This window comes from Schistocerca gregaria, chromosome 2 (assembly GCF_023897955.1).
Source record: "Schistocerca gregaria isolate iqSchGreg1 chromosome 2, iqSchGreg1.2, whole genome shotgun sequence".
Lineage (NCBI taxonomy): Eukaryota > Metazoa > Arthropoda > Insecta > Orthoptera > Acrididae > Schistocerca > Schistocerca gregaria.
The window spans coordinates 431,609,416-431,681,504 of record NC_064921.1 but is presented as its reverse complement, the minus strand read 5'-3'; the positions used below and the strand labels follow the sequence as shown (position 1 = coordinate 431,681,504).

Below are 72,089 nucleotides of genomic sequence, written 5' to 3'. Positions count from 1 at the left end.
AGTCATTACGGGATAGAGAGGCTGTAATAGATGTCGCCCGGGGAACATGTGTACCGGCAGTGACTAACAACGTTGGAGCTGAATCGGGAGTTCGGTGCGTGCTTTCCTCTGACAAGAGGATTAAGCCGCCCATTGACAGCCCGACCGGTCCGCCACACCGCTTGCTAACGGTACCCCCGACAAGTCGGTCTGTGTGTGGCCTCCCCCAACCGCTGGACGGCCTCTACCTGCGAGCGCACAGTCGTGTAGCGGCGCTCACCATGCCAAAACAAAAAGGAAAACTTGCTGTGGCTGCAGCACTCATATGTGTCGATGAAGACAAGAAAAAGAAACGTCTGTGGATGAAAGAAAGGTTCAGAGATAAACACAAGTTTCCTCACATAAATCTGTTACGTACGCTCCAAGTTCAAGAGCCTACAGACTATAAAAACTACGTACGTATGGATGACAATACTTTTTGTGAATTACTGGATCTCATACGGCCTAAAATCGAGAAGAAAGAAACGCATATAAGAGCTACCATCACTGCTGAGGAGCGACCAGAAGCAACATTGCGATTTCTGGCTACAGGCAGAAGCTATGAAGACCTGAAATACAGCTGTGCCGTTTCATCTCAGGTACTTGGAAAAATCATCCCCGAAACGTGTTGGGCCATCTTTGACACACTGCAGCCAATATATTTAAGATTAAGAGGATCACACTTTAATCAAATTACAAATAATGTTTTCAGTATTTGCAGCCGCTTTCCCTAGTTGTTACTTCAGTTATGCTTCATCATATAGATAAGAAAAAACTTACTTCGCTATTGAATGTTTCATTTGTGTGTACAAACATGTTTCGCCTATTCACGTTAAGCATTTTCAGTAGTCTTACTGGTCTCTGTCGTTTTTGAGGTCATAATTTTATACGCTAATTCTTAATATTTCATGCATGCTGAAATAAAAAATGAAACTCGTTTTGTTGAGTCAAGTCAGGTTATATTGCTATTTCATTTTTTAAATAAGGCACTTAAGAAATTTTTCAACATATACTGAAACGTCCCCTTAGAACAATTTATACACGACTGTGCTTAAACTGACACACAATAGCTTTGAGCGCAACGCAATCTGACTTTCAAAAATCCCTACAAAAGAATGGCCCTGACTAACATTAACCTATACCTTTCACAAATCACTTACCTCACAAAAAAATCTTCGTTACTCGAACCAGTGCAATACAGCGAGCACCACTACTGCCAGCTAAATAAAAGATTCAAACTACTGAAGGCACTAACTACTGATAGGCATAGTTAGCGAATGAAAGATTTTAATAGAGTACAAACAAGGTATTTACCTTAATAGTCATAATATATATATCAGTTCATGACACCAATTCTCACAAATTTCAAAACTCCGCCATCTCTCTCCCCACGTCCACCACCGCTGGCGGCTCACCTCCAACTGCGCAACGCTACGCGCTGTTAGCATCCAGCTGCCGCTGCCCAACACTACAATGGCAGACAACAATGCAAACTAAACACAGACTGCGCACGGCACAGCCAGTGATTTTTATACAGAGCGCTACGTGGCGGCGGCGTTACCAAAAAAAAAAACCTAAATAGCTTACTTACAATATATGCGGATTATGGTTTGAAAACTGTCTTACATTTGGATGAAGTCTAAATCATGAATACGAGATCATACATTAACATCATTTTATGGAAGAAATGCTCTATTCAAAGACTTTCGCATTTGTTTTGTAACTGGAATATCTCTCTTGAGGCACCAATAATAGTCCACAAGCATGTTCTCATCCTAGCAAACCTGGTAACTTTCCTCCATGACTCTGATACACTTTATGAAGCTCACCCTGCCCCTGTCTATAGTCACTTGTGTCAGCGATTTAATCTAAAGTGAGCTGAGAATGTGCATTTATATTGACATATGAACACCATGTATTTTGAAGTTTTGCAGAAATTTCTGGACCGTAATTTCATGATTTGGGCTCATATAGATGCCAAGAAAAATTTTCTAATTACACTCCTGGAAATGGAAAAAAGAACACATTGACACCGGTGTGTCAGACCCACCATACTTGCTCCGGACACTGCGAGAGGGCTGTACAAGCAAAGATCACACGCACGTCACAGCGGACACACCAGGAACCGCGGTGTTGGCCGTCGAATGGGGCTAGCTGCGCAGCATTTGTGCACCGCCGCCGTCAGTGTTAGCCAGTTTGCCGTGGCATACGGAGCTCCATCGCAGTCTTTAACACTGGTAGCATGCCGTGACAGCGTGGACGTGAACCGTATGTGCAGTTGACGGACTTTGAGCAAGGGCGTATAGTGGGCATGAGGGAGGCCGGGTGGACGTACCGCCGAATTGCTCAACACGTGGGGCGGGAGGTCTCCACAGTACATCGATGTTGTCGCCAGTGGTCAGCGGAAGGTGCACGTGCCCGTCGACCTGGGACCGGACCGCAGCGACGCAAGGATGTACGCCAAGACCGTAGGATCCTACGCAGTGTCGTAGGGGACCGCACCGCCACTTCCCAGCAAATTAGGGACACTGTTGCTCCTGGGGTATCGGCGAGGACCATTCGCAACCGTCTCCATGAAGCTGGGCTACGGTCCCACACACCGTTAGGCCATCTTCCGCTCACGCCCCAACATCGTGCAGCCCGCCTCCAGTGGTGTCGCGACAGGCGTGAATGGAGGGACGAATGGAGACGTGTCGTCTTCAGCGATGAGAGTCGCTTCTGCCTTGGTGCCAATGAAGGTCGTATGCGTGTTTGGCGCCGTGCAGGTGAGCGCCACAATCAGGACTGCGTACGACCGAGGCACACAGGGCCAACACCCGGCATCATGGTGTGGGGAGCGATCTCCTACACTGGCCGTACACCTCTGGTGATCGTTGTGGGGACACTGAATGGTGCACGGTACATCCAAACCGTCATCGAACCCATCGTTCTACCATTCCTAGACCGGCAAGAGAACTTGCTGTTCCAACAGGACAATGCACGTCCGCATGTATCCTGTGTCACCCAACATGCTCTAGAAGGTGTAAGTCAACTACCCTGGCCAGCAAGATCTCCGGATCTGTCCCCCATTGAGCATGTTTGGGACTGGATGAAGCGTCATCTCACGCTGTCTGCACGTCCAGCACGAATGCTGGTCCAACTGAGGCGCCAGGTGGAAATGGCATGGCAAGCCGTTCCACAGGACTACATCCAGCATCTCTACGATCGTCTCCATGGGAGAATAGCAGCCTGCATTGCTGCGAAAGGTGGATATACACTGTACTAGTGCCGACATTGTGCATGCTCTGTTGCCTGTGTCTATGTGCCTGTGGTTCTGTCAGTGTGATCATGTGATGTATCTGACCCCAGGAATGTGTCAATAAAGTTTCCCCTTCCTGGGACAATGAATTCACGGTGTTCTTATTTCAATTTCCAGGAGTGTATGTTACATCAATACCAGACAGGCATCTATCACTGTATCCTCCACACTCTCATCGAATTGTGAGTCTTTCATAAGCTCGCTGATCTGAGGGCCATCAAAAATACCTACATTAAATTTAGCCTCAATGAAACATGGAAATTTGCTTTAACAAAGTAAAAGCCCTAGTTTTTTTGTTCACTGCCATCATATAGAACCTCATCCAACCAACTTTAATGTGCAGCAGTGAGAGTGGAATTTTCTGAGGATTCAGGAGGGTTTGTGACTTAACGTTGTGTAAACCAGATGAAAGGGAAGGTCTTGCTTATTAGATGCTTTAGCTCCAAAGAATTCAAGATAGATTTTCGACACAAAAGGAGTGGTGTATAACTTCTAGTATGGCTTAATGACTTATCCAATATGCAGCTAAATTGGCCAGAACAATTCTTGCACTTTCGATTCATTTTGTAACAATAATGCTTTCACTCAGGAAACTTAAGTCATGCTACTTTCCAGCTTACTGCAATATGACATGGAAATATTTCTGCCTTGTGACAAACCTAACAATTTCGAACGCTTGAATAGCTTATATACCTAATAGGCCACTACCCGAAAATTGAGGTAGGGAAGAAACCTGACCTGATTGAGCAAAGTGAGTCACATTTTTTAATTCAGGGTGCACTAAATATACAAGATCACCCAAAAATAACCGTGACCTCAGAAAAGAAGTTTTGAAATACAAACTAGTGTAATATAAAGAAAATAATTTTCTTTTCAGAATATTTATAATTATCTAATTTTCGTTTTGCTATTGAGCACTCAGAACGCCTAGCATGAATAGACGACACGTGTTTAGTACACACAAATGAAATATTTAGTTGGTAAAGTCAGAATTGACATATAAATTTGACTAAAACGTATAGGGTTGCTTACGGGAAAATTGTTATTGAAAACTGATGCTGTTTCTTAGCGAAATTCATCTTTATTGTTGTAAAATACAATCAGTAATATAGTTAATGTTGCTGACCATCACTTGTAGATGGCTTACATGCTCCTCCATCAAATGTTCTTTCATGGGGTTGCAGTTGTGTAGCTTGTTGATATGCGCCTGTTTCGTATATTCTACTATGGTGTTGCAATTGTGTTGCATCGTATGAGAGTGGAAACTGTGGTGGAGATTGCATTACATGCATATACGGATTTGAGTGAGGCATAACAATTTGGGAATCACCACTTAATTTCCCTCCTCTTTGCCAAAAAGAGTACATCCGAATTTTTTTTTTTTCTATGGCCTTTTGTTCGTTATCAGTAACTGCCTGAATCTCGAGACCCACGCATTTACCAAAGGCAGTGGCACCATTGTCAGGGGTAGAGTCATCAGCCTTCAGGTACTGGGACACAATATCTGCTAAATGAGATCTCTTTTTCGTCCACGATGTTCTCTCCTGAGTTCGACCACATCTCTTTTTCTCTGTAGTGGGCGTTGCAGCTGGTGGGCTTCCTGATGAAGGTAGCTCCTGTGACAGGTTCACCTGGAAAGCACAATGTTTGCATCAAAAATATGCAGTGTTTTCACTGTTTGTACAACTTTGCCACTTAATCGTGCATTTCGGTAATTGTATCAATTTTAATTTCAGATTCCTTCATCTCAAGAAGACTGGAGAAATGTTGCTCGTCAGTTTAAAGAACTATGGAATTTTGAAAACTGGTTAGGGGCATTGGATGGTAAGCATGTCCTGATTAAAAAACCTGCTGGTAGTGGCTTCTATTACTGTAATTACAAAGGTACTTTCAGTGTTGTCCTTTTCGCTGTTGTAAATGCACACTATGAGTTTATATATGTTCACACCGGTATGAATGGTCGAGTGTCAAATGGTGGTATTCTAAAGCTTACAGACTTCTACACTTCCCTAGTATCTGGAACTCTAAATTTACGAGATCCCTTTTATCTGGAAGGAGTGGATTCTACAGTGCCATTTGTGTTCGTAGGTGTGAAGCTTTCCCTTTGATGCCGAATTTAATGAAACAGTATCCTCAAAGGAACTTAACAAGGGAGAAAAAGATCTTCAATTAAAGGCTTAGCAGAGCTCGGCGTGTAGTTGAGAATGCTTTTGGAATAATGGCAAACAGATTTAGAGCGTTATTAACGCCAATAGGGGTTGACGTAAAAACTGTTGATGGAATCGTTCTTGCATGTACAGTTTTGCACAACGTTTTAAGGAAGAAAAGCCATAATTACATTCATACTGCCGCTGATTGCAATAAGTCACAAATTGTAAACTTACTGATAAAAACTTGCAGTCAGGTAGTCATCAAATATTAAGACTTGATACGACACGACAAACCAGCACAGTTACTGAAGAGGAAGTGCGAGGAAAATACAAGCAATATTTCAGTGACGTGAATGAATTAGAATTTCGAGAAACTTTGATCATTTAAAGTTTATGCCCAGAGCAACATTTATTTATACTTTGTATATTTAATAAATAAAAGCGTTTGTATACTTACAACATCAATATCTGACTCATCATTTACTTCCTCAGTGTGTTCATCTTCCAGAGTCCTCTCCTGTGTTAGTGAAGGTATCCCACATTGCACCTTTTCTTGATCAGGTAGCATTCATCTCACGCTAGGTGAGGAGAGCTCTACGCCATAGTGACGTAACGCTACGTCATCATGGCGTAAATAAACTTAAATCGACTTCATGAGTACGTATGTCGATCTTTTCAGTTGTACCACAGAGGTTGCACGGTAACGTGAAAGCTTAATGTAAATACACGTGTACAAACGAAGTGACAGCAGTTGTGTTGTATGCTCATCCCAGTTGAATTACTTATTAAGCTGTAATCTCAACAGTTTTCGATGTTATTGTGTTTTTTAATGTAATGAATGTCTGAACGAAGGAACCAAAACAATAACAAATGTCAAAAATAGCGTCTAGCCATTTAAAAAAAAATCCGATTAATTGTGCATAAATCATGTAGATAGAAACGTGAAATAGAGAGAAATTAAAGTGTTTCGTATTTTTATAAAAGCCAATGGATTGTACATAATTCTTCTGGACAGAAACGTTAAACTGAGAAATTAATGTGGTTGCAAAGGTAATGCCGAATGTTGCAGGAATTTTAAATTAGCCTTCATGCTGTAGATCAGCACAGACACTTTTGCTCTTCAGAAATACGTTATTGCTGATGATTATACTGTACTGCCCTTTTATAACACATGTCATTATTTTTCTTCATATGTTGTATACTGTAAAAAAGAACAATGACATGCAAGTCACATTTCCCAGAATTTTAAGCAACTGAAAGCAGTGAGTGTTTTTGCCATTTTCAGCTACTTGACTCTTAGGCAATATGGAAATAGCTATAGTAATCATACTATGTCTATTGAGAAAATAAACAAACACAGTATTCCACCACCGCATATGAAACATCGGTTAGTGCTGCTAAAACTGTGGGCTGTTGTGGCTATTTGTCAAGTAACTCACCCATTGTGACAGCCAGTGTTTCAACATCATTTGGCAAGTACTAGGAGACTTACTGTTTTATAGTTGATACTGCTTACATAAAAAATGTCAGTAACAATTATAGACGAAATATAATTGTTTTTCCACAGTATACAGCGTATAAAGAATGAAGGCAAAATTAAAACTCCAGCAACATTCCGAATTATCTTTGGAACCACATTAATTTCTCGGTTTAACGTTTCTGCCCAGAAGAGTTATGTACAATCCATTGGCTTATATAAAAATACGAAACACTTTAATTTATCCCTATTTCACGTGTCTGTCCAAATGATTTATGCAGAATTAATTGGATTTTTTTAATAACTACTCGCTTTTTTTTACTTTCGTTGTGGTTATGGCTCCTTCGTTCAGATATTCGCTATATTCATGTAACACACAATAACATCCCACATTCTTGGGATTAGAGCTTAATAATTAATTATTTCACGTTTCTGTCAACACAATCATGCACGATTCATGCGATTTTTCAAAAATGACTACAAGCTTTTTTTGACTTTCATTGTATTCAAGAAATAACCAATAACATCCGAAATTCTTTGGATTACAGCTTAATAATTAATTATTTCACGTTCCTTCCACATGATTTCTGGATGATTCAACGGATTTCAAAAAATGACTGCAAGCGTTTCTTTTTTTCTTTCTTTATGGTTCCTTCGTTCAAACACTCATTATGTTCAAGAAACACACAATAACATCGAAAACTGTTGGGATTCCAGCTTCATACGTAATTCAAATGGGCTGAACATACACTCCTGGAAATGGAAAAAAGAACACATTGACACCGGTGTGTCAGACCCACCATACTTGCTCCGGACACTGCGAGAGGGCTGTACCAGCAAAGATCATACGTACGGCACAGCGGACACACCAGAAACCGCGGTGTTGGCCGCCGGATGGCGCTAGCTGCGCAGCATTTGTGCACCGCCGCCGTCAGTGTCAGCCAGTTTGCCGTGGCATACGGAGCTCCATCACAGTCTTTAACACTGGTAGCATGCCGCGACAGCGTGGACGTGAACCGTATGTGCAGTTGACGGACTTTGAGTGAGGGCGTATAGTGGGCATGAGGGAGGCCGGGTGGACGTACCGCCGAATTGCTCAACACATGGGGCGTGAGGTCTCCACAGTACATCAATGTTGTCGCCAGTGGTCGGCGGAAGGTGCACGTGCCCGTCGACCTGGGATCGGACCGCAGCGACGCACGGATGCACGCTAAGACCGTAGGATCCTACGCAGTGCCGTAGGGGACCGCACCGCCACTTCCCAGCAAATTAGGGACACTGTTGCTCCTGGGGTATCGGCGAGGACCATTCGCAACCGTCTCCATGAAGCTGGGCTACGGTCCCGCACACCGTTAGGCCGTCTTCCGCTCACGCCCCAACATCGTGCACCCCGCCTCCAGTGGTGTCGCGACAGGCGTGAATGGAGGAACGAATGGAGACGTGTCGTCTTCAGCGATGAGAGTCGCTTCTGCCTTGGTGCCAATGAAGGTCGTATGCGTGTTTGGGGCGTGCAGGTGAGCGCCACAATCAGGACTGCATATGACCGAGGCACACAGGGCCAACATCCGGCATCATGGTGTGGGGAGCGATCTCTTACACTGGCCGTACACCTCTGGTGATCGTTGTGGGGACACTGAATGGTGCACGGTTCATCCAAACCGTCATCGAACCCATCGTTCTACCATTCCTAGACCGGCAAGGGAACTTGCTGTTCCAACAGGACAATGCACGTCCGCATGTATCCCGTGCCACCCACGTGCTCTAGAAGGTGTAAGTCAACTACCCTGGCCAGCAAGATCTCCGGATCTGTCCCCCATTGAGCATGTTTGGGACTGGATGAAGCGTCGTCTCACGCTGTCTGCACGTCCAGCACGAATGCTGGTCCAACTGAGGCGCCAGGTGGAAATGGCATGGCAAGCCGTTCCACAGGACTACATCCAGCATCTCTACGATTGTCTCCATGGGAGAATAGCAGCCTGCATTGCTGCGAAAGGTGAATATACACTGTACTAGTGCCGACATTGTGCATGCTCTGTTGCCTGTGTCTATGTGCCTGTGGTTCTGTCAGTGTGATCATGTGATGTATCTGACCCCAGGAATGTGTCAATAAAGTTTCCCCTTCCTGGGACAATGAATTCACGGTGTTCTTATTTCAATTTCCAGGAGTGTATAACATTTAGCTTTCACGTTACCGTGCAACCTCTGTGGTACAACAGCAAAGATCGATACACGTACTCATGAAGTCGATTTACGTGTATTTACGTCACGATGACGTAGCATTACGTCACTATGACGTAAGGCTCACCTCCTTGATCCCGGGTGAACTTCAGGAGGTCGTAGTACCAAAGCGTCGGTTCTGGCTCGTTTTCAGGAGCGCTTGCAGTTGCTGATTTAGCGTCCTGTATTTTTCTAAACGGTCGCCGGAAAGACGCTCGCGGAGAAATAATTTTTTTAATAACAAACGCCTTGTCTGCTCCACGATTTATCTCACTGCACTTAGCTATAAGAACTTCGTAGGCTTTGTTCCTCATATCCCTATTGGAGTAGTCCTTCGGTTTTATCTCTCACAAACATGACCATTCTCTGTACATATTAATGAAACACGTCCAAAAGTCTTTGTTTTCCTCGAACGACAGTAGCGAAAAGCAGTGGAAACGAAAGAAGTAATGAATAACACAGAGTCGGACACCCTACTGGCGGAATGTGGGTTAGGAGGAAGCGGCCGGCCTAAGCTGTGCCCCCGGCTCAGCAGGGGGCGGCCGGGGAAGCAGGTAGCGGCTCGCCGGTGGAGGCGACGCACCCGAACTTCGCGGACAAAAGCGCGAGCCCATCGCCCACACACAGGCGAGCCGGCCGGGGCCAACCCTCTCAACGGGTCGGTCGGCTGACCGGTCCGGCTGAGAATGGGCTGCTTACCATGAAATACGAGTATTCATAGATCGACCAGGTATCATAAAAATTATGTTTATGAGATGAAAGTGTATCCCCATAAGACCTATTCTAGAGCTTCATACTTGGTCCCCTGGACAAAGAAAAATTCTATAAAAAAAACTTCCAAAAAAAAAAAAAAAACGGGAATACTGTGTCAGTGAATTGGTATTGCTAACGTGCGCGTCATTTATGACGGCGGCCGAGTATAGGTTTGTTCTGCGCATCTGACATCACAAAACAAAGTCAGCCAATGAACAGAGAACGACGTTGCCAGAGCTGAACTGCAGTGCAGAGCACGGACGAGAGTGTCTGCACAGGCGAGCTGTGCAATAATGACAAAATCGCACACATCACGGAATGCGGGGAGCACGTCTCTGTAGGAGCGAAAGGGTTAATGCGGCAGTGGTGGCTTTACTTCATAAACTGCGCCCCCCCCCCCCCCCAAACGTTACATTTGCGAACTATAGTATGGCATTGCTTCCCTTGGCGCTACAACTGGCAACGCAGCAATCTCCCGCGTCTGGGTGGGCATGCGGAAACCGCTAAGATAAAAGAATTGAACTAACACATCCCAAGGCATCGCTAGTCAAGAGGAAGTATAGAAAATGGGAACTGTTGTGGAAAGGACCATTTAAAACAATCTCAATCCCACATGACAAATGTTATGTGCTAGAAGAAGTCAGTACAGGCAACCAGGAGGGACTGTAGTGTCATAGAGAGTTTAAGGAATACTTGCAGTAGGAAACCACTTTTGTGTCTCTGTAAAGAGAATAATAATAACATATTACACAAATGTAAATATGTAAAAAGTAGTTATAGTGAAAATGTTATCACAAGTAATTTCATGAATTTATATGTACTAGTCTGTAAGCTTACATGTCAGTAGTTACACTGTGGTATTCATGAAGTGTAAATCCCATAACGGGAGAATAATGTTTTTATGAAAAGATTTTAATTATTCTGAAAATGTCATTTACTTGATAGAAGTTAGTGTATATGTTATCTCAGTAAAAATAATTTTCTTATATTTTCTATGTAGGTTATATAAGTTGCCAATGTATATGTATATGGCTACTGTGTTTATTCAAGTACAGGGGTAAATGAGTCGTGAATGTTTCTATGACTCACCTATGTAAACACACAAACGTGACGGATGTTAGTTGCTTGTTAGTTTGCGTGTTTGGCTGTGTCCGAATTCCCTCTGTTTGGGGCATTTTCTTTTTTATGTACAGTTTTGGATACGTTTTCCTTACGCAGTTGTCTTTGCTGTTTGTTCTTGGTAGAGTTTCTCTTGTTAGGTGAACCAAACATGGACATCTGTCCCACCACTTGGTAATAATTCTTACAGAAATATGAGTCTATTTGAACATAAACAAAATGTATGCCATTAGATATGGAAATGTATTGGTATCTACACAGTTCAATGATGATCTTGTGATCAGAACAGTATAGAGGATTCCAACAGTCATCTTGTCATATTTTTTGTGACAGTATATGATCTTTGTTATCATGTTATTACAATATGGAACAATGTGAAAATTAACAAATATCATTACTTTGTAAAGTGTCAGTTGTATAGAAGGTTGTCTGTTGTGTGGTTTATGAAACACTAGCTGTAATCCGGACAGTGAAGCGTTTCTCACAAGAACTGTGGAAGTCTAGTGGGCACGTGAAAAACTGTTTTTTTTTCTTTTAAGGAAAGTGATGAACAGTGATTATAGCTGTGATCAGTGAACATATGAACGCTCATAGAGTCTTAATGTTAGCAGCAACGACATGGACGGTGAAAATTTGTTAACAATATAAAATTGATATAAAATTCGAGGCCTCAAATAAAGTTTTTACGAGTCATCTTCACATGTCAAATATTGTGAGCCAACCTGTACTGCCAGCTGCGGGCAACAATATAATGCAATGCTGGCTTCACAGCACATTGTGCAAATGTTTGCATCCAGCAGAAAATAAACAAAGCACACGATGGACACTAGACGGAAAAACGGTGCAGTGATGTACATGTGCACAGCTAATTAAAGCTGGAAGTGAATCACTACATTCAAAAGAATAGTGTTAAGATGCAGAATGTCGTCCGAAAATAAACAGTATGAATCTGTATGAATTGAAAGTGAACTTGAAACTGACATGTCTTCCACAGGATGGATTTAATAATTACCTTGTTACTGACGACCCTTTTCGACATTTCAACTACATGAACTTCTAATTTTAATGTTAAACCTCGTTGTATCTTTTGACCTTTGATGCAACTAAACGCAAACTTAAATACTTGTGTTCAAAATATTTTCTGTTATAATCGTGTCAAGCATGACACATAAAGAGTAAAAGATTGTATTCTCTTGAAGCCCATTGGACGGTTTTGTTCCCAGTTTTCCAGATACAGTGAACGCAGATGGGGGGAGGAAAGTCTCTGCCGCATTTTCCGAGATTTTATAGTTGCTGAAGTCATTTACACAATCACACCAGCAATAATTGTGTCATGTCTTACTCAATGTTATATATGAACATTTGCATAATGAGAACAATGTGTTAATGAAGTGAAAGTGAACAATAAGCAAAATGGATGTGGTGGTCTCAAAAAAATATACAGTGCATAAACAAGTTCGTTTTTTCCTCAGCCCAAGGGCAATGTAATATCCACTCCTATATTTTATTCAAAATAATATTCACGACAGCATTGTGTGTAGAATGTGACTGATCTTTGATCCTACTCTCGTAATACTAATAAAAAAGACTTTGTCTTCAATAAAACAATAAATAATTATTGTCAATGACATAATTGAATATTCTGGAAAATATTATCTCAGACAATACCCATATAAAAAGCTAATGAAAATCTCAATCTTTTGTTATCTATGACTCTGTAGAAAAATCCTCCTTCTTGTTCAAACTATTGTACTCATAGATTATGATTGATGTCTTGTAACACAGAGGTAAAAAACTGTACTATGTTGGTAACCAATATTTGAAAATAGAGTTTATCTATTACTGGAATTAATCTTCTTTGTTTGGATTTTTATTTCATTGTAATTCTCGTCCTGTACAAATGTTACGTTTTCTGCTCTACTACTAAAGGGGGCTGCCACTGGTGCTATTGATCTATAGCGCAGTTTATTGGTAAATGGTGAATATTAATGTGTCTTGTAACATTGAGAAATATTTTCAAATGTTAATGCATATAGTGAAGGCGAGAAAAGATTTAATATATGTCATTTATTATGAGTAAAACATAGCCTGAAGCAGAATAATTAGGTGAATGTCTTATGTTAGTCACCATCTTAGTGGACTACTGCAGTGGCAGTTTTAAATCGATTTTCTATGCAGACTTAAATGTTGTTGGTTATAATGGCAATAACAATTGTTTATTAGTGGCCGAGGACCCACTCCAAGGTAATAAATTCTAGCTGGACTGTGAATACACTGAAATTCTATGAATGCAAACAGCATTTTAGGTTATATAAATTCTTATCTGCCGATGTATGAAGCATGGTAATTTCGAAACAACTTTTATGAAATATTTTGACAGGAAAATACATTAGTGTTGTGTATGTGTGGTATTGTGTGACAAAACTTGTCAATTTGCTTAAGGAAAACTGTTCCCACCTAGAATGACAGTAGTGATAATTTTGATAAACAATGTGCAGCTAGCAAGAACCTTTTAAATAACAGCACTGAAATTACTAAAAATCATTAACACTGTTTAGTTCATTTTGCTTATCATACATTTTGCTTGTTTGTTGGTTATATATGATTACTTTTGTGAATCAACTTAATTTCATTTAAACTTCTTGACAGACAACATTGCTGATCGTTACCAGGTGGCGATTTCTTTAACAAAATAACGTTCATTGGCCAGGAAAAGCAGTGTTTAAGTAAAACCTTAAGTTACATTAGTAATAAATAATTTTATTGCATTCTTGCAGAACTTCTACAATACAACATACGCAGAACTACACCACACATCACATAACCCAGACACTTACAACTGATAGGTCGACTTGTGTGTGGCGTGCGGGCCGCCACAGAACCGGTTAATAAGTCACCTAACAGTACAAATCGGACTGACGTGTAAGCACTGGTTGGTTTGTTCCTAAAAAATAAAAATAAAATAATATCACTACACATATGCGCTTTGCTCTCTGCTTTAGTCAGAATACGATATCATGATTAGCCCACACTCGAATACCATGTGGTGGGTAGAAAATGTACAATACTGCGATTAAATCCTAAATCTCACCCAACTCTTATAGAACCCCCGAACTGCACTTGGTTGTGCGAAGTAGCTGCACCAATGTAAATGATTCACTGGATAGTGTGCCTGTTGGAAGCTTTGTGACAATGTTTGAATCGCATTATGTCGGTATACCGCAACTGAAAGAAGGACTATGCATTTCTCGAAAGACGCTATGCAGTCCACAAAGACTTTTATATCATTATGCCATCGTATGTCTAGCGTAGCAATTATAGGATTGCAATAAAGGAGGTTAGCACTCGCACATCGACATATCTATAGACAAACATTCGATATCGATAAAATGCAGATGTTACGCCTCTGAATTTCTTTGTATAGTCCTCGTATACCAAAGGTACAGCAGAAAGGATTCCTTTCGCATTAAAAAACCCATATCCAGCATAAGAGTTTATACGCACATTCATTTTTACGCGATCATTACTAATGTGAGTGGAATAGGAACGAAGAAATCAGTAATACTGCTACGACATAACCCACACCATACGCTGCACAGTGGCTTGCGGAATATGTATTTAGATATGGGCTCCTGTGTATACAAGTGTTGCTACGTCGTTAGGCTAAGGGACTTGCAGAGTATTGACGACTGGTGGGAGTTGGAGCTGGATGAAGATAAATGTAACTATTTAATATAAATATCTAAAGAGGACTGCTACTGTTATATTATGCCACTGATCACAAATCACTAGAAGCAGTACCAATCGTAAGCCATATCTTAATGTAAGACTCTGCTTGGTTTTGAATTTCTTGATATAAGAAAGTGTGCTGTTTTTCTCGTTGTGATAGCTCTCTACATAGCCAGAGATGGGTAGAGACCTAGAAAGCCTTCTGCCTAATGGAACAAAGCTGTCACAACTTGATAGGATTTCGAGAGAATTAGCAGGTGTCTGTGACTTGGATGGGGGTGTCTATAGCCAGCCTTACTTGCTGAAATCAGGCAGATGCAAATGGCATGTATCAAAGACAGGAAGATTCCTTAGAATGTAGGGATAGATGATACTCTGACAAGAGGGAGGCAGAGGGGTGATCTCTTTAAAGCTTCTTCTAGATGTGGTAAGCAAACATATTACTCCCGCCACATATGTCTTGCGAAATGACTGAAATGAGGAAATTAGGGGCTCATATGAAGGTTTTTACCAGGAGACATTCAGCAGCAGAAGTTCTGTGTTTTGTTTTCTCTCTATAAGTATGTCAGGGTGGGATAGGAAAGAAACAAACGATATATTGTTGCTGTGTTGAACATCTACATATCGATGGTTGAGGTTTTAAATGGGAGAATTGCCCTGTCATCCTCGAAGGAGCAGCCTTCAAGTATTGAAGATGGTTCGTGGTGCACTTCCTATTAAACTGTGCTGTGAACGTATTGAACGAAAAGTAAACGTATTTTTTATACCTCTTTTTATTTTCATATAAAATGTGCGACTGATTAAGCAAATCCAGATTGTGATGAGAGGAACAACTCCCTTTGCTCTCTATTTTAAAGCGTCATGCACCAGTAACAAGTCTGTAACCACTTTAAATCAGGCGCAGGTCATGCAGTGAGATACAACATTTTTCTGTGGGTTTTGTGTGCATATAAATGAGTTCTTGAAGGCAAGTATTGAGGAATATTTGAACAGAATGATAAAAACTGGTATTTGGAAGTATTTTAATCTTTTTGTCTCATACAAATGTACAGATATTCTATAGCAAATAACTGGGGAGTACAACTAGACCATACATAGAACAATAAAAATGAAACTTTTTGATGTTCATGGTAATAATCTACTACTAAATATGCTATACAACTGTATGAAAATTGTGGATCAATACAAATGGAAATTTAAAACAGATGATTCGGTACATATTTCAAAATACAAGACCACATTTGAGGAATCATACTTACTAAACAGATCACCAGAGATGTTTAGTTTCCAGACTGAAATAAAGAAATCCCATTACTTATATCTTAAAGAATGACAGTCGTAGTGAAGTAGCAGGGAGTTTTTACACAGAGGAATTACAGAGAGGCAATGAACCAGATGTGTATTTCATTCCCTGGGGAATAAAATCTTGGTTAAATCTCTTGCCTTTCATTCATTTCACAACATCTGTGTGGATGCTAAAGACTTGGTATATAATGAAATGCACACAGCTTCCAATCATGCAGTAGATAACAGTTTTTGTATGAAGTACATTATACATGGCAACAGTATTAGTCTCAACAAGCTATCACTAGAATATTACACATTTCCTTATATAACTACTATGGCTGTGGGCTAGCTCACAGCAGTTAGGGAATTAATCTGCTAGACAAAACTTACAAAGAGCATGATATTCCACGTGCTGTGTAACATGTTGCAGATCGAATTTTAGCTGCTGAAAGCCAAGAAAATAAGTGGAAGAAGGGACATTCGAATAAGGCAACACACATAGCATATGCAGCTGATAAAATAGTACACGCCAAACTTAAATTGAGTGCTGGGATAAATTTCTGACAAGTTATAAGCACCGCTTGCCAACCACTTGTGAAGCATTAGAAATGCCAAGGATCTTTAAAAAATTGCATCCAGTCATCATCGACGGTGTCCTGAAGCAAAAAGGCGTCAGAAGAAGAAAAGTATGGGGCAAAGGCGCTCAGGTTCTACCGGTACCTAAGATATTCTATTCCTAGTTCCTATGCTTGGGGAACTTTCAACTATTGGATCATTTATTGGAGGAGCATCAAACATTACCAAATTAGTGAAAAATGCAGAAAGCACTTAAGAGTAACTTGATGAGGTGAAGCCACACTATAGGGTGATGAAATCTGTTACCATCAGGAATTGGCTATATTTAAAATAAAGAATAGCTCTAGCTGTAGTACCTAATAGACCACTTGCAAATACAGATGAGCTTAAATATGCCTAAAACTTCGCGTTCCAAAATTTTGTGAAGTGTTGGAACAACATATGATGATTAAGGCTATGTGGGTATGTAAAGAATACAGAATTATAAGTCTAGATGTTACAGAAAGATCTGGCAGTCGTTGGTTCACATATTTGTAATAAGTGGGATAATGTCTATTACTCTGGTTCATTTGAAAACTTATGCCTGTCATCAAACATGTGTTCTTCAATTTTCGACACTATCAAGCCTTCAGTACATAGCTGTGTGGATATTTCTGCCTCATATTTCTCCTGATGCCTCCATAACAACAAGCAGTATGCACATTGCTACGTTAATTGATATTACACTCTGATTTTAAGAGAATGATCATCTGTTCTATATGCTAATTACTTTCAGAGTAAATGTAAGCAAGAGCGAATGGAGTGCTGCACTGATAGGACTGGAAACATACAACAGCATTCCTAACATCACTAAGCAAACAATAGCCTACATCTAGGAGGTTGTGAAGTTGGGGAAATACCTCCTGGCTCTTATGATATTGACTTTTAAATGCACTTGTAAAACAATCTGTACAAGTTTTTTGTGTTCTGTGTCAGCTTAACTACATTTAAAAATGAGAGGAAAACGATGGAACAGACAGTAGACTTAGCTGGGAATTTTCAGTAGGACCACTACCACGTTTGACAAGGAGTCAAGTTTTGGAGAAAAATTCTCATAATGTTTTAAGCAGGACATCACACTCAGTGGGTATACTACTGGTTAGTATGGTTTGTATCAAGTGTAATATTGCAATACTGAATTCATATCTCAATGACAGATTGATTTACAGTCTATGGATTCTTCCCTACATTGGAACCAGTATATAAAATCATTGAGGTGCCTGCCAACACCAATTGCCATCAAGTGTCTGTCCAGAGATAACACCCTGTCAACTTGAATGCTGTGGAGAAGGATGGACGTCAGGCCAACTTTCGAGGTGAAGAAATCAGAATTAGTCTACACTTGACACAAGAGCAGCAGCATGGGTGTGAATAATAAAACCTATCCACACAACTGTCAGTACACCACAGTGGAAACACAACATGATAACACAGAAGAATTCAAAGTTCATTAAATCTAGAGGCTCAAAACCACACAGCGATGCCACTGAATATAAAAGATCATTACTTAATACAGGGTGCATCAAAAAAATGTATACACACTTCGAAGCGTCATAGAAAATTTATTTCCCGTTCTACAATGTTAAATTTCTGGAAATGGAAAACTTAAAGTCCAATTGGAAAAATACATGTACTTTTCAAATGTGATTAATGTTCAAACTGGTGCCCTTCAGCTTCAATACTTTTCTGAGTATGAGTCACCACTGATTCCATACTTCATACCAAAGTGTCCAATGAGATTTCTGTGCACACCATCTGAATCTCATTCCACAGCGTGTCCAGGTTACCTGGTTTACGTTTGTACACCTCATCTTTTACTGTGCCCTATAAGAAAAAATCTAGCGGCGTGAGGTCTGGAGAGCGTGCAGGAAACTCGATTGGTCCCGTGTGTCCTATCCACAGGGCTGGCACATTGTGATCCAGGTATGCTCATACGTCCTTATGACAGTGCATTGGGGCGCCATCTTGTTGGAAATAAAACTCATCATTACCGTATAATGCACGAATGGCAGGGAATATGGAGTCAGCAAGCATTGTTAGGTACGTTTCTATAGCAACAGTACCTTCAAAGCGGAAAGGCTCAATGAGTCCCCTTGCAGACAAACCACACCACACATTTACACCAGGCAAATTCACAGCCTTTTCAGCTGTAATGTGAGGATTATCTTCAGCCCAGTACACACAATTGTACCTATTGACAGTTCCATTTACTTTGAATCAGGATACATCCAACCAAATTATACTACCCATAAATCCCAGTTCACATCTCACCATCTTTTGAACCCATTCACAAAAGTCTAACCTCCGATCTGGATCGTCGTCATTTAGCTGTTGCACCAGCCTTGGAATGTACACATGAAACTTGCCTTTCTTCAGAATGCGTAGCACACTACTAGCACTTACATTACTCTCACGTGCTGCTTGCCTTGAAGATTTTTTAGGCGAATGCTAAAACAGTTCTGAGACTGCAGTTGTGAAATCATCACTTCTGGCTGTATGAGGTCGCCCTGATCGACCTTTATGCACATCACACACTGTTCCATGAATTTCGAATTTGTCTCATAGACATGAAACTGTTAACCTTGAAAGTGGTTTTGTACCATACTCACTTCCCCACTGTCTTCGAACTGCACCTACATTCTCAAACTTCCAGTACCAATTAATTATCTGCTTCCTCACTTCAAAGCTCAAACGCACGTCCGCCATGTTGCAGTTACTTCCTTGCCACTGCTGCCACCTGTTGAAGAAACATAACATAACTTTCTCACAGATATTTAACCTTGTAGAATGGTAAATAAATTGTCTATGACAGTTCAAAGTGTGTATACATTTTTTTGATGCACCCTGTATATTACTTTCACATATGTCACATATGTTGTGTGCATCCTCTGCCTTCAACATCTACCTAAAAACTCATTCTGACAGGCAAGTTGCACTATTTTTCTTCTGCACACAATATCTGACCCTGTTTCTTCTTCTTGGAATGCCTTCTTCTTTTTGCTGGTACTGTGATAGGTTATGCTGCTTCATTTACCATAGCTATTTCCTCTCCATTTGATGATACTTTGTGGTTACTGTTGCTATTACAGCTGCTGTTGTTGGCACTACTTGTGCTATTGTTGTTTCTGCTGCAGATGTTGTTGATGTTTCTATTGGAGTTGGTGCAGATACTTTTGGTTTTGTCAGTGCTGCAGTTGTTGTTAATACTGATGTTGAAGCTGGAGCCATCGGAGTCTCTGACATATCCTAAGAAGATTTTTTGATAATCCTGATATGGTTGATTTTGAAGACAATGTTCCTCATTTGAATCCAATGATGATTCTTTTGCTGCTGCAGGTGACTGTAATGTTGATGATATTGTTACTGCCAATGGTATCCTTTGTATAGCTTCCTTTGCTGCTGTTGTAACAAGACTGGCAGTTCGTTTGGCTGTCGGTTGTTTAACAATCTGTTAAGATGAAAGCCATGAGCAGTAGCATAACTGCGAGCAATACAGCTGGTGTCAATAATCTGTACGTTTCTGAAAAAAGGTAAGTTGTACCTGTGTGCTATAATGCAGAAAATAACATTTACTGTATGGTTAAATGATGATGGCGTACTCTTGGGTAAAACATTCCGGAGGTAAAATATTCCCCATGCAGATCTCCAGGCGAGGACTACTCGAGACAATGTCATTATCAGGAGAAAGAAAGCTGGCGTTCTACAGATTGGAGCGTGGAATGTCAGATCCCTTAATCGGGCAGGTAGGTTAGAAAATTTAAAAAGGGAAATGGATAGGTTAAAGTTAGGTATAGTGGGAATTAGTGAAATTCGGTGGCAGGAGGAACAAGACTTCTGGTCAGGTGACTACAGGGTTATAAACACAAAATCAAATAGGGGTAATGCAGGAGTAGGTTTAATAATGAATAGGAAAATAGGAATGTGGGTAAGCTACTACAAACAGCATAGTGAACGCATTACTGTGGCCGAGATAGATACGAAGCCCACGCCTACTACAGTAGTACAAGTTCATATGCCAACTAGCTCTGCAGATGACGAAGAAATTGAAAAAATGTGTGATGAAATAAAAGAAATTATTCAGATAGTGAAGGGAGATGAAAATTTAATAGTCTTGGGTGACTGGAATTCGTCAGTAGGAAAAGGGAGAGAAGGAAACGTAGTAGGTGAATATGGATTGGGGGTAAGGAACAAAAGAGAAAGCCACGTGGTAGAATTTTGCACAGAGCATAACCTAATCATAGCTAACACATGGTTCAAGAATAATAAAAGAAGATTGTATACATGGAAGAAGGCTGGAGATACTGACAGGTTTCAGATAGATTATATAATGGTAAAATAGAGATTTAGGAACCAGATTTTAAATTGTAAGACATTTCCAGGGGCAGATGTGGACTTTGACCACAATCTATTAGCTATGAACTGTAGATTAAAACTGAAGAAACTGCAAAAAGGTGGGAATTTAAGGAGATGGAACCTGAATAAACTGACTAACCCAGACGTTGTACAGAGTTTCAGGGAGAGCATATGGGAACAATTGACAAGAATGGGGGAACGAAATACAGTAGAAGAAGAATGGGTAGCTTTGAGGGATGAAGTGGTGAAGGTAGCAGAGGATCAAGTAGGTAAAAAGACGAGGGCCAGTAGAAATCCTTGGGTAACAGAAGAAATATTGAATTTAATTGATGAAAGGAGAAAAGTATAAAAATGCAGTAAATGAAGCAGGCAAAAGGAATACAAATGTCTCAAAAATGAGAACGACAGGAAGTGCAAAGTGGCTAAGCAGGGATGGCTAGAGGACAAATGTAAGGATGTAGTGGCTTATTTCACTAGGGATAAGACAGGTACTGCCCACAGGAAAATTAAAGAGACCTTTGGAGAAAAGAGGACCACTTTTATGAATATCAAGAGCTCAGATGGAAACCCAGTTCTAAGCAAAGAATGGAAAGCAGAAAGGTGGAAGGAGTATATAGAGGGTCTATACAAGAGTGATGTTATTGAGGACAATATTATGGAAATGGAAGAGGATGTAGATAAAGGTGAAATGGGAGATATGATACTGTGTGAAGAGTTTGACAGAGCACTAAAAGACCTGAGTCACAACAAAGCTCCCGGAGTAGATAATATTCCATTAGAACTACTGACAGCCTTGGGAGAGCCAGTCCTGACAAAATTCTACCATCTGGTGAGGAAGATGTATGAGACAGGCGAAATACCCTCAGACTTCAAGAAGAATATAATAATTCCAATCCTAAAGAAATCAGGTGTTCACGGATGTGAAAATTACCGAACTATCAGTTTAATAAGTCATGGCCGCTAAATACTAACACGAGTTCTTTACGGATGAATGGAAAAACTAGTAGAAGCCGACCTCAGGGAAGATCAGTTTGGATTCTGTAGAACTATTGGAACAGGTGAGGCAATACTGACCCTACGACTTATCTGAGAAGATAGGTTAAGGAAAGGCAAACCTACATTCCTAGCATTTGTAGACTTAGAGTAAGCTTTTGATAATGTTGACTGGAATACTCTCTTTCGAATTCTGAAGGTGGCAGGGGTAAAATACAGGGAGCGAAAGGCTATTTACAATTTGTACAGAAACCAGATGGTAGTTATAAGAGTCGAGGGACATCAAAGGGAAGCAGTGGTTGAGAAGGGAGTGAGAAAGGGTTGCAGTCTCTCCCCGATGTTGTTCAATCTGTATATTGAGCAAACAGTAAAGGAAACAAAAGAAAATTTCGGAGTAGGTACTAAATTCCATGGAGAAGAAATAAAAACTTTAAGGTTCGCCGATGACATTGTAATTCTGTCAGAGACAACAAAGGACTTGGAATAGCAGTTGAACAGAATGGATAGTGTCTTGAAAGGAGGCTATAAGATGAACATCAAGAAAAGCAAAACAAGTATAATGGAATGTAGTCGAATTAAGTTGGGTGATGCTGAGGGAATTAGATTAGGAAATGAGATACTTAAAGTAGTAAAGGAGTTTTGCTATTTGGGGAGCAAAATAACTGATGATGGTCGAAGTAGAAAGGATATAAAATTTAGACTGGCAATGGCAAGGGAAGCATTTCTGAAGAAGAAAAATTTGTTAACATCGAGTATAGGTTTAACTGTCAGGAAGTCGTTTCTGAAAGTATTTGTATGGAGTGTAGCCATGTATGGAAGTGAAACATGGACGATAAATAGTTTGGACAAGAAGAGAATAGAAGCTTTCGAAATGTGGTGCTACAGAAGCATGCTGAAGATTAGATGGGTAGATCACATAACTAATGAGGAAGTATTGAATAGGTTTGGGGAGAAGAGAAGTTTGTGGCACAATTTGACTAGAAGAAGGGATCGGTTGTTAGGACAAGTTCTGATGCATCAAGCGATCACCAGTGTAGTATTGGAGGGCAGCGTGGAGGGTAAAAACTGTAGAGGGAGACCAAGAGGTGAATACACTAAGCAGATTCAGAAGGATGTAGGTTGCAGTAGATACCTGGAGATGAAGAAGCTTGCACAGGGTAGAGTAGCATGGAGAGCTGCATCAAACCAGTCTCAGGACTGAAGAACACCACAACAACAACAACAAAAACATTTGTGTGTGTCAGTTGACTGAGGAATTTTTTCAAGTATCGTGTGGGAATTTGAAATTCATTTTCGTTTATGTTATTTGACGCCACTATTAAGACAACAAAATCATTTTACTTAAATTATACAGCATTCACCAGATTTTACTGGCTTTCCTACTTCTGACAGTGTGGCATTTGATTTCATAAGACTGGTAGCTTTCATCTGTGTTGACTGATTAATAATTTCAGGAACTCTACATCCAAGGCAATCTGATAATGCTAATGTTTTGCTTAGATTATTTGCAGTTTTGGTCCACTGTTATTCTGAAGTTTGTTCACATTTTGTTAACTAACACATTTATATCGCTGTGCACTTGGGTTCTGCTGAGACATGGGACTCAAAGTCTTTCCACGTTTTTTTTTTATCTTATCACAATGTGCTTCACTCGTATACTTACTGTCTGTATTATTTATGTTTTAAAGTATGTATCCATAATCACTGTAATAACTGCTAAGTCTTTGTGGTACTTTTGCTTCCGGTTTAGGACCAGCTCATCACATTCTGCGTAAAATCATATATTTCGTTTCAGTTATACAATCTGCATAATACCCTTGATAGCGTGTTTCTTATACAAGCAGAAACCGGTGTTCAGTGTTTTCTATAGCTCATTGTAAAACTCATTTTGTAGCCTATGTGACTTTTCTTACAAGATGAACAGTTTTACCTGTTTTTCATATAGTTATTTCAGGACTTAAACATTCCTGAAATGCAGTTGGTGTTCTCCTGAGTTTTTGTTGGTGTATTTGCATAGTTATACCGTTTTCTTCTGTTTTGTTATGTTGATGAGCAATCCCATTTTCAAAATGAAATTTACATGGTTCTTCCTGCAGATAATTTATTTTATCACAAAATGTAGCTGTGATAATTTGCAAATATGAAGTTTCTTCATTTCTGTTTCTTATGAACACATCACTTGATTTCATTACACAATCAGTAGCATGTCTGCAAACAAAATTGTGGAATTTAAATGTTCAAAGATCTTCGGTTGTTACACCTATTTAACACATTTCTTTAAATATATTAATTTTAAATACACCAGCTAAATAACAGCTAAACATTACTAACTTTGATAGGAGTGAAGCTGCAGTAACTCTCGTAACATATATACATAAGTAAAGATATATACTGATTTGAATGGTGGGATATTCGATAGTAAGTAAGTTTTGAGATTGCATGTAACAGTTGTTACCCAGAGGTTAATAGCACCCTACACACCTCAACACAAAGATGCAAATGACTGTTAAATGTTTATAGTTGAAATGGCAATGACTTTGAAGTATTCAAATAAAGAAGCTAACACTCTGCAGGAATGTGAGTAAAACTTGTTGGGGCATGAGAAGATGTGAACAGACCGTTTACATGTAATAAATTTGACATGTTATGATATATATCAGTTCAAAAAAAAGCAGAAAATGTATAAGAAAGCTGTCAGGGAGTATCTCGAGGGATATGATGGAGACGAGAGCTACAGAATTTGGGTTAAAGAAGAAAAGAGAGTTATACTCAGCAAAAACACAATCTGTCATGAAAGGTTTGAGGGCTGTGCAGAACAACTCAAATTGTAATTGTAGGATATAGTGCAAAATAACATGGGAAATCAAGTAGCTCAAAAAGTTCTATATGAGACGAACTCAAGCCAAGAAGAGTCTCATGAGTAGAAGATTGAAGAGGACAGTGCTGGTAAAAAAGAAGAGTTGCTGCTAATCTTTATCTCATCTGATCGACAACTGCAAAATCGTCCATCATTAGTGAAGCCATCATCGCTAAATGTCTTTGTAATGCGCATCAAAGAATTAATCTGCGGAACAATCGAAGACCGTGAGAGGGTGAAGACACTGTCAGTAGTATCAAAAATGTTCATTGAAAGTTAGCTGTGAAATCAGTAAAAAAATAATGAAAAGGAATTAACTGTTCTGTCAAAAGGAGTAAGTATGTTTTTTGTGCAAAGAGTAATCCAGTGGCAAATGTTGAGAAATATGAAGAAAAACTTGTCATCAGGGGTTTGAGCAACATTGTGTGAGACTACACTGAAACATTGAGTCCAGTAGCTAAGCTGGGCACAGTTCATTCATTGATAAATGATACTGGAAGTGGGGGTCAAGTAATACAGTTTAATGTATCAGCTGTCTTGTATGGACAACTAGAAGAAGTAATACACGAATATGCAACAGCCAGAAGTGTACAGTGACGACACATGGAAAGTTTGTAAATTAATGCTAGTTTGATTGGTCTGAACTAAGCCCAAAGATATTCTAGTAAACTTTTAGAACCATTTCTGTCATCAGCAGACTTCAAGGCAAATTACGCTGATCTATACATCAGAGAAGATGATAATAAACTGCAACCCTTTATGCAGATAATGAGTTAGTTATGACAAGTGATCAGCAGGATACCAGAAAGATAACTGAACAGTTGAAAACTGAAGCCAAGAACGCCATGAAGGCAGCATCATATTTTCTCAGACTCGACATTAAACACTTTGTTGATGCTGCAGTAAAGATTAGTCGACAGCTTATGAAAGGAAGGGTCTGGAGCGTTTCAGTTTACAAGAGTACAAACTTGTTTCAACACCTATTGCTAAGGAACAACATACATAGCATGCAGAAACAAAGTATGCAAAGAACTGTAAATTTCGCTATCAGAAAGCAGTTGGACCTCTGATGAACCCAATGCTTGGAATGAGACCTGATTTTGGTTTACTGTGTAAGTTTCGTGTCTCAAATACATGATTCATCATCAACAGAAGAGATTGTGAGACTAAGATGAGTGTTCTTGTATGTAGCGTGTGCATGTTACCTGGTATAATTTTCAATCCAGATTTGTCCATTGGCAAATTAGACTGCTACAGTAATGCAAGCTTTGGAGATTACTATGAAACTAGCTGGTCAGCATCTAGTGTCCTTACTATAATAGTAGCATGTATGCAGATAGGGCTTCAATCAAAGACACATAATGACTGACATATCTATGACTAAAACAGAGTTGGTTTCTGTAACAGAAGCCGCTATGGAGATCATTTACCTGTGTAGATTTTTTAGAGGAATATGATAGCTGATGGGAGTTTCTGTCCTTAAGGTTGATAAGAGGCCAACAGTGATACTCACACAAAATATTTCATTCCAATACAACACAATACTTACAAAAATAACACTTCTTTTTTTTATTTCTATATTTCTACTGACAATCATTGGACAAGTATATTGCCAAAGCCCCTTGTGAAATAAAGACGATCAATGTTATGTTATAAATGTGTCTTCCATGCTGAGATGTGTGCTTTTTTCTCCCATAAGTAAAGATTATAGTTAAAATATCTGTGTATTTAATTAAGTACTGACTCAGGTTGGTAGCTGTTATTGCTAAACTGTAGTGCTCAACTATTTCTAGAACAATTTGTGACTGATAATAACAGTTAGAGGCAAAAGGTTAATCTGTACACTACTAAATTTAACACCACATACATCGCCTGAGCTGATAAACATTTCAGTGAAAACGTTCTTCAACAAGTAAATGATTTCTTCAGAGGGAATTTGCTTTCTCATTTCGAATGCCTTCACAGCTCCCATATCATTTACACAAGAAGCAATATCATGTCAGTGACTATTGACAAGAAGCATCACAATCTATCTCAAGCAATTAGAAACTGAATCATATTGGCAGATATTTTGGAGAACAGCTACAGCAGGCACAGAGTCTGAATGTTCCCATGTTGAAGTTTAGAGGTAGTCGTGTTTTGGACAACAGCTTCTGCAGTACCCAGTATTTGAGTATCTTTAACGTTACCTGCATCACCACTGATTTCACTGAGCACTCTGTATCTGTCCAGAAATGGAATAACTGTAGGCCTATTTGAAACATTTCTACACCCATTACACTTCCACTTCGTAAAATCTTCACTCCTTCTCAGTGAGGAAACAAACACTCAGAAAGAGAAACTTTTTTGTCAGATTTAATGTAAACAGTTACCCTTTACAAGGTTTTCTTGCATTTTAACAAACGTCATCTCATTTTAATGACAACTCATAGTATTGTATTGTTTTATTAATAAGCTTCATCATGTCTGTACATAGACACAAATTTACACTAGACAAGCCAGTTGTTATGAGCTGATGATATAAGGCAGTTGAACTAATGTGATGGTTATAAATTGTATATGTGCTACGAATATACTTAGCTTTACATATAAAACTGTAAGCAAATGTATATAGAGGGTGTCCCTCCTAAGAGCTGTCAGGCACATTTTCTCTTGCGTTTAAGCAGATATCTGCAATTTCACTTTTGTGTTGTGTAGCAGGAGTATGCCCAAACAAACAGCGCACTTACATCTTTCACACGACATCAAATGTGGACGGAAAGCGTCTATTAGTTTTCTGTTATTTGTTTTATCGATATGTATTAGTAAGCACAGTAAAGCGAAAAGAATAACCAGTAATCGCCCAGCGACAGCACTGCCCTCATCTGCACCGACTGCTACTATCAAGCATACTTTGATACTCTACTGAGTTGTTGCTAGATTGCTGTTTATTCTTCGATTGTACTGTCTAGGTTAATACATGTCGATAAAACGAATATGGGACTAGTCTAATTTGGAAGCGCTAGCTCATAGAATTTCGATTTAAAAATATTTTTGCCTGTATGCAAAGGAACAAACGCTTCCTGTTGCCACAGGGCGTCACATGAAAGATGTGATAAGCAGTAATTATTTGGGCTGATTCCAGCTACACAATATAAAAACGAAACTGCAAATACCTACTAAAATTCCAGAGCAAATGCGACTGACGACTCTTAGGAGAGACACCATATATATATATATATATATATATATATATATATATATATATATATATATATGAGGAGCTAGTTTTCAAAAACACAACATTTGCCAATAAGTAAATTTTTCAGGAGAAGCGAAAAACGCATACTACAAAAAATATTCGACTAATTTTTACGAATTTTATACCAAATACTAGGGCTGTTGATCAAAATGTATTTAATACAAGGAAATTGCTTTTTATACTTTCAAGCTATGAGCACTATGGTGATGGACAAAAGGCGTTTGGTTGGATTCTGTTGGACAATTTGCCTTTTGATTTAAGCTATTTTGGATATAGTGCATTTTGATTAATTTTCAGTCACCTAGAACTGATCAAAATACTTTTTATTGTTTGAAAGTACATTTTTTAAGCTTTTAGTAAACTATTTTAACACCAGAAGTAGGAACAAACGAAAATGTGCTTCATTTACAATAGCAAGGTTCACAATATTTTTTTCCAAAACAGGTTCCTCTTCTAAATAACCACAAATAGTATCTTGGTCAATATGTTTGTTACATGGAAGGCAGATAGTCTGAGTGAAACATTCAAGTATTTCATTTTCTCTCCAGGTGTTACCACATATGAGGCCTAGTAGTTTTTCCACATTGTCTTTCTTTTCTTGTTTCAATCTCATCAGTAATGACACTTTGGAGATATCGGATACTTTGTTCAAGATGTATCCACGCTTACGTGTGTGTGTGTGTGTGTGTGTGTGTGTGTGTGTGTGTGTGTGTGTGTACTTAGGTTTCCCGTTTCAAACAGTGTTTAAATCTTACAAAAATGTAAAATTTAAGGGCAAATGCATGGATAGCTTTACTTTCATGCTTCTTAAGAACTTATAGGACTTATTCTAATTTAAAAAATTAAAAGGATTTTTATCATTCTTACATCATCATGATAATTGTAGTTTTCAACATGACCATTTACTTTTTTGTGTTTTAATGTAATGTGGCTACTTGGTGTAATGTTTATCCACTGCCAGAAGACTCCCACTTCGTCTCAGTTTTGTTTTGTGTATTCACTATGCAGCTCTATTTTCTGTTGCATATTATATTTATGAACTGTTCCATTTTTATACGTTTGCTGGCCTTCAGTGCCATTATTTTCTTAATGAAACGTGTAATTTACAGAATATATATGATCAGGCTAGTTCTTAAATAGCGACTCGGTGATCTAAGAATTACATTTCCTATGATCTTTATAATTCCTTTTCTTTGGACAATAAAGCAACTTCTGCTAGAAGGTGAGCTGCTATAAAAGACGTTATCATACCTCAGCCATGATTTCACCTGTGAAAAGTATACTTTTTTTCTTTTGTTGTGTCATGTAGCCAATAAGAGCTTTCGTACAGTAGCAGATACCGCCCAATTTCTTACTGGTGAAGCTTAGATACTTGTGCCACTTTACATTTTCTTGTGGCCATATTCCAAAAAGTTTAACGGTTTTTGCACCTTATAATTGTTTACCAGATAGCATTATGACAGTGGTTGAAGGCGATGCCCTTTTCCCTGAACAGACATGCATTGTTACTGTATTTTCTGCATTAATGTTTTTGGAGAACTAATCAGTGTTGTGTGACATGCATACTTCGATTTCAATCTCCAGTTCATACGTGGTCTTCCCCCCTATCAGAATGTCGGTCTCATCTGTAAGTTTGATACATGTTTGGGATGCTGTTGCAGTCTTAGTTAATAATAAAAAGCAGGAACAAGACTGGACCTAGGATGTTATGTTCAAGTACACCATACTTAATATTATTTCCCTGGTCAGTACATGTGCATATTCTTTGCCTCTTGTTAATTAAGTTTCACTAGTTGTTGTCTGTTCTGCAGGTACCAGTAAACGTCTCATTCTTTAAAGAGCTGAAATCCCATATCCAAAACAGCTCCAAACACCTGATTACTTTAAAAAATAAATTAATGTGTTAAATATCTGTCTTCAATCACATAAATGAGAAAAAGTTTGAAATTATGTTTTACGTTTTTTGGAAGTGGCAAAATGGTCTCATTATGAAACAATGGACGAAAATAGACTGGGTAACTTGCATTCAATTTTAAGCAAAAGCAATTTTTCATTCTTCTGAATGTTTATGACATCATTTCTCCTGAACTACGTGTCATACAGTAATATAACTTTGAGGTACATTCAGCGGTATATGTGGATGATGTCTGCAAACTGTGTTATGAATAGATGTAATAAAAGGTAGTAAATTAAAACATCATTCTAATGTTGATGTTTAGCTGAGTGAACAGCAAAAACGAAGTGAGTAATAAATTTTTTTCTTTCATTATTTTGTGGGAGATGTTACCGAGAAAAAGTTTTGTAAAGGATCGAAATCATGTGTAAATTTTCTTGGAAGTCGCTAAGTGCTCTCATTCGCAAATATTGATTGAATAAAATCTTGATATTTGTGCACCATTAGTTATGCTGCCTCAAGGCAAACACACATTTTCTTACAATAATACTTGTGTTATTGTGTTATAATTTTACCATAAGGTTATGCCACTAATGAGTAGATTACAACAGTATTTCAAATTTTTAATGCAGTCAGTAATGGTGTGAAATATTGAAAATCTAAATTTTCCTGCTACTTCGACAGTACAATGGTAAAACTCAGTTAAATCAATTAAATTTAAAACTGGCTCTGCATCTGTTCATGCGGGGGCAAATTTTGTTACCTAAAATACATCTCCTGTTTTCATTGCTGTATTTATCATTTGAATATCTTTGATGAAATTCAAACTATGGGCAAAACTATGTAAATATAATATCACACAATAAAAGTGTTAATAAAAACAGTAACCTTACAATCGAAACACTGTATGTAGTTACTACTATGTGCTGCTAACACGTGCTGCCATGCTGTCAGTGTATCTGTCTTTGTATATAAGTTGGGCTGGATTCATTAATTTTCAATTAAACAGATTCTCTCATCGTAGTTATTGGAGTGAGCCATTGGGGCTCTCTGGTTAACAATTCTTCACTTAAGTGCATGGTTTGTCCATGAGGGCATAGTAGTCGGGTGTTGATGTGCTCTGGCAGCGACTGGGAGGAAGCTAAAAGTTAAACTGTGTCGAGGGGAAAATCTGAGTTGGCAGTTAGTATGGAAGGCAAGTTGTGGTTGAGAGAGGAGAAAGAGAGAAAGGGGAGCTGCTTGATTGCCATCAGTAGAGAAAGATGACTTGTGTGGTTAGCACCTTATGTCACTGAATGACTGCTGTTGATTTTAATAAGATTGCCACATGTGGAGACAAAACCACATGTTTATGTGATCGTGATTTTTCTGTTTCTAATTATGTGTATTTTCGCGTCCTTACTTACAGCCACAGTGGCCTTATCTGTAATATAATTACAACATTTTGAATAGACCGTAAGTTATATTTTGCGATGGGTAAAGGAAGTGATTGGTCCATTAGCCTATTCCTGAGCAGTTATATCAAGTGATTTGTCATGCTTTTAAACTTCTGCTTGTCATATGCTACCATTTACACACTATATTTTACGAATTTGTTTGTTAAAATGTTTTCTAAACTCATGGGTTAGTCTCTTGCAGGTTATTTTGTGTACCAGGAAGCAGATGATTGTTGTTATTGTTGTGGTCTTCAGTCCTGAGACTGGCTTGATGCAGCTCTCCATGCTACTCTATCCTGTGCAAGCTTCTTCATCTCCCAGTAAGCAGATGATATGTTTGTTAATCTGTTTCTCCTGCTCAGAAGCTTAAAATAACTGACATTGGTCTCACCTCATGGGAAACTTTTATCGTATGTAATATAACAGATTTAGTGTTGTACACATAAAATTACTGCAAGTTCATAAACCTTGGCATTCATATGGCACTGCAGAAAGCCAGGATAGTATCAAATCTGGTCATTTACGTGTTTTTAAGTTCACGTTTAAAATTATATTGGTATTTTTAAATGATTGTTAATTTGTACTATACTGGCTAAGTAGTCTAACATGGGGTTATATTTAATGTTTTATTCCATTTGCCATAGTGTGGAAGTAGGCCTTGTTATTAATTATAATTTTATTCTTGACTGTTCATTTAAGAACATATTGCTTCTCAGGTTTCGATTCGAATTTATGATCGGTTATAAGTTAGTGAGTCAGGATGGCCAAAAGTGCTGAATACTACAATAAATTGTCTAGTGGGTTCTTGTTTGTTACACCTGATCTTCTATGCTGTCTTCAACTTTGTTATTTCGATCTCCTGGTCTGTGGTTTGTGTGCCAGTTAGCCTCCTCACGATTACATTAGTCCTTGCCCAGAATGATCGCATTTTCAGCTTTGTCATTACCAACTTTGTCTACACATTTCCTTTCCTTTTTGGTCTTTCGTTACTGGTTCGACAGAATTTGACTACTATATGGAGGAGTTGTGCCTATGCTAGACGTTATGCAGTCATCTCTTTGGTTGCGTAACTTGGGACTAAGCCATGCCATATCATCTAACAATTCCGGGGTAGAAGTTAAGTTACTTACTGGATCTTTTTCAGATATTTTGGCATCCAAGTGCCCCAAGAGACCGCTAGTCCTAATGTATCAAGAAATCAATTAATATCTCGGCGAATAGTTTGATATACCTTTATTGCGACCACTGTTTACCTTGTTCTTCTTGTATATTAAAATTCCCATTCTGGGAGCTATATTGGCGACCTTATTATTCTGTTCATTAATGGCAATGTAATATTTGCATACTGTTGAGTGTTTATATACCGAAAATTGTTTCACCTTGCTGCTTATGCTGTCATAAGTTTAGACCCCGCTTTGTTCTGTGATGGGATTGGAGCCTTAAGGTCTTCTCTTTATGATAAAATTCTGTTCCAAGTTCTTACCAAAGATTAAATTAATATTATAATGATAGTTAACTAATTCGGTTTGTTTTCATTGAGATTTAAGTGCCTTCCATGTTGGGTGATTGTTTCTTAGCTTATGGCACACAAAACCTCTGCTCATATTTATTACTACAACTATCAACGTCAATTCTCCATTAAGGAGAGCGCTAAAACACAAATAGTTTTCATAGCATTTTCTCTATCTCTTTTTTTTCTTCCCAAAAACCTCTCTTATATTCACTGTGTTCTTTCTTCCTGTCTTCTGTCCACTCCTTCCTTGTTTTCTTCTTTTTGGGTGTTTTCTGAAATTTTTGTTGTCTGATTTTTTTTCTCTTTATTTTTCCCTGTCTGCACTGCCTTCTATGGAGATGTTCAATTTATTGAGGTCTTCCATGGTTTCTTTCGCGCAGTTGGTTTTGATTGTATTAGTTGTCACCATGTTAAAAATTTTCTTGACCAATCTATTTTCATTCATTCTATGCATGTGTCCATAGGACTTTGCTCTTCTTTTCCTTGTGTTATTTGCAATCATCCCTGTTTGTTCATAAACTTCTTTTGTCAGTTTCTTTATTCAGTTCTCTCTGAAATGGCCCATAGATCTTGCTGAGTATTTTCTCTCTTGTTTTTCTGTCTCCTTGATTTCCATTATTCTCTTGACTACTGTTGTTTCTGAGGCATACAAGGCCTTTGTTAAGACAACAAGTTCTCTCTCTGAAATGGCCCATAGATCTTCCTGAGTATTTTCTCTCTTGTTTTTCTGTCTCCTTGACTTTCGTTATTCTCTTGACTACTGTTGTTTCTGAGGCATACAAGGCCTCTGGTAAGACAACATACTGCATGTCTTAATTCGGCGCTGGCGGAAAGGCTTCCTTTTTGTAATGATTCCATATCAGTTTGTATGCTTCGTCTAGTTTTGTGATCCTCTCTTCATTGGATGTCACGTTCAGTCCTATTTTCTGTATAATCTCTCTTAGGTAGTTGAAACTTTCTACTTTGCTACGAGTGAGTGTATATCTGTGGGTTTTGTGTCCGTGTATTGCGATTTCTCATTCTAGATCTGTAGCCCTGTTCTGGCTGAGATTTCATCTAATATATTTAGAGCTTCCTTGATTTCTTTTCTGTTATTTGTTATGATGGCTATATCAATGGCAAAGGCCAGACATTTTGTGTTGACATTTCTGTCTTTGTGTTTTCCTGTCATTACTCCATTAACTCTTTTCTCGCATGTCCTGATTATTTTCTCCAAAACCAATGGGTAATAGATCATTTCCCTTTCTCACTCCTGTCTTGATTTCAAATGTTTCTGAGATCTCTTCCATAATCTTCACTTTGAATATTGTATTCGTTAATGTTTCCTGGAGTATCTGTTTGTTTTTTTTGTCCACCTTCATTCCTTCCACTCTGTTGAAGCGTGTTTCTCAATCTATGGAGCTGTAGGCCTTCTTGAAGTCGACGAATGTTATTGTGGTGTTCCTGGAATTTCTTGGTGTCGATATTGTTCTCAGGCACCAGATCTGTTCACTGCATGATCTTTCCATTCTGGTCCCTCCTTGATATTCTCATATCTATGGATCTATTTGAGGCTCTGCCCAATTTAAGAGGGCTTTTGACGGAATTTTGTATAACACAAGCAGAAGTGATATTCCTCTACAGTTATAGGGTCTGTTTTGTCTTCTTTCTTGTGTAGGCGGCGTATTATCACTGACTTCCATTCTTCCGGTACATTTTCTGTTTCCCAGATTTTTTTTGATGAGTCTGTGTTCTTTGTATGTGATGTGCTTGTGGTCTAATTTCCAGGTATCTGCAATCAGTCCATCTTCTCCAGGTGCTCTGCTATTTTTCAGTGATTTTATTATTTTCACTAACTACTCATGCGTTGGCGGTTTGGAATCAAGATTGGGTTCTGACTTCTTGAACTGTAGGCTCTGCGTCGGTTTATCGCGATTTAGTAGTGTGTCAAAGTATTGTGCTAATATTTCACAGTTCTATTTTGGGCATGTCCAGTGTTCCATCTTGCCTTTTGAAGCATAAGCTTGGTGGTTCTCTGAATGTTCTGTAAAAAGGTTTTTTGATGAAGTGCTCTTGTATCTGTTTCAACCTGTTGTTTTCATAATCTTTTTTCTCTATGGATTATTTTCGAAGTGGCTTTCTGTGTCCTGTCGAATTCTTCCCATTTATCGGACGTCCTATGACCGTTAAATTTTTTCCCTGTTTGTATTCTGTCTTCTATGGCTCTGTCACATGTAGTTCCGCTATCTATGTTTACTTTTTCACAGTGCATACCCCAACATTATCAGTTCCTTAATTTTTCTGACGCCTCTGTCCAGTTGTTACTGTCGATTTTCATACTCTTTTATAATATTTCTTTTTTTTTAATTGTAAGTACTCTGGGTCTGTTCACGAATCGCTGGCCGCAGTGGTCTAGTGGTTCTAGGCACTACAGTGGGGAACCACGAGACTGCGCACGGTCGCAGGTTTGAATCCTGCCTCGGGCATGGATGTGTGTGATGTCCTTAGGTTAGGTTTAAGTAGTTCTACGTTATAGGGGACTGATGACCTCAGATGATAAGTCCCATAGTGCTCAGAGCCATTTGAACCATTTTGTTCACAAATTTCTATCAGCTCTCTTGATTTGTCTGCTGGGTATAAATTTCGCTTTAGTTTGGAGTAAGCGATGATCAGATTCAAAAAATCCTTGCCTTGTTCTTACATTCGTAATTTCTCTGGTGTTTTTCACAGATATCGCAATGTGATCTATCTGAAAATCTCTGAGGCGTTGTTGGGAGATTTCCAAGTTCATAGTTTCTTATGTGGTTCGTGGAATTGCATAGACATGATTTTGAGGCCGAAATTCTTGCTAAAGGATATCAGGTTCGCTCCATTCTCGTTTCTCCGTGTGTGAGCTGAGAGTTTTCCTGTTGTATTTTTGAGTTTTCTTTTCCTGCCTAATTGGGCATTAAAATCTCCTAGTAAAACTTTCACGTGGTTTGTTGGTGGTTTCTTCCAAATTTTCCCAGATATCTTACATCATTTGTGAGTTTTTCTAGTTGTAGCTGTATGTGGGGACAGGTGCATTGATTAGTGTATAGGTTTTATTTCTATATTTTCTATGTAATATAGAGAAAGGTTAGGTTAGGATAAAGGAAAGGTAGAAGGAAGGGAACTTTATTTCAATTTCTATGATAATATGTGACATCACCAACAACTTTCATCTTGTTGCAATTAAGATCTCCTTCAACTCATACAGACACAGATTCTGATTCACTTATTTTGCGGCGATTTCTCGTTCTAAGAACCTAAGGCATTGTAGACATGTAATAAGATGTGCCCCTATCTCTGTTGTACACTTCACAAAACTGAAATGTCTGATAAGCTATAATTTCTCGACTGTTAAAAGACTCTAAACTTGTTACAGTCTCTACTTTACCACCACATACTACAGCCATAGTAATCCAGCCATTACCATGTCCACTAGCATCTGTGTTAGTAGGTGTAAAATTCAGTACACATCCACAAAACACTGAACGTCCATGCAAAATCACTTGTGCACCTACACTGTTCTTCGTACTAATAGCAACATTATCAACAGCTTTATACACTGTCAGGTGCGAATACCTTCTCCTCCTAGAATAGCGAAGTTTCTTTGAAGTGAATTGTATTTATTAATATATAAGATTGTTCAGTGACCATATGGCCAAAGATATTTAATCACTGAGTAATTTGTTAAATTTAATCTTCAGTATAACTGTGTAATAAGAGGTGAATGAAGGTTTGTAAACCCCTGGTCCTATTCTTCCCGAAATTTCCACTAGTCACTGTTCATAGATTTAGGGATTATATGATTATGTTAGTCGATGCAGCTCATCGAAAGCAACCATTTGATTTCTCAACTTCTTTGGTGGCGTAATTACATTTAAAGTTATAAATTATCAGGTGCTTGCCTCAGAAGTAGCTCTGTTTGTCTCTAAAACTTCAATTAATAGCTTTATGTCACTACCACTTGATGCATAATTAAACCCTCTCTCAAATGACACCTCATGTGTCACTGTACATAGTATGGTTTATACTGCACATACACAGATGATGACAAAGTAATTACGATTTTCCAACATCCACTGGCCGCAGGTGTCAAAGGCTCATGAAAAATCCCACCTAAGGTCTACACGTTGTCTGATACCACAAGAAGGGACCTCATGGCAACTACGTGGCCTGAGGCCATAAGGGCTGCCCACAGAGCAGAAGACGTCCTTGACCAGTGGCAGCCGGCCGCGGTGGTCTCGCGGTTCTAGGCGCGCAGTCCGGAACTGTGGGACTGCTACGATCACAGGTTCGAATCCTGCCTCGGGCATGGATGTGTGTGATGTCCTTAGGTTAGTTAGGTTTAAGTAGTTCTAAGTTCTAGGGGATTAATGACCACAGCAGTTGAGTCCCATAGTGCTCAGAGCCATTTGAACCATTTTTTGAGCAGTGGCTAGAGGTGTGCAAGCCCGCTTCTCTCACATGATGCGTGAATGTGTAATTCAAACGCTTACCTGACCAAATTCTGTTCCAAGAGGCTTATACAGATATGCCTTTTCTTGTTACAACCTGAATGCAACTATCAGGCATCTGGACAGGGGTCTAGTAATGTAGTTGATTGTATCCATTTCTGTCCCATACCCCTTACAACTACACATACTAATTTTGAAAGTAACAGTTTATGCTTTATAATGTCAAAAACCTTCTAGAGGTCAAGAAATATAGCAGACACACACTGTTTATGATCTGCCAAGGGCAAGAATTCATTTACAAAATAAAAGATGGCTGTTTCTGTGGGCCCACATTTCCAGGAAAATGTTATTTTCTTCTATAAAATGAACAAATCCTATCTAATATTATAGCTAATATTTTCTAGAAGCCATAGAGAAGAGAGAGTGGTTTTTAATTGTCACCTCTTTTTTATCCATTTTTAATAAGAGGCCTCACTTTTGTTAGTCATAATTTTTCAACAAAGAGCTCAGTAGCCTGTGAGGAATTGTAAATATCCTCAAAGGGTCGACAAAAACGTTTTCTGGGTATGGTCCGCATCGTATTGTATAAAATTACTGCTGGAGAAAACCAACGTTTTGGCTATGGTTGCAGTGGCCTCCTTCTGGGAAGACCAGCAGTTGTTTTATACAATATGATGCGGTACCATACCCAGAAAACTTATATGTCGATCCTTTGACTCTGGCCACAGAAGCCTACGGAGTCATATCCTCAAAGGGCTTTGCTATTAATCCTGTGCATTTATTAAAATACCATCAGGAATGTTATCAGTACCAAATGAGAAGTTTGATTCTAGTCCTCTGATAACGTTTTATACTTCTTTCTCGTATGTTGGACATAAAAAAGCTCTTATTTGAATTGTTTGTAACTTGCTCCTTTCTAGCATTTGGTGGAAGCATTTTGATAAGATTTTCCGAAACTTCTGTTAAATAAGAATTGAATTTATGTGCATATTTATTTGGATCTGGGTTGGATTTTGCATTAGTTTAATATTGTGGTGGCCTTCACATATTATTCCTGTTTTTTCTTACTGTGTTCCATATCGTTTTCATTTGGTTTGGCGCAGTTTTTACCTAATTTTCATTTGTAGGTTTCTGAAACATTTTAAAGACTTTGTTTTCTAGCTGATGATGTCTCCCAAAAAAAAGTATTAAAATCTGATTTTTGCTATATCTTTATTCTTAATTCTTAGTACAGTACTGACATGTAATAACAACTCGCCGTTTCTTTCTTTGTCACTTTGACATTTTTGCTGCTTGGATTCGTGATATTTATGTTTGAAAACAAGCACCGCACAGTAGTGAAACAGTTTCGACTTCGAAGTCCAATTTTACCCCACTACCTTCACTGCACCAAGATACAGAAGAAGCATCCCATCTCACACGACACATTCCAGCAGTTAAAAACACTCTCATTCGTAATATTGTGATAAGTACCTGCTGCTTAAATGAGTATTTTGCATTCAACTTAATTTTTAATGTTTGGTTATGAACAACCTGTCTTACCAGTGGCCCATGTTCTGTTTCTCAAGGCTTCACTTTCGGTGATCACACTAAGCGAATTGGCGTGTTGACATTTCGTCTATTGTGAATATGCATCATATGACGTTGCCTCCCGTTTCGTTTCACTGCCGTCTACTGCTGCAATTTTAGTTTCGTTGCTCCATAGATCCCATTGATACATAAGAAATGAGCATCTTTGGTTTGAAGTATCTGTCAGCATGTTTGAAGTTTCGGAATTTACGTGCAGCACAGTTGTTTGTTTGGTAACGTGTGTATGTTAGTAAGGTCTTTGAGTAAAATATCGAATATATACTGTTTACAAGTAAGATAAACACCACAAAGTGTGAATCCAAGATATATGATGTGAAAAGATTCGTAACAAATGTAATATTTTGTGCTCCAGGACACTGTGCTTGTTATGTTTTAAAGATGGCTTCGACAGAGCAGTTGGGACCGAATAAAACGTGGGAACTTTCATTGTACGAGCTTCACAGAACACCACAAGATGCGATAACTGATAACACTGAAATAGCTGTATCTCCGAGAAGTTTGCATAGTGAATTAATGTGCCCTATATGTTTGGACATGCTAAAGAAGACAATGACAACAAAAGAGTGTTTACATAGGTTTTGTTCTGACTGTATCATAACAGCATTAAGATCTGGCAATAAGGAATGCCCTACGTGCAGGAAGAAACTCGTGTCGAAGCGTTCGTTGAGACCAGATCCAAATTTTGATTTACTCATTCAAAAAATTTATCCTAGTCGTGATGAATACGAAGCTCATCAAGAGAGGGTGTTGGCAAAATTGAGCAAGAGCCATAGCCAGGCGGCGCTTGTGAATTCGATAAACGAGGGAATCAAGTCGCAGTCACAGAACAGGCCCCAGCGATCACGTAAGGCGGCAAATGAGTCTGACACTGCACCAGGTGGGACACCGAATGCAAGCGCCCCGACGACGCCAACGCATCAAGACGCCGGGGCGCCGAGACCGATAACGCCACCTGCAAGCGAACCTACACCTCCAGCGGTACCGCCCCCACCCCAACAGCCGCAACCGCCCCCGCCAAGCCCGACTCTTTCCAACAAATCTACCAAACGTCTTAAATCTGTCCCTAACTCCGAAAACGAGTCGGCAGGATCAAGTGTGGAGGCTGGCGGACACGAGTCGTCTGTAGGAGAGGTCGATGCCGCGGAACCAGCTATGTTAAACGAAGTTGAAATTATTTTCAAACCACATCCCACCGAGATGCTGGGGGAGCAGGTGCTTATCAAGGCACTGAAGGACAACTCTGTGCGGTACATCAAGACAACAGCCAACGCCACAGGTTTGTGATAACATCAATGCTACATTCATTGCAGATCGTTTCTTCAAGCTCTCTGATATTTTTTTGGCATTTGCAGTTTTAATATAAAGGGAGCGTATGTGACGTGGAAATATAACTTCTGGTTTATTGAGACATTGTATTTTCAAGTGAAACGTCATTGGGGTCACAGCACACATGGTTGCTTTTAACTAATGGGCAAATGTTAGAAAAATTGGAAGTTTTGTGCTTGATACAGTTATATGCCTGCTTGCTTACTTTTGCCATTGCACGTTCCTGCTGTTTCTGGTGTTAGGGCCTGCACATGATGGTGAAGGAAAAAAATAACTATCTTTTCTGTATAAAATGGAGTGGATGTGAGCTAACTTCTGGCACATTGACTTTCTGTGTATGGCCTTAAATATATTGTATAATACACGTGCTGTGCATGACATCTACTTGCATTGAGAGCAAACATACATATTGTTGTAGGCTTTGTCTATAAGTGCTGTGAGATAAGTGTATTGTGATGAGAAATGTTTTTGTTTACGTGATTGGCTTGCTACTCCATTTAGTGCTTGAATAGCTGTAATGTGGTATAAAAATTGATGTAAATATTTATTTACAATTTTTGTGGTAACATTTTTAGCTCTGCCTGTTTTTATGTTATTTTTGTACACTTCTCTTTGTGCATGAGAATTACACATATAATTTGCAAGTAATTGCCAGTTGCCTGCTGGCTTTATTTGCTGAGCATGTCTTTTTGAATTTATCTTTGTTTCATTTTTTAAATATAGATTTTGCTGTGTGACAAATATTTCACTCAGATAGTGACATGGTGGACCGTGTAGTTTATTAATGTTATATACTCGTCAAGGTGTCACAAGTTTATGTTGAGGCATAATAGTGCTATCTGGATTCAAAACATTAAGTAATGCATGTACAAGTACTTGTACTTGAACAAGAAATACTTTTATTTTTTACTTAAGAATATGTTTTGAAGTGATTAGTAGACAAGTTAAATTGTCTTGCAATTGTGTAGCTGATTTATTCTGCGTGTGTGCATTATTCCTCAGTGTTGTGGCTTGTTGCCATTGTTTCCCTTCTTTTAAATGTGGTTCCTATTTCTTGCCAAAGTCGAATAGTGTATTGACAGTTTACAGAAATGTGAAAGAAAATTAGACAGCTTAATCTCGTATGATGACGACGCATTTACCATTTCATATCGCTATGGTGCTGTGCAGAAATATGGGGTTAGTTGTTAGGGTTTGTAGGTATAGATTGATTCAAAATGTTATTCTATTGGTAGTCTTTTTTTTTTTTCCCCCGAGATTGGTTTGCTCATGCTGTAAAGTAATGATCAAGGAAATGCCCACCATCACTGGCAGTGTGACACCATTTTCTCTTTTATTGATTTACTTATACTGAGATCATTTAAATAGCTGTTTAAGTATTTTATTAACTGCAAGATACAACTTTGTTCCTTTATTTACACAGACATGTTTCAGCATCTTATAAGCTGTCATCAGAAATATTTGAACATACTGATACCCATTGTCTGATTTTACTTGTGATGTCATCAAAATATTGGACATAAACCACTCATCAAAATTCAGTGTGTATATAATGCACTCCAATACTCCAGTTATAGCTATTAAAATGATATAAAATATGCTGTTGCTGCCACCTCACACCTGAATGTGTTGGCTTTCAACCTAACCTAGACTTTGGTCTATACAACTGATCAATATATTGCCACATCAGAGTTTCAGATTCACAATTCTTGGCTTCTATAACTCACTGCTGAATTATCGGAGGGGGGGGGGGGGGGAAATTACCTTTTGGTAAAAAATATAGAAGCAAAATAAATATTGACAGTGTTTTGTTCTGTCTCTGTTTATAAATTTATAACACCACAAGCCATATCATCATGATGTCTTCAGTTAGTCAGTATCAGTGGCCCATAAATTTTTATGATTGATAGCTGTGGCAGAGTATGATAGGAGTTAACATTTCCTTGGAGGTGCGCTATAGCAGGGCATTTGATAGAGCCTATTCATTCTAAACTGGTATAGTCAGTACACTGATTATGTGAGAATTGACTGAATTAAACTTTATAGTAATTTGCTCGCTGGTGCAGTGGGTCAATAAAATGACACACAATTAGGAACATCTTGGATCAAAGTGGACATCAGGTATCTGTAAGTGCAAACGACATGTATCACAGTCGGAAATATGTGGGGAATTTTGGACATTAGTTCTCGGGTTTGTAATGTTTGCTGTAGACTCGAGGACTATTTTCATAAGGTAGCGATGGTTTTTTATTAAAAATTTAGACAATGTCTGTGATAACTGCTTCCATCATTGGTAATGCTAAAATATAGATTGTTGTAGTTCCTTTGTGAGATTTTTACAGGGGATATGTGCTTAAAACAGTCCCAAAAATGCAGTAATGATCATTTTACATTACTTTATATAACATTTCTTCTCTCACAGACAAATGCTTGAATTTACAGTAGTGAACTTTACGTTTTGCAGATTGTTATTTGAAGTAGCAAAATTATTTGATCTATGCTTGAAAGGTGGAAAATATTTCTTCATTCTAATTAAAAGATTCAGATAGTGTTAGTAGCTGCTCCTGTTGTAGTCTGTCAGAGAATCAACATTTAATATTTTCTTGACTCACAAAAATGTGTTTTAATGCTCACATAATCTCAAAAATTTATTTCACTTTGTTAACTTAATATAGGAATAATGAAGTTTTGCTGATATAATTTTTGCCCCTATAAAATTTTGTATTTTATAAAACATTTTGCACTTGCTGCTCGAGATATGTTAGCTTGAAGTTTTGAAAGATTTTATATCGTTGCAGCCATGATTTTTCACTGCTTGTTTGTGAGTACATGTTTAATTTTTTTTCCTAAAACAAATTTTATTGTTGTTATGTTATATGTCTTCTGTTTTCAAATTATGAGGATTGTAATTTCATTCTGCAGATTGAAATGAATTTTGATCATAATTAAAGCCTATTTATAGTATATGAGAATTTTTTGCCAAATAATGTTGTGGAAGGACAGTTTTCTCATGGCACAGAGTTGCTATGTTTTAGAATGCTGAAATGAACTGATAATTGATATATAATAAATGAGGTTACAAAATTGTCTGTTTTTGTTTTATTTTTTTGAGTCATTCAAATTCAGAATCTGATATAAATGTGAACTGCTGTTTACTGTGTTTATAAACAGTGGACACACAGGCTAGTCATATAAAGCACAATTTGTTGTGTGAATTATAGTTCCATAGAAAAAATAAAATACCATTTTGCAATGCTATATTCATAGCTGCATGTGATTTCAGGTCTTGTGAACCTTATGATACTGACCACTAGCTTTGAATATTGGTGTAAGGCTGATTGGTGATGTGTATTTGGAATGGAGGCTATGGTAACATACTGATTCCTAGAGTGTAGTTTAAAACATGATAATTTGGTTGTGAGTTGACATAGCCAACTAAAGTGATATCTGAAAATAAGTTTATGGTGTAATAACAACATGAGGCAATTTCTCTGTGAAAGATCAAGGGGTGGAAACACTGTCCAAAGTCAGTTATTTGTCACCACATATGGTGTAGGACAATCATTGGGGAAATACGGAAGTGTCCGATCCTGCCCGTCTGCTTTGACCCGTGACGTCACAAATATGGCGGAAACGACCATAAACCACGATTCCAATATGGTGCATATAAAGTCAGTATGTACACATTATGAGGATGAAAATACATCGAAAAACAAGCACACACACACTTTCCACAAAAAGCTTAATGACACTAATGGGACAAGCATGGGAAATGGGGTCTTTTTGGGTGGTCGCAAACTAAATATAAACAAATTTAGACACCCAACCCCATACAGAACGACAAAAAAAAAACGACATCACAAAACTCCACAAATACCACTAAACACAATATCATCTGGAATTGGACACTTCCCTTTCCCTTGACCTATATAGCTCAATAGCAGCTCCCGATCCCATAAATTAGGATCAAACACTTCCCTTGGCCTATATAGCTCAAAAACATCTCTCGACACCAATATCAACATACACAGCCACCCATTGGGATCGAACACTTCCCTTGATGTGTGCACTGTCTATTTTATCCATCATATCCATTCCTGAACATAAACAACAACAGATTAATTTTAATAAAATTACCGCATGATGTGCAGCGAACAACACTAAATTAACCTTCACACAAAATCATTAACTCACTGAAATGAATTCCACTACAAACACAGCTGACACTCGAACAATTCTGGATAATGAGCAAAAGTAAACTGAGCCCATTACACCACACAAACGAAAACCCTGAACATACCACCAGAGAGCACAACAAACCACAACACTACGATATTTACAAACATGCCACACTCACAAACCGAACTCCGCACCGTCATGACGTCACACACGACAACCACCTTACGTCATGGGTCAAAGCTGACGTGTGGGATCGGACACTTCTGTCGACCCATCATTGGCAGAAATTGACAATTACAACTTTTGGATGATGGCTAAAGGAAGTTTATACTACTCGTGATGCAAAATACTCTAAAATTTATGACAGAATAAACATGTATCAGTATAGTGAACCTGTTTTCCAAAGTTGACTTGGCAGGGACTGGCTATATTCAGTTTTTCACTTAACTGGATGTAGTGGATTGTGCTTCGGATACCACTAGCATTTCCCTACTGTTCCGGTGCCATTCATGAATTGTATGAAAGAAGACTGTTGACAATCTTCATGAGCCCACATGTCTGTCATCAAGACCATTTATTGAGATATTTGTGGGAAGAAGGCATACATATATTGCTTGACTCTTCTTGTGATGCACACTTTCAGAATTTACCAGTATACCTCTCCATGTTCACAATCCTGTCACACTTCACCTGCCATCCACACCCTATCTTTGAAGGATGTTGGTAACACTTGTCTTGAGGGTAGTGAGAAATTGTGGTGGTGGTACAGCTGATTTGTGTAGTCAGTGACATAATGATGTTTTCACTTTGATTGTGGGCAAAATAAGTATTTAAAATAACAACAACTTCAGCACAGTAGGTGGCAGAGTGCAATCAAACTGAAATGTCACTGAAAAACACTTCGTTTGCAGGAGAAAATACACACAAACAGTCAATAAATAATTTGACAATGCTTTTTTATTTTTGTTTGCCTTATCGAGGTGTTTCTGATGTACAGGGTAGGCAAAAATTCATAAAGGGGATATAACTGTGAATAATATTTTCATTTATCATTATTTGCCACTGAAATTTCACAGACCAAGGATGGGAGCTTGCTTACATCTATGTGTGGAGTATAATTTCTGGTAGGTGAAAAAAAAGAAGAAATACAATGTTATTCACAGTTATAACCCCTTCATGACTTCTGGCCCACAGTGGAGGACTTTGCACCTATTTAAACAGAAAATAATGGAAAATGAAACTACCAGCTTCCAAGCAAACACATACCTCTGGTACACTACATATAATCCTATCATCACATCCTAGATTTCACTTTCGGCTTTTTTTGGTTCTGCACATTCTTTCACTCACAACCAGTCAATCTGTCTCCACAACCTGTGTTTAATATCCACATTTGTTGGCTTCACCAACTCAACCAAATCGTTACATTCCAACCTACCCTAGACATGTGGCTGTAATACAGGTACATTATGCTATGCTATAGGTCAGTATGTCACCACAATCATTAATATTATTTCAATATAATTACAGAGAAAATGCTGTGTGCGGTATTGTCCCCTTTTGATATGTGATACAACAGTGATACTGTATATCATGAATTTGACTAGTACTTGGTGGGTATCTGGATGTATGTGGTACCAGATGTCAATGCCTAGATTATGCAATTCCCAAAAAGTATGATGTCATGCTTTGTAGACACTGAGTTGGCACCCAAAAGCATCTCAGATGTGTCCCATCAGGTGAATTTGGTGACCAAGACATCAATGTGTGATCTCTATCACACTACTCAGACCCATGTAGCATGATTCTGGCCTTGTGACATGGTCAGTTATCCTGATGAAAGATGTCAGACTCAGGCGACGACATCAAGCACGAAGAGAGGGATATGGTCTTCAGTAGTGTCTATATAGTCTACAGCTGCCATGGTGCCTTCAGTTACTACCACAGGTCTGATGGGAACCTTGGCACATGTCCCTCACCCCATAATACTGCTCACACTGGAGCCTGCATACATGGTACTGTGCATGTCTCAAGCAGCTGTTTGGTGTGTGTATCTGTACTCTACGACTGAACAGGTGTAACAAGAAATGTCATTCATCCAATCAAGCGAAACGTTTCCATTGATCCACAATTTAATATCAGCGATCTCCTTCCAACTGCTCTTTAGGGGTTGTCTGCTGCAGAGTCCCACCTTTAGTAATATTAGCTGAACAATATATTCTTAAATACTTATGTCTTCACCAGCCTTGTACTCTGTTAACAAGTCTTGGCTGTGCCATTTCCTAGACACTTGTTCCCAGGTGCTGGACCATAACAACCTGCCTTTTGTCAAAGTCATTTTTCAGTGGATTTCCTCATTTTTTGCCTGTATCATCACTAGAAAGATTCCCATTTGTGTTTGCTCCACATGTTTACTTTCCCTACCATATCAAATGCCCACAATGCTACCAGGCAGTATATAATCTTGCAGTCGACGGTGGTGGTGATGTTATGGCTCATCAGCATATATCAGTCCAAGAAACACCTGTAAGTGGAACGGAAAATGAAGAAAGGGCTGTACACACAATCTGATCAATTCATATTATGATATGTGACAAAAGCACTATATTAAAGACAGTTATCTACAAAACCTGATTAATTCATAGGTTCATGAGATAATGACTTACCTCGTTAACAGCTGTTTGTTGGCTACCTCATACTATCGTACCCTTGGCTGTCTAGAAACTGATGGAGACACAGTCTCAATTTCTTCTCTGTGCCACAAACATACACAACATATGATTCTGTCTGTGCATGATGTGCTCTGTCTATGATGTAGTGTTCTGTTCAAATTTGGATTTTTTAAATCTCTGTTCTTTAATCCTACTAAGAACTGAAGAATTATTTGAATGTGTTTTTTAGCTCCTCACTCTTTGGAAGTCTTAAATTTCTTTAGATTTTTTCTACTGAATCTGTCTGGCACCTTCCTCAGCTACAACTAGATTCATGTAAAGACTGAGTCGAAATTAGAAAACCTTAAGACCAAATTGTTTTGGGCGTGCCTTCATAGTTGAGTGGTCACTGTGTCTGGCTGCTGTGCTGATGACCTAGGTTCAAGTCCCAGTACTGACAGGGTTTCTCCTTGGGGTGCATACAACTTTGTGATGCAAAGTGAGGAGCTGCTTGAGTGAGAAGTAGTAGCTCCGAGGTCTAGAAAGCCTTAGGGGGATGTGCTGACCCCATGTTCCTCAATACCACAGCAGAAAGATGACTTCGGCAGATGATGACACAGGGGTCTGTCAACTTATCTAAACGTTGCAAAATCAAACATCTACATGGAAATGAAGTAGATGCAAACTTTATAATTGTCATGGGAATCAAAGGAACAGGTGCTCTTTTCTGTTATTGCACAGTGGTAGCCGAATAGTGGACCATCACTGATGGTGACAGGTATTCCACCAAAATTTACTTCCATTGCCTAATCAGTGTGCATTGGACATTCTGTAGCCACCAATTCATGAGAACTCACTTCTCAAATTCCACCTCCCATTTTCAATATAATTATGGATGTTTAAAATATTTTATGAAGTTCAAGAGTGTAAGTGATTATTTGTTTCCTTGCTCTCTTTAGCAATTAATCAACATTTTATTCTCTGTGCCGGAGTGGCAATGAGAATATCTGTGTTACTCATATTCTCGTGGTTGCGGAGCAGCTCTCCACAAATGAGTGGGCTTATCTACAAAATTGGCCTGAAGATTATGGAATGAATGTTTCAGAAACTTTGTTGATGGTGCTACCAATATGAACCACCAATTTTGGCGGCTTTCTTTGTGGAACTATTTGACTTGATAAGTATACCCAGATTGGAAATGATCTCTGGATTGGTGGTCACTGGTCACGGTAAAAGCGCACTTATGGTGTCGGTGGCTTTTGTGTTACATGCTACATTTGTTAACTGTTTGTATGGTGAATTATGGGAAATGAGCATGACAAATGATGAGTCAGATGATTAGACAAGATGGCACTATCAGTGAGAAAATTGTGTTCAGTGAATGTCAGGATGATGTGGACTGTATGAAACTAGGTGGTGGCATAAGGAAATATAATGTGCAGAATGTTATCCTATGAAACGGAAACTAAGGGTGTTAGCACACTGGACTCACATTCTGGAGGACAAAGGTTCAAACCCACATCCGGCCATCCTGATTTAAGTTTTACATGATTTCCCTAATGTGCTTAAGGCAAATGCCAGGTGCTTTCTTCAAAAGGGCATGGCTGCTCTCCTCCTCCATCCATCCCTAGCCAGAGCTTCTGCTCCATCTCTAGTGACGTCATTGTTGATTGGATGTTAAACACTAATCTCCTCCTCTCTCCTCCATAAATTTAAAATGTTTTCTTAGGTTCCTGCATAACCACAACCTCACTAATTGGGCTATGCTATGGATCAGTCCATTACCACAGCCAGTTTTCCTCCAGTTACATTTGTTGGCTTTGACAACTCGCAACCAAACTGTAATATTTGAACCTAACCTATACTTTGGTTTATGCCATAGATCAGTCTGTCACCACAATCTGTTTTTTCACACTCACATTTGTTGGCTATGCCAACTTGCAACTTTGCAATACAAAGCAATTACCCAAGCAATCATATCAAATTCCAAGAAACATAAAGCACAAAAATACATATGAAAACCAGTACCTGAGGGTATAATCTGTAATAGCCAGATCAATAATCGTCAGTCTTTCACCATTCATATTGACAACAAAAGTAAGCAAACCATATCTTTCATTAAAACAAGCCATTAGATTCAGCAATTTTCACTGTCTGTTGCCCACTGTCAGCCAAATGCCTATAACCAATGGAAAAGAATTGCCAACTCATAACTGCTGTTTCTTCATAGGGTCCATAACTGATTTTGTGAGACACTAGGGAAATCATGGATGGCAAAGAGAAACAGAAAACAATTAAATTTACGTTGGCAGCACTGTGATAGTAGCTGAAGTCAAGCTGTAATAGGAAAGTCTACTTACAAAGTTTCAAGAACTGTCTTTTAATGACAACTCTAGGAATACACTACAACCCACTGCTTATTGCTCCCTTGAGGTCATGAGAACAATATGACAGTAATTACAGCATGCATGGAGGCATTTAAACAGTCATTCTACCTGCACCCCATATGTGAATGGAATGGGAAGAAGCCCCAATAACTGGTACAATGGGACCTACCATCTGCTCTGCACTTACCAGTGATTTGCAGAGTATAAATGTAGATGTAGTGACAGCCAAATTGTTCATTTGGAATTTAGATGAGACTGGTTCAGCTTTTTCTTTAAAGCCTATAGGGGTTCTATAGTCTGTGTGTACCCCTAAAAACATTGCTGCCATGCAAGCCGGCATTGGAAGGTGACCTCATCATTTTGTATGAAAACTTGCCTTGTCATTGCAGCTTGGACTATGGAGCATTGAAAGAGTATTCCATCTGCTTCAATTTCATCAATACAAATATCAGAGTGTGGAACAACTAATTGCTGCGTCCTATGGCTGCAAATTTGTGAGCCATTGTTGACTAAAGTCAGCGAGTATGCAAACTGAATTCAAACTCCTTGGATGTCCGATGAAGCTCCTTTTCACTTAAGTGGTTATGTGAATAAAGAGAACTTACATTATTGTTGTCAGATAAACCCTGCTCAACTTTAGCAGTGTCGTTACACAATACCAAAGTTACTCTATGATGTGCAGTTGTGGTGTGATGGGCAAAAACTTTTTTGAGGATGAATAAGATTCAGCTATCACTGTGACATCTGTTTGAATTTTCTGCCAAGTGCCAAAGAGTTTTTCTGGCTCAAAGACTCCATACATTTGCAGATATTAACATTCAGCACACTAGGTTTCTACAGAATGGAGCCACCTTACACACTGCCAGTTTGCAGCAGCAGTAAAATGATTGCTTATGGACCATATAATTTCAAGTCATCGTGTTCTCCGGACCTTTTGTGACTTCTTTTTATGGGGACCATGTGAAGAACTTCATGTTCCAGACTAAACAAGTTATCCTAGCTCAACTAAAGACATAGATTGAAGAAGAAATTACCACTATTCCAGGTGATTCCTTGTGTTGCACTGTGTGGCACCTAAGACAATGGATTGCTGAATGAATGCGTGCAGCACAGTGGACAGTGTGTGATTGAGTTATTTTTGAAAAGTAATGCATAATACAATTTCCTGTCCTGTACAGCATATTTTGAACCTCGAATAAAGTTTTGTGATATTCATGATTTCTTTGTTTATTGTCATGAATTTTCCTATTTCTCTCCACCATCCTGTACATGCCCTTTCAAAGAGTGCTCTATTTATGTGGTTAAGCTCAGTGCAATTAGGATTTGACTGGTACCCCAATGGTTGACTGAGGGTGAGACAGATTTTTTTCCCAGGTTGATTATGTATTCATTGTATCTGACATGTTTAAACTGTGTGCTGGATCAGTACTCAGATCCAGATAACTGCCTTATGTGGGCAGTGTGCTAGTTGAGTGTGCTTATAGATTTACCCAAATCTACAATTTTCTACCGTCCCTTCTAACTTGACAGGTTCCAACTACTCAATCATTCCATTACGCAGCTCTGTACACAATCTTCACACATTTTTGTGCAGATTTTTTAAAAGCATTTTAATAACTTTATTATTGCAGGCAATGTAATGACAACATTGTTGTGTGCCCCAACACTAAGCAACTAAGTCATGTCCCCAGGTGCAGCAGGCACAGAAAATGAATAATACTTCACAGAGTCACATACTATATCACTGCTCACCTTTAGTTGGAACCAGTTGTTTAACACCTTTTTTGAGCACCAAGATGCATTGGGATTTGCACAAATTAATTTTGGATATTTACTGTAATGTGGGTTACCGCTATTTTTTTCTCAGAGTAGCCCAACACACATTTAGCCAACTTTCCTACTAAAAGTCACATCCATCAGGTGATAGAGCCCTGGAAGGTCATGGAGCTGCTTGGTTATATTATGCCTATAGATAGTATTGTGGGTATTCTCATAGTCTTCTTTGTCAAAGAGAAACTTACTAATCCTTATGAACTATGGACCTAGTTGTTCAACTTGTGCCCCAAGGTAATGACTGCAACTTAGAACAGTGTAATGGAAAATTCTGGTTTTTGGTGCATTTTAAAATGGTCTGTACCATAAAGTTGAGGAATAACTGTAATAGTTCAGTTTTATTAACATTTAAGAAGATTTTGCTGAGGAAAAATTTGAGATGCTGTAACAATTCTATGAATGCCTACTTATAGATAAAATATCATGTACTTAAAAAAAACATAGATTCTGTTTGGAGTTTTAGAGAGCTGTAGGCTTGAGAGGATGCACACAATCAAGCATATTGTACATTCTGCATAGAGAAACACCACACACACACACACACACAAATGTAGTTGTATGGAATGACACTCTGTTGGCAGTTAACATTTTCTAAAGTGCTGTATTATAGCTCATATGCCTCTTACCAAATCTCTCAGTTGTTCAAGCATCTAATCTGATTGGAGCAGACAAGCAGAGAATAGGAATTCAGTAAACACTAGTGCTCTGGGAAAATTTGTAAGTCACCTACTCAAACAGATGCTGTTACCGTATGTGTGACAGAATGCTCTACACAAATTTCTATAAAGTTTGTGTAAGTACGAATACTCACTCGGTGATTCCAAAAGGCAAACACGTGAAGGAGCGAGGCTAGCTCTGATTTGGTTCCAATTTCAAGAGCTGTGGTGTCTGAGCTATAGGCTGTTACCACAAGTACTCTTATTGCTAAAATTTTTGCACATGCTTCAGCTGTCATCATAGCACATGATGGTAGATCATTGTATGTTAAGACAGTCTCTAAAACATCCCACAAGCTAAATACGGGATGAATTGCAAGACTTGCCATTCCTCAGTTTTGTTATGCTTCCTAGGTAAGTGGTATTCTTGACCAGAGTGGTATTCTTTACATTTCACACGCAGCTTCTGGGAAAAATTAAAATACTGCAAGTAGTGTAAAAACACCACAAAATCACAAGAACTGCCATTTAACAGTGCGACAGCTTGAAAGAGAGTTATGAATTGTAAGAAACAGTGATTTTATGAAGATTATTCTGTCTAAGGAGAAAATTTGCTGTCACTTCGTACTTCAATAAATTTAGTCACAGTGTAGACAGAAAGTACACAACTGAGTATAATTTGGCATATAATGACCATTTTGGGAGTGATCATATGATGTACATAATTTTTTATTGTTAACTGTCACTGGTTAACTGTCACTGGTTACAGTTCAGATGTGGCGACTGCTTCATTCTTCTAATAATGGAGGGCAGCCAACTGATTCTGGACGGAAACTATTTAAATTTTTTTTCTGTTAACATTGTTGACCTCAAACATGTTTTCTGCTATCTTTTAATAGGCTAATGATTTCTTCTACTGTTATTTTTGTTAATTTGTGAAGTGATATTTGCCATCGTTAAATGTTGTGAGAAGAGGTGAGCACTATTAGATATTTCAGTTTATGGGCCTTCTTCTGAGTGTGTAGTTATTATAAAGACAACGTTGTTTTTATTAATGTTTGCTGTCCATTTTTAAAAAAGCTTTTCTGCTTGGAGACACTTATTTGTCATAAGTTTTGGGGACAGTTGCAAAACAGTTACACACACACAGTTACACACTTAATGCCTCTGGCCTATCATAAGGTTATATTATTGAACAGTATGTTGTCTTTGCTTTGATGTGCACTGTGAAATTCAGGTGTAATCATATGCTTGTTGGTGAAGAGAGTTATTTTTGTCCATTAGTTATATATCGACTTTTCAATTGCTCGAATAGCTTAACGTACAGTGTGCTAGCCTAGGAAACAGGGAGGTAATTCAGACCCGGATTAAATCGGCATTATGGATTAATGACAGTGGCTCTGGTATACTGGCCAGCCTGGATGTGGTATTTAGGTGATTTTCCAAGCTCATTTAGGCAGATGCAGGGCTGGTCCCCAATCTCAATCTTAGAAAATATGATACTGAAACAGTTAAAATGCGATAACAAACAAAACAAAGTCTACACAGCTGCACCTGATTGATTCACACTGCTTCTTTTCATTAACTAACTGTTGACTGTGGCAGGAGAATGAGGAAATCCAGTGATATACACATATTTTACAAAGGTCTTGTTTCCATGCTAGCTCAGAGACAGTTGGTATGGAATCGTTGAGACTGGACTGGGGATCAGTGGAAACTTGTCACTTGGTTGAGTGAGTGACATTTCTTGTTACACTGGGTAGATGGTTGTGTCTGGATATGCCATCATTTGGACTAAAGGCTGCTTGAAACATGCCCAGTACCATGTACACAGACCAATGGGAGCACTGTTATGCTGTAAAGGACATTTATCTGTGTTTCCATGTGCCCTGTGGTAGTAATTGAAGGCACCATAACAGCTATGAACTATGTGAACATTACCGTGGATCACCTGCAGCCCTTCATTCTTCATGTCTTCCCATACTGTTGATGACATAACTGTTCATGTCACAAGGGCAGCATATGATGCAGAGGCTTGAGGAGTGTGATAGTGAACTCACATGTCTTGGACATCCAATCTGAATGTGCTGGAATACATCAGGGACGCTATCAGGTGCCAGCTCTGCACCCTCAAACTACCAGCTGATAATTTATGGGAATTGTGTGCCCTGTTGCAGAGACATTTGCTGCCACATATCTCTATAAACCTACCATGAACTTGCCAAATCCGTGCTGCACAAAATCACAGCAGTATTGTGTAGCAAAGGTGGATCAAAATGCTATTAAGCAGATGTTCATAATATTTTGGCTCATCAGCTTATGTGTAGTTACATAAATAAAGTAATGATTCAAGATTAATAGTTAAAGGTAGCTTGTAGGAGTAGTTAGAATCAATATTCATAGTTGATGCTATACACAAAGAATTTTACCTCATTTTGTCTCCAGGCAGCAAAGTTTAAAGTAAACCTAATCATCAGATAACGTCTGGAACTAGATGATCCTCTGTCATAAACTGAAAACTGTTGGTCCCGAGTTTCAGCTTCTTACAAATATAGCACTGTAAACTTTTGGAAAAATATTGTCTGAAAGCTCACACAAGTTTTATGTAAAAACAGTTAATATTTTCTGTGTGTATACTAAGTTTAGTTTTATTTGTATGGAGATATTGGGTTTGGTAGTACAGTTACCAAGAGAATCTACTTGCATTCAGGAGGGACAGGGTTTCAGATCTCTCTCTGGTGATCATAATTTAGGCTTCCCTAAAATCATTTCAAGGGAGTCATGAATGGTTTTTCAAACATTCTTTTGGACAATACATTTCTTCTGCTGTAGTGCACTTCTGGAGAAGCCAAAATTAAAAATGTGCAGCCCATTGATAAATGGAATATCATGTGATGAGTCTTTTTATGCATTTGGAGAGGAACATCGCTGCAACAGTCTATGCTGAGATCGTAAAAGGGTTTACAAAAAACAATGCACTATCAAACAAGACAGTGCTTAGGTGACACAGGCACAATAAAAAAATGTTCCAGTGTGTGTGAATTCCTAAGGGACCAAACTGCTGAGGTCATCGGTCCCTACAGGCACTTTCAGTGTGGACAAACAAGTCTGAATGAGAATGAACGAAGTGGCAGGCCATCTCCCTGTGGAAGACCAGGGATTGCAAGAGAAGTGGATGCTCAAAGACTGCTGTACCACATTTGAGAAGATAGTGTGAAAACTGGAAATCAGCCTGGATCACTTTTCAGCGTCGTGCATGAAATTTTGAGCTTGACAGAAGTTGCTGCTTGTTGGTTTCTACAACTGCTTACATCCGTTCAACAGGGTAGTTAATTAAGGCACCAAAGGAAATGCTGCAGATATGTCGGACCAATCCAGATGCCTTCTTTAGCCACTAATCACCATGGACCAAGGATACCCATATTACAGTTTGTGGAGGGGATGGAGTATTTTTAATATTTTGGAAGACTAATAGCAACATGTAAGTATCCATAAAAAAAAAGTTACAGTTCTGACACTTTTAAATATCTGCGTAATATCGACTTTTAAAACATTTCTGTGAAAGAAGAACACCTGACTACATCATATTTTTTCCTTTTCCTGAGAACTGCAGCCTCCCCTCTTCCCCGGATATGGGCACCCTTGCCATGGGCAAGTGGTTGGTGTATCTGTCAGAGACAAAAGACGAAAGAAATCAGTGGGAATGTGGATTCACCATCCTGAACAAAGCAAAGACCCAATTATCAGGGTGGTGCTGAGTTTCTTTGGGACTGTCTTGCGTGCTAACAAATTATTCTCATGAGGGGACAAAACTATAAGAGGAACACACTACCAAAATCTCCTACAGGAGACTGTCGGATGAAATATCGCAGGAAGCTGTCCAAGAGGATGTTTTTGCTCCATGGCGATGGTGCAGCTCATTCTGCACTCTACACATTTACACCCACCTATCCCCCCCCCCCCCCCCCCCCCCCCTCCTCCCCCTCTGGTCCCATTTTGCCATTCCCCTGTATTCTGCTGATGTGGCAGATGATGAGTTCTTCCTCTTTCCTTGGATAAGGAAACCATTGCATGGCAGGGATTTCTGGGAAGGTCTTTGCCAAGTGATCCTTTCTCTCTTCCTAATTGCTGTGCTCAGCCCATTATTTCATAGCTGATACTCTGTGTGTAAAACCCTCTTTATCTTCCATGTTAAGACAGTCATCTTGTACTATTTGAAATTTTGACCTGCCTAATGAAATGTGATGTTAAAAGTGATCTAGTATGTTTTTTAGGCATGCATGACTTTCGTGAAAGCAGGACTTTGAGGAGCTAAAGTTAAACTGTAAATACACACTATGAAATTAATAGTGTGTGGACACTGGCTACTGTTCACTTCGAAGTGGGCATTTTGTAGGTGCACTTACTGTCACTACTATTACATTTAATCACTGGTGAGGCTGTTTATTAAGTTATGATACAGAATTTATGAAAGCAGAATTTGAGTCCATTCTTTTCGAAACACAGAAAAATGTGCCTTCACTCATAAATCATCGAATGCAGTGTTACCTGGAGCATGCTTACTTGTGTAATGCATAATGACTAATATCAATATATTTTACTTATGCTGCTTGTTGAGTTTCCATAACATTGCTTATTCTACACTGAAAGCTTGTAACAGGAGATTACATGTATGTAAAGTAATTATTTAGGAATGGAAAATCTAGGATGGAATAACGACAATATTTCAAAAAGGCTAGAGTGCTACTCACCATACAGACTATTTTGAGTCGCAGACAGCCACACAAACTGGGTTTAGTGGCCATAGGCAGTGGTTTTGTGTGTGTGTGTGTGTGTGTGCGTGTGTGTGTGTGTGTGTGTGTGTGTGTGTGTTTTCTGTGTTAGAAGACCTTTTGGCCGAAAACTCACATGTATAGGAGTCCTTTTGTTTAGCCTGTCTGTGATGCAACATCTCCTCTGTATTGTGAGTAACAATCTGCCCTTTTCATAATAAAGTACTTACTTGAATGTTTGCTATGTTCTATTATTTTGGCTGTTGCTGTTGCATGGTAATAAAGTCTACCTAGTTCAGATCAGAACAACTTGTAAGGCATTAACAACTGAGACAACTTTGGACAAAAAACTAGTTTATTATGTGCATTTTTGTGAACCAGGGATCAACTCACTACTTCATGATATTGGGGGTGGGGGTTGCTGTGTGCACATGCCACACTGTGTAACTTTCCTGAGCTGCGTAAGCCATGTGTTGCCCTCCATTGCTTAGTTTCACTTTTTACATTACATCCTTGTTTCTGTGTGGCCTGGATTCTAAGGTACTTGATCCTTTTGCTGTTGCATCTTTCCACCCTTCTTTCTCTTTCTTGTGCCTGAATACACAATGAAGGGAAATTCCCTATGCTGATACCCTTTTTTCTGAATGAACTTCAAACTTTGCTATATAAACAGCTATCTCATATGTCATCACTAGCCGGAACATTGATTTGACTCTTATCATAAGACCACACATAGAATTAAAAACAATCTGATCTATGCAAAGGTTGTTATTAGCACCAAAGTTAATGTCTAGATATTCTTGGATGACACAAGAACGAAAAATTGATTTTAAAAAAGCAAAAACAGAGCTGCTGAACTCAGCTTTCAAACATTTCTTCAAAGGGAATACTGACCTAATGTATTTCTCACCCTACTGCAAAGATGGATGCTATAGATATTAATGTCAGTGGCATTGAAAAAAGCTGAAATTGCTAGAACTGAACTAAACTTCAGGTCCCAGCAAAGTTGTAGATACTTGGACACATTCTAGGCTCAAGATTTATGAGATATACTGAACAGAATGAGTTGAGGCAGTCAGGTAGATCCAATATGTCTTGATTTCCAAAAAACATTCAATCCAGTACCATGCCAACAGTTATTAACAAAATATGATAACGTGGAGTATAAAATTAATTTATAATTGGTTTGAGAGTATTTTGGTTGGGAGGAATATCATCTGGGATAGAGTGTGATCAACGCATACACAGAAGTATCTTTAGGCTTGCCTAGGTTAAGTATGTTGGGACCTTGCAGTTTATGGTGTATATTAATGACTTTCCAGACAGTAGAAATACTAATCTCAAACTTGTTGTCACTGATACTTTACTTGTAAATGATGTAAGCCGCATGGCTATTTACTTAGATCTTTATAAGATTTCAAAGTGCTGCACGATTGGACACTCACCTTAAATGTCCAGAAATGTAAAATTTTACACTTCACAAAACTTATGAATGTATTGTTCTGTGACTTATCAGTGAGTTGCAGTTGGAGTGAGAATATGCATACCGATGTCTGGGTGTGACATCTTCTAGGGATAAGAAATATAATGTTCATATAAGCTTAAACATAGGTCAAACAACTGGAAGAATGCAAAGGAATTGGCTTACGAAACATTCATCGTAGAATAATGATCAAGTGGATGGGATCGAAGCTAAATCAGACCTACTGGGAATGACGAATGTTTACGAAGAAGGGCAGCTTAAATGATGACAGGTTTGTTTTACCTACTGGAGGGCATCAAAGAAATACTTAAAATCTTAATTGGCAAGTGCTTGAAAATAAACAGCAACTATCCTGTGAAAAACTACATCTCATTTCAAAAACCTGTATTAAATGACAAATCTAGGAATACAGTACCACTCTTTACACATTGCTTACATAGGGTTTGTGAAGCCAAGATTCAGCTAATTACAGCATACACAGAGAAATTTAAGCAGTTATTCTCACTTTGGGTATGTGAATCGAATTAGAAGAAAACCTAATTTGTAGTACGATGGGAAGTACCTTCTGCCATACACTTCACTATGGTCCATAGTATACATGTAGTTTAATATTGACATAATTTTGAAGGTTTTGAAGTATCTCTGGAAACTATGTGGACCTACATGATATATTCACTGCTGTTTGTAGTATAATTGTGTGTGTGTGTGTGTGTGTGTGTGTGTGTGTGTGTGTGTTTTGGGGGGGGGGGGGGGGCGCATGTGTGGGGTTCATAAGTACAACTCGTACATTCACTGCTTAATCTGTGGTGTCATTTGAAATATATATCATAACTGCGGGAAGTCATAGAGCCATGAAAACAGTCCCTATAATTAAAGAAGTGAATACCTACTATTGCATTTCTGTTATATATGGCTTATTGGCTGTATGAATGTATAAATGTGTGACTCTCCAAGTTCAGTGATTTTGATTTCACTGTCATGCTGGTCCTAGGATACTGTCATTCATTTAACATCACTTGCACATATGGTACTGTTCTGCTTGTGTGTGCAAATTCCAGATGGAAAGGTAGTTTGGATTTAACATTAAACTCTAGGCCCACCTCATAAATAGAGTGGTGCCTTAGTTCTGAGACCAGAGGAAAGGACATGTATATCACCTCCAACAGATCTGTTCACAATAAAACATTATGCTGCATGAAGTGCCATCAGATTGATGACTGTTTTAATGTAGCCTGTTTATAAACAGTAGAATTTAAGGTACAAAATTTCAGAGATATAAAAAAATCTAAAAGATTGATAGTAAATTTAGCAAACTGTTATGATGGCTACTGTTAATACTTTTAAGTAACTTGCAGTGGAAAATATGTGCTTTTTTTAATTATGTGTTTCACCAATTTGTCTACATGATGTTTCTGAATCATCGTGAACAAATGATAGAATTCCACTCTGACATGTGCTGCCCTCGATGCTTGCCTATATCATTCTTTCATGTTCATTTGCACTATGTTTGCACTTCACATTTGTTAATATAATTTATTTATGTTGTATGATTTCAGTTGACCATCTTGGCAAGTATTTGGCAATGCGGCTGACACTTGATCTGGAGGCAGAGGTACCTGAGCCACTCCGTCTTTTGAACTTCTGCATTTATATAGCATCAGCACCTGGTCAGCTTATTGTCTTGAGTGGCACACAGACACTGCGACAAGTCAATGACAAGTTCTGGAAGATCAACAAACCATTGGAAATGTTCTATTCCTGGAAGAGGTCCTAGGGGCAGGGCCAGGATCGCTGACCGGCGGTCTCCAACAGATCGTGAAGGTGATCCGTGTTGTGCTAGACTATTGGAACAACTGATCCACTGAAAGACAGCATTATTATTTTTCACATGAAATTTGTTGTTTTGAGTTATGAGTAACTCAAAAATCACATTCTGAGTTGTTCACCTTTTGTTGATGTAAAGAGAAGTTATGCTCTTGCATAACTATTTTATTGATCTGAGATATATTTATGAGGAAGTGTAATATGAAACAGTAGATCATGTTCAAAGAAATGTATACTTTTGTGCCTTACTTCCCCTTTTCTGTTGTTATTTATGTATCAGATTCTGAGAGACAGTATTATGTTTCATGGACAGTATGTTACCATGACAAAAACTAAGGAGAACTTGTATAAGAGTATTTTGCATGATGCTCTTGTCTAATAAACTTGACCTTTATACAGACATATAGATGAAAAACTATGTTGGGTCTGAATATTGTGATGTGATTTATGAAAACATGGTGCAGCTTCATTTTGAAGATGCAGTGTTGAGGTAAAATCTTTTGGAATGTAATGCAGAATATTTTAGTTTCACATAATTGTCGACTTGATAACCACTGTAAAGTTGACAATGATAAATGTGCAAAACAGCAATGTGCATTTTGGTGTAGTGTCTTATGTTGCACTACACATTGGCTGTTTCTCTAAAAATTTCACTGTTTACATACAAGTGAATTTCAAGTGCTTCATTTTACTGTTTGGGTGAGAGAGAAAGTGTGTGTGTGTGTGTGTGTGTGTGTGTGTGTGTGTGAGAGAGAGAGAGAGAGAGAGAGAGAGAGAGAGAGAGAGAGAATATGTGTATGTTTGCCTACTGTTGGAGAGAGGGAAAGTTGTGCAAATTGTAGCCTGTGACATGGAGATAATGTTTGTAAGTTCCAAAAAAATTGAAATTGAAATAGGGCTTGTTTTTACAGCATGGATGACAAACTAGTGATGGTAACAAGAGAATGAAAGTTTGTATATCGAATAACTAGGAAGAGAAACAATTTATGACCTTTTTTTTGGTGTGCAGTAACTAAATTAAGTGTAATTCTGAGTGTTTGAAAACATAATTGTATGTGATATTTTGAAGCACATGACTGTGTTTAGCACAAATTCAGAGGATCAAACTGTAAATCAGAGTGACATGTAATGAGCTTATATGTCGTCAAGTGCCTCACAAATGTTTTGTTTTTTAACCACAAACTGCAGTGCAGAATGTGATATGTAAACATGCTGCAATCTATTGCTATGGAGGACAATTGCAGCGAGGCTAGTTTAATGTAAAGTACAATAAATGCAAATCATGAAGCATAATTATCACAGAAAAATACCAAGATTTGCAACTGAAACTTTTGTCTTGGTGTATAACATTCATGCTCTTTTTGCTGGATGATTTTAATACAGAGGTAATCATTAGTTGTATTGAACTTGTAACAATGCTTTTTCCAAATTTTACCTGTTTTATCACCATCCGCCTGCTATAGTGTATTATCAGAAAGAATACACTACAGATATTTTGTGTACTAGTCAATTGGTTGCATTGTAACAGTAAGCTGTAATTTTGAAACAGTGTATGTAGATACTGCAGAAATTGTCAAATTGCAGCATTATTAAATTTTGTGTAATGTTGTGAAGATATTAAAGAAATTGCGTCAGGGACATCTCAGTATGCCATCGTCATTAGAGAGAGAGACTGGTCTTATTATTACTGTCCTAACTGGAGCAACACTTTGGTTTTGGTGTGGACTTCTCACCAGAATAGTGGAAAAGTCACTTCAGATAGTAACAACAGTATAGTTGTTACATGCTGTTGTGTCTGGCCAATTTTATCTTTAATTTCATCTGGAATAAAGACTTTGTTCAAGTTTAATCTTTTCTCTGTCAGTTCTATTACTATGTCTTTTTTCAATTAATGTTAGCTCTCTCAGTGACTGGTTCAACAGTAGAGATGTGTTCACTCTCCGGAAGGTAATCACTAACTTGTCATCAGTAATACTAAAAGTTGTTCTATTATATCTTTTGAAAAGAATTAAGTTTTCTAATAACTATGCAGGATAGTTTCAAAATAGAACAAGCTTGAACCGATACTTCCTAAACGGTATTTTTATATATACTTTCAGTAACAAGTACTTAATTTCATGCTGTTTCCAGCTTATCGGAATCTGTCATTTTAATTATCACCTTGTGGTGTGATTGTAATGCTATAGGTATGAAAGTAGTATCTTTCAACATGCATTGCATATGATTTGCGCTTGAGTGAAGCTGTTATTATGTGAACAGAAAATAAAACAATATTGTTCTTCTTCACTGTTTTTCTTTAATTTCTGTTATACGTTGTAGGTTTTAAAAACACTTTTCATTGAACCAGTGTGTGTTCTGTTATTTACAGCAATTTGGAACACTAAGAATGAAACTTATCTAACAATTTCATTAGTCTACTTTCACTTATGAAATGAAGTACAGTTTTAGCAACATTATTTTATTTTAATTTTTAATCTTAAATTGATGAACATTACACAAAAACAAACTAGCAGAAAATCACAAAATTAACACCTCTTTGAAGAGATGCTGTTGAAAGATATGCCTTAGCATAGGTTGAAGGCTATAAGTCATTAAAGGCAATAAAAGTAATGCTCTGTGGGTGCAATAGAAATGATCATGAACATGATGGATCCCTAACATCATTTGACTTGCTAAAAATAGACACAACAGGTATGTCGACAGCACAACTTGTGCAGTTATTTGAATTTGCCTACTGCAGACTAGATGCCAAGAAATGCCCAACACACTGCGGTTGAGGTGGTAGGACCACTGTGCCTGATGAGCAGCAATTTGTAATTGTATGGCAATCACAGCTCAAATTAGAAACAATGTCACACCCAGAGTGTCAACTAGAATCATTTGCCTGAAGCCCAACTATGGAATTAGGCTGCATTAGTTAGTGTTTCCCTCACATCTTAGTACCATGCAGCCTGTCGTTGATAGTGTAATGAAATACCCAGGTGGGCAGATTAGTGACACAAAGGTGTGTGAAGTAACAAGAGCAAATTCTGCTTTGGTGTTTATTTATGACTGTAATGTCTCCCAATTGAGTGACAAATTCCAAAGTGTGTCAGGCAGGAACGACGGGACCAACTTTGAGTAACAGAGTGTAGGTGGCCATAATATCCAGTGACTTTACATTTCACAACCTATTCTGTTTCCACTGCATTGGAGAAATGTTCCTTCCATAACTGCAGTGCCCCTATACACATTTCCTGCATTATCAAAAAGACTGTCCAAGAAGCTCATTAGTTCTGTCACCCATTGAGTATGTTTGAAATGTGATCTGGCAGCATGTGCTGTGATCTGCTTTGCTAACAACATCCCTTGACTAGATGTGAGGAAAGGCAGAAGTAACGTGGAGTGTAATATACCTCCAATGTGGCACCTCTATAATCATCACCATGCACAGTTTCAGGTGAGATTAACATACAGATAATGATGTACAAGCTGCTGAAATTCCTATACAATAAAGTTTGTCTGTATGGAAATGGTGCTGTTATTATGTTAGTATTCAACCTGTATTAAACTTAGTACAACTCATTGTTTCAGTGTGTTTAGTTCTCATTTTCTACTAGTGCAGATCTGTCTGTTTTGTTGAAGTAGTATGGTAATAATAAGATGATTCAGAGTTTGTCATTCTGTCATTCAGTTTCCTAACATTTATGTAACAGGAATAATCTGATAGTTTCAAAATTTTTTATAGTTCACCTTTAACATCTAAGGCAAGAACAAGGGATGACAGATAAGCCATAACCCAAACTACACCACTTGGTAAAATGAGGAATGGACAGAGAGAAGGTTTGAAAGAACTATCACCCAAAATGGAGACTATTCCTTGTCAGTGATAGAACCTTGAGGAGAAATGGATCAGTAAACTACCAATGGAAAAATGCTCCTATTGAAGTACAAAAAATGGGAATATGTTCTTGTTTATTTAGAAGACTCTGACTGAAAAGTGGGGGTACCAGCTGTCTCATTCTACCTTCTTCACCACCTATAAAAATTTTCCCAAAGCTTTTGGCATGTGAACATATTAGGCATTTTTTTTTTTTTAACATGCAACTCTCTGCAAATCACCACAAGCTCCCCTAACTGTAACTTTGTCAAACCCACTACTCCATCAATGTAAGTCACTCATACCCATTCACTCCCATTTGCCCTTTCTCACTCACTCCTTCAGCCTACCTCATTGTCATTATCTCTCTGTGTCTCTCTGTCACCATATACTGTGTCACAGCCACAGTCCACTTTCTTCTGTCCTGTTACTCCAGGTCTCCTTTGTTCTGCCTGTTACTGCAGTCTTCTCTCACTGTCACTGTCTGCCTCTTGTTCTCTTTTACTGCTAAGATCTCATTCCTTCCTTCCTGCTGCTGCTGTCTTTTCTCACTGTCACCAACCCTCTCTTTTGTGTTGTCATTGCCGTACAGTTTGTCTCTCATTATCACAGGCTCTCACTCACTTCCGCGTTCTTTTTCCCTTTATTCATCGCTCCCCCCACCCCTCCCCTGGCACTGTCTCCTTCACTCTTTTCCTATTATTGTTCTGTCACTGTCAACTATGTTACCATTGCCACTGTGTCCATCATACTGCCACTGTCTCCTCCGCTCTTTCTGTAACACAACCACTGTCTACTGCCTTTTCCATCTCTTTGCCACTGCCACTGTTGTCTCTCAGCATAAAAAAAGTGTGAACATGTTCACATGCCAAAAGTCTTGGGAAAATTTATAGATATGCTGAAGAAGATAGAACGAGGCAGCTGGTCGTCCATCTTTCAGTCGGAGTCTTTTAAATAAATACAAACATATTCAAATTTTTTATGCTCCAATAGGAACATTTTCTGCTAGTTCCCTTAATTTCCCTGCTGCAGCATGGCATGGAACTCTTATGAAAAGACATGTGCTACAGTATTACAACATGAGTTTCAGAGGTGAGTTCCCAGACGATAATGGAGACACTGTACAGTATGTTTCTCCATGCTGTGCCACTTTATAAAATACGTTTTCACCTCACAATAGATTTTACATGTACAAATAGGGTAACTCTGAACCTCAAAGATGGATAAAGATATGAAAAAATCTCAAGGTTGTTTGTGATAAGATCTTAGAAATACCTCATTTACTGTGCATTAGTCCACAGGTGATGGCAAAACTATTGCAAAAATACTCTTTTTGAGGGATTTTCCAAGGAACAGCCCATAAACTAACGGGGCCTACATAAGTCCCATCAACTCCACCATAGACCACATCAAATGCAGAAAGGACCAACCTATTTGTTCCATTCACCAAAGCAGGAGGAAGTGTGTAATATTAATGCTTCAATGCTGTACTATAGGATAGTTACACTAAAACAACCCTTCTGTTGGGTATACAAATAGTCCCAAGGGCTATCCAAAACATTTGACCATACCTTTTTATCACCAACAGAACGTGAAATATGAGATTCAGAAAATCCCGTTTGGCATTTTAGAATGTGTTAGGTATGCATGCATACCACTCAAGAAATGTCCGAACTGTGTCAGGGGAAGATTAGGGTTTAATCTCCTGTTTTTTGAGATGGAGCACAAATTTGTATGGGAGATGGGATTGAGCTGCACCCTTTCAAAGGAACCATCCTGGAATTCATGTCAAGCGATTTAGTAAAATAGTGGAAAACTAAATCAGGATGGCTGAAATGGAATGTGTACTCTTGTCCTAAATACGAGTCCTTCTTTTAACACTACACTGAGGTGATCATGTTGAAAAACCAACAGTGAGCACCAGTGTCCCATGTGATACAGTTTCAACGACCTGGGTGTGGCATATTGTAATGTAGGAGCAAGCACTCTCCAGTAAACACAGACATCTTTGAGTGCTAATCATTTAATTAAGTATTGTCGGTTGTGTTTGTTTGCCCACATTGTTCCTTGTCCTGAGTCATATTGCACTTTTTTTGTGAGTTCTAGCCAGAGCTGCTGCTTTCAGAAAATTAATCATTTTTATCAGTGTAAAAATCATTAGCATTTCAAGTCTATATGTGTCCATAGAGATTCAGTCTTTCCACACAGGGGAATTGTGGGAGTAAGATCTGGCATTTTACTATCACCATCACGCATTTGGCAATCACTGTCCTTCCATCACTTCCATCTATTCACCTTCTTGTAGGGTTTTGCCTCAATTTTATTCTGTATCTCTTGGATTCTAACAAACAGTTTCTGTGATTAATCTTCTATTCAAGTATCTGTCTACATATCATACCTACATCAATTTCTTTTATATTACAGGCACTTTTCCAGTATGGCTCCTGATACATTTATTTGTTTTCCTGTCCTTCTTCTTGAAGGTTTTTTGAATTACTGCCATTGATCAATCCCAGGTGTATACATTACTCTCAAACTTTCCAATGGGACTCACTGGAAGTTTGGTTTTAAAAGTATATTTCATTTACAAGATGCTCTCCTGGCAATTTTTACTCTTCTGTTTATTTCTTTTGCAGTGCATCCAATCAATTGTTTATAGACATTGCTTCAATCTGTAATTTTGCCATGACTTGCATATGGTCCATTGTGCTATATCCACTTCTATAACATAGAATTCCTGTGGCTGTGTAACATGTTGACTGCCGTGTGGCTGCTGATGGCCATAGCAGATGGGTCTGTGGTGGCTGCCATCAGCCTCTTGGCAGTCAACATGTTAAAGCCCAGTTTTCATATGCAATTTGCTGATAATTTTTATGAATATTGTGTGCATTGCAAAGAGGAGACTGTTTTTTGTCTTCTTTCTTGTGAAACAGAATAAATATACCATTATTCCAATTTTGACCAATTGTTTGCCTCCAGTTACAATCTGTAAACAGTTTTATAAACATCTGTAATATTATCATTGCTCCAACGTAAAATCATTTCTATAGACTCTCAATAACCTCTAGTCATTTTCCTTTCTTCATGCCATGAATGACTTCATACACATGATCTGTTGTTAGTTCTTGAATGTCATTAGTAACTGCCGGTGTTCATCTCTTGAAATGTACAAATATTTTAAGGAATTTTCTTATTGTTTTCTATTGTGCCATCTGCTGTCTTGACTGATGAAATCTGATGTCTGTCAAGCAAAATACTTACATCGATATGACTATTCCAGAGGATTAATAGAACCACTTATAGATGATTTCTTGACCATTTAGTTCTTGAATAGCTTGTGGGAAAAATTAACATGTAAATTTTCCTATGTCAGTGGGATCAACAAGATTTTAGACATTCAGAGGAGAAAATTGGTGATGAAATTTTATAAAAAGATCTCACCCCAATGAAGAATGCCTGTGTTTTAACGACTGCCATCCCAACTCGTGTATCATGTCCACACCACTCTCTCACCGAGTTCACGATAGTACGAAATGAGCTACCCTTCTTTGAACTTTTACAGTATTGGTAAAGATCCTGTACTGAACAGCAGTACGCCAGAAGAGGACAGACAGGCATAATGTATGCAGTCTCTTCAGATTTGTTGCATCTTCTACAAGTGTTCTGCCAATAAAATAGTCTTTTGTTCACTCTCCTCACAATATTTTCTATGTGATCATTTCAATTTAAGTTGTTCGTATTGTAATCGTTAGCCAAAATTTAACAGACTTTTTTTTTAGAGCTTGTGTGGAGGACCTCACTTTTTTTCATTGCTTTCGGTCAGTTGTCACATTTTGCACATGCAGATATCTTGTCTAAATCATTTTGTAATTTGTTCTGTCTTTCTGAAGACTTTGCTAGGTGATAAGCAGTAGCATCATCTGCAAACAATCTAAGAGATGATCAGATTGTTTCCTAAATTATTTGTATTGATCAAGCACAGAAGAGAGATAATAACATTTCCTAGGGGAATCACAGATATTCACTAGATGACTTCCCATTAATTACTGCAAACAGTGACAATTCTGAAGAGAAATTATGAATCCAATCATACAACTTGGACAATACCCCATAGGCAAGCAATTTGATTAGCAGCCACTTTTGAGGAACTGTGTCAGAAACCTTCTGGAAATCAAGAAATAGAGAATTAACTTCAGACTCTCTGTTGATAGTGCTCATTACTTGTTGGGCCAAAGAGGTAGGTGTGTTGCAAAAGAATGATGTTTTATGAATATTATTTGTGTAGTTTTGTTATTTAATAAATTCTAATCATTTCTGTATTTATTTTTTCATTGTACTTCCCACAGCCTGTCAAGCACATTTCTGGATAGTTTTGTGTGGTTCAGAATGTTGTTATTCTTCTGTTACCATTTGCTTGAAACTCTTACCTGTTCTTCTAAACTGTCTCATTAAATTTGAGTTTTTTTTCTTTCTTTTTTGCTTTCCTTACACTTGAAACACCTTTGATTGTTTAGTGGAGCAACTTTGTTAAATATTTGCTCATTATCTGTATGATCATCATTTTGTCAAATGTTGCAGTTATTGCTTAATCTAATGTAATATGCTTTCCAGTTCTTAAAATAAATTCTCATAGTCTGCATTTTAGATATTTTTTTGTCTGATCGATGTGTTTCTTTCTATATGTTTTTTTCTATATGTTTTTTTCTGTTCATCTTACTGATTCATGGTATGTGTAATTGTAAACTGTTTTTGTGGGGTTTTGTGTGTTCTGTACATGGACTGACTTTAGTTTACACTGCCAGACAAAAAATGTAAAGAACACATGGGCTGATGTCAATGCAACTTCATATACATACACTCCATTGGCAGGGAGGTAGAATGGCCACCAGACTGCATTAGTGCTGAAACTTCCTGGCAGATTAAAACTGTGTACTGGACCGAGACTCGCACTTGGGACCTTTGCCTTTTGCGGGCAAGTGCTCTGCCATCTGAGCTACCCAAGCATGACTCACGCCCCGTCCTCACAGCTTTACTTCTGCCAGTACCTCATCTCTTACCTTCCAAACTTTACAGAAGCTCTCCTGTGAACCTTGCAGAACTCGCACTCCTGAAAGATAGGATATTGTGGAGACATGGCTTAGCCACTACCTCAGGGATGTTTCCAGAATGAGATTTTCATTCTGCAGTGGAGTGTGCACTGATATGAAACTTCCTGGCAGATAAAAACTGTGTGCAAAGGTCCCGAGTTCGGGTCTCGGTCCTGCACACAGTTTTAATCTACCAGGAAGTTTCATATCAGCACACACTCCTGTGTTGTTACCAGGCCTGGTAGGGTATGTAATGTGCGTGAAGAGCATCAGATCACTGAGATGCCACATAATTTAGCGAGATAGCAATATTACCACCTGACAAAATTTGAAAGGGGCCTCATTGTGGATCCTTATTTGGCCAGCTTGTTGAATTTTGCAATATCCAGCTTTTTGGGGCACATGGATGTGAAAGTGGCCTGATGAACTGCATGGAAACATGAGGGCAGGTATATCCTTTATCAAGATTCCAGTCAACAATGTGTGACTGCCACCAATCTCATTACAGTCAATTCAAAATGGTGCCTGCCATTTGAGAGCAAGGCACGGACTCCCTGCAACATTCTCCATCATCCCACACCAGTGATGGAGGGAAGACACAATGGTACCTCATGGCAGTCTATGTCTCATATAAGATTAGCCACATCCGGACTAGGGAATTACTGTCTCATGCTTAATCTACCATCAACACCACAACACAAATGGCCGTGTCTGAAGTGGTGCTACAATGGGGAAGCATGGACTGCTGGTGAATGACATCGCACTGTGTTCAGCACGATTCATGGTTCTGCACTACCCCTGATTACCATCGATAGCAAGTATGCCAGTGACCTGGGGAGAGACCCATTCTGCCAGTGTTTTGGAGGCACACACCAGTACTACTCGTGGTGCCATATCACAACTGGTAGTGACTGAGGGAACTGCCATGGCACAATAGTGTGGCATGACATCTTGTGTCTTCATGTGTCACCTCTCATGCCATTTTTGAGTAGGGTAATTGCTCATCCGCACATGGCGTGTTTCTTGGAACTGTGAGTGTGATTTTGAGGTACTCCAGCAGCCATCAATATCGCCAGATCAGTCCCTTATAGAACTTGTGGGACCAGCTCAGATGTCGACTCTGTCCCAGTGCCCTTGTCAAGTTTATCAAAGATTAGTCATAACAGTTTTTAAAACTAGTTATTCTGTCTAAGATTCCTTCTATTTCTGTAATAGTTTTAATTTTCTTCTTAACAATAAATTCCATCTGAATTTCTCTCTTCTGTGTTTCTCTGAAATAAAACATATGTTCTGATTCTAGGTTTATATGGTTTTCCTTTTTTTCCCCCGCACTTCTGTTAACCATTCTGAATTTTATTTGATATTATTCAACTTGTTATCCAGATCTGATAAATAATCTTTGTATCTTTATACCCTAAAATTATACTGTCTCCTGTCTTTAAATAAAAATTAGTACTATTGGCTAGATTTCTAAGGTCGATATTGTTCATTCATTCCTACTTCCTTTATCAAGTTGCAAGATCAGAAGTAATTGGTAACCCCCCCCTCCAAGGCTTAAAGTATTCCCTCAGTCCACTACTTCCAATATTCTGTTGTCTAGTCACAACTCTGAGCAGTATGGCCCCCATCAATAGCATCCATCAAACACCAGCCTGCCTGGGATCGAAGAGGTTTACAAGATATGTGTATAGTGTTTAAATTTGGTGTAAATGCGTTCACATCACTCTCGACCCAGATCTGAATACTTCTCTGTCTCATATCATGAAAACAATACAAGCATCTTGTGTTCTTGTCATGCCCCAGTGGAAACTGCAAGCCAGTATTGTCACTTAACACTGTGTAAATTGTAATGGGTTGAAGTTGAGAGGGCTGCCGATAATGAATCACTGCACTTTCTGCAATAAGCACTGGTGACTGTCCTATCCAAAATTGTTCCCCACAAAAGATCCATCTGGATTGCTGACTTATGGATACTAACAACTGCATGAATGTTTGTATTGGATATTGGAATCTATACTGTTTGGTATTGTGGTATATGTTAATAATTTATTTTATATTTACATTATTTGTTGTCTGTATGCAGATAATTACATTGTACTTCTTGTTATAAGCAGATTTATAAATACAACGAAGGACTGCAACACACAGAAGAGCTTGCACAACATTAATGAAACTTGGTAGGCATCTTTCTACATCTGTAAGATGATGTCTATTCAAATTCCGTGTCAGTTGCTTAAGAGTGACACTAGCAGTGCCACTATGAGGATGCAAATCAGGTTTGTTTTATACACAACCTATAATGGTCTTGACCATTAGTTACCTTTGGGGTTGGATGCGGTGAGTTGGTGTCAGTCAAGAATGCCTTTAAGGTGACAAAGATGCCATGATATCAACACCTCACTGAGTTTGAACAAGGCCATATAATAAGGCTTCAAGAAGCTGGGTTTTCCTTCTGTGATATAGCAGAAAGACTTGGCAGGAATATAGCCAATGTACATCGTTGCTGGCGGCGGGGGTCACGAGGATGTACAGTTGCAAGAAGACTGTATTTTGGATGTCCATGTGGCACTTCTGAGAGGGAAGACCATTGTGTTCAGCAAATGGCCTTGGCTCATCGTACTGCATCCGCAGCAACAATTTGAGCAGCAGTTGACACCACAGTGATGCAACAAACTGTACATTGGTTACTTCAAGGACAGCTCTGAGGCAGCTGCCCTGATGCCCCAGTGCTCTGTAGCACCCATTGACCCCAAACCACCATTTGCACCTTCAGTAATGTCAAGCGAGAAATCTTTGGAGGGCAGTGAGGAGGTGTGTCGTGTTTTCTAAAGAAAGCTGGTCCTTCCCAGGTGCCAGTGATGGCCAGTGTTGGTTAGAAGGGGGCCAGCTGAGGCTTGCAACTGACCTATCTGTGTGCTAGACACACTTAACATCAATATTGTGAAAGGGATAGGGAAAGTGAGCTTTTGACGATAAAGGTCTTTGTCAAAAATAGACAACCTCCCCCCCCCCCCCCCACACACACACACCCA

The 72,089-nt window shown here is 38.6% G+C and overlaps 1 protein-coding gene across 1 annotated transcript; it reads left to right on the top strand.

The window, feature by feature from the left end:
* Positions 1 to 39,099: 39,099 nt before the first annotated feature.
* Positions 39,100 to 62,397, top strand: LOC126324601 (E3 ubiquitin-protein ligase RING1). Its single transcript, XM_049995074.1, has 2 exons — positions 39,100 to 40,276; positions 59,844 to 62,397. Exons 1-2 carry the CDS (start codon positions 39,379 to 39,381, stop codon positions 60,059 to 60,061), a joined length of 1,116 nt encoding a protein of 371 aa, XP_049851031.1. The 5' UTR covers positions 39,100 to 39,378; the 3' UTR covers positions 60,062 to 62,397.
* Positions 62,398 to 72,089: the final 9,692 nt, after the last annotated feature.

Excerpts from the sequence above, each read along its gene's own strand:
- LOC126324601 (XM_049995074.1), top strand. The coding sequence starts at position 39,379 with ATGGCTTCGACAGAGCAGTTGGGACCGAATAAAACGTGGGAACTTTCA. Across the intron at positions 40,277-59,843 it reads GACAACAGCCAACGCCACAG|TTGACCATCTTGGCAAGTAT; the intron begins GTTTGTGATAAC and ends GTATGATTTCAG.